The sequence below is a fragment of the Arachis stenosperma genome, chromosome 6, assembly GCF_014773155.1.
Source record: "Arachis stenosperma cultivar V10309 chromosome 6, arast.V10309.gnm1.PFL2, whole genome shotgun sequence".
NCBI lineage: Eukaryota > Viridiplantae > Streptophyta > Magnoliopsida > Fabales > Fabaceae > Arachis > Arachis stenosperma.
In genome coordinates, this window is record NC_080382.1 from 124,133,205 (window position 1) to 124,205,293 (window position 72,089).

The 72,089-nt window shown below is 42.9% G+C and overlaps 1 protein-coding gene across 1 annotated transcript; it reads right to left on the reverse strand.

Moving 5' to 3' along the window:
• Positions 1-10,594: 10,594 nt before the first annotated feature.
• LOC130934537 (uncharacterized) lies at positions 10,595-58,475 on the reverse strand. Its single transcript, XM_057864098.1, has 2 exons — positions 57,762-58,475; positions 10,595-10,801 (listed from the first exon to the last, which is right to left on the reverse strand). The coding sequence occupies exons 1-2, from the start codon at positions 58,473-58,475 to the stop codon at positions 10,595-10,597; spliced, it is 921 nt and encodes a 306-aa protein (XP_057720081.1).
• Between the last annotated feature and the right edge of the window lie 13,614 nt (positions 58,476-72,089).

A 72,089-nucleotide genomic window follows, 5' to 3' on the forward strand; every position in this document is an offset into this window, starting at 1 on the left:
GATGCGGCCATTTGTTATGGCGTTGACTTAACTGGTTCCTGGGGTGATCAGTCCCGGGGTATCGTGTTGTTGCCTCGTTTAGCATATAAGAAATTTGTTGCCGTGGGATGTCTAAACGGGTAAAAATAAATTTGAATAGGAGAAAAATTTGAACAAGAAAATATTAATTGGCAGTTAGGAAAATCTATGGCAATGATAAGTATTTAACACGTAAATTGTCTAATGATGAAGTGAAACTCGAGTCTTACTAAGCTTGCCAGGTCGCCTGCTCGGCATGTTTGGACTAGGAGTAAAACCTTCTCAGGTTACCCGTATTCCATGTTCTTGGGACTTCCTTACCATCGAGCCTTTCAAACTTGTAGGCACCCTTACCAATCGCCTCTTTGACCATGTAGGGGCCCTCCCAGTGCATGTTGGATCCTGTAACTTTGAACTGCTTTAGTAGCCGCCTGGTCGGCTTATGGTTACTATTTTTCCCCGCTAACTTGGTAGTCCATTTTGGTTATATTTTATTACCGTTTTGTTGGTAATTTGGTGAAGCCAAGTCTTGGCTTCATTGTCGCTATAGCCGTTTGTTATGGTGTTGACTTAACTGGTTCCCAGGGTGATCAGTCCCGAGGTACCGTGCTGTTGCCTTGTTTAGCATATAAGAAATTTGTTGCCATGGGATGTATAAACGGGTAAAAATAAATTTGAACAGGAGAAAATTTTGAACAAGAGAATATTAATCGGCAGTTGGGAAAATCTATGGCAATGATAAGTATTTAACACGTAAATTGTCTAATGATGAAGTGAAACTCGAGTCTTACTAAGCTTGCCAGGTCGCCTGCTCGGCATGTTTGGACTAGGAGTAAAACCTTCTCAGGTTACCCGCATTCCATGTTCTTGGGACTTCCTTGCCATCAAGCCTTTCCAACTTGTAGGCACCCTTACCAATCGCCTCTTTGACCCTGTAGAGGCCTTCCCAGTTAGCCGCCAGCTTACTGAAGAGAGAACTTTTTCATGGTCTAGAATTCAAAGTAAATTCCCGTTGCAAGTATAGCTTCTAAACCAACAAGAGTCCTTTCTTACAAACATTTTGGTTGTCACAAGTAACAAATCCAATAAAATTTATAAACCGAAGTATTTAAACCTCGGGTCGTCTTCTCAAGGAATTGCAGGGAGGTATGTTCTTATTATTGATTATGAGTCTTGTAAATTGGGGGTCTTGAAAGTAAGGAACAAGTATGTTAAATGATAAGAAAAATAAAATAGTAATAATAAGATAAACTCTTGGCAAGGTATTAGAATTGGAATTCCTATCCTAATTACCCTTATCAGGTGTGATGAGAATTGGGTTTTAATCCCACTTAGTTATCCTTTATTAAACAAAGAAAGGTCAAGTGGACTAATTAGCTTGATCCTCAAGTCCTAGTCAATCCCTGGGGGAGGACTAGCTTTAGAGCGATCTAGATCAATTAGAATCTGCCCATTTCAATCACTGCTGAGTTTGACAACTCAAGTGTTACCAATTACCTAACCAAAGCCAATAGGGGGAAAATCTAAATTATTTATATAAATAAAAGAAAACAATCATGAGTTTGAAATACCTCAATTTATATCAAATAAAGAAAATCATAACATGAATGGTCATTAAACAAATAAAAGAGAAAAAAAATAAATAAGAACATTGAACCTGAGATGAAGAAGATAAAAATATTCCTAAGTTCTAAAAATCCTAATCCTAAATCCTAAGAGAGAGGAGAGAGCCTCTCTCTTTAAAAACTACATCTAAAATTATGAAAAGTGAATTCTGATCTGATCTGAAGTGATGTCCTGAGTCTCTGCATGTTCCCTGACTTTAATATGTGTTTCTGGGCCAAAAACTGGGTTGAAATGCGGCCCAGAATCTCTGCTAGCGACTTTTATAATTCTGCAGATCGCGCAAGTCATGCAGTCGCGTCGTCCACGCGATCGCGTCACTCAGTGTTTTTCATACCACGCGTGCGCGTCGTCCACGCATTTGCGTCGTTCGTGCAGCTTTCAATCCGCGCGGTCGCGTCAGGCACGCGAACGCGTCACCCTGATTTCTTCCATTTCGTGCGGTCGCGTGAGCCATGCGACCGCGTGACTTCTCGCTGGTCATTTCCTCAATTCCTTGTGTTCCTTCCATTTTTGAACGCTTCCTCTTCATTCCTTTTGCCATTCCTGCCCTATGAAGCCTGAAACACTTAACACACAGATCAAGGCATCGAACGGTAATAAGAGAGGATTAAGATTAGCTAAATTAAGACCAAAGAAGCATGTTTTCAATCATAGAACTAAACTAGGAAGGAATTGTAAAATCATGCAAATCATATGAATAAGTGGGTGAAAATCTTGATAAAATCACTCAATTAAATGTAACATAAACCATAAAATAGTGGTTTATCAACCTCCCCACACTTAATCATTAGCATGTCTTCATGCTAAGCTCAAGGAGACAAAATAAATGAGTAGGGAAAAGCAAGATTCATGTAATGCAACCTATGAATGTGAATGCAACTATATGCTAAAATGATTCTACCTACTTGGTTAAAAATAAATAAGTTCTCCAAGACAAACATAAACCAAATTCCACTAATTCAAATCGTACAATAAAAAGCAAGTAAACTTGTAAGAAGATATCTCATGAAAGCAGGGGACATAGAATCAAGCTTTGAACCCTCACTGGTAGTGTATGTGCACTCTAATATCTCTAGTGTATAGGGTAATTCACTCTACTCTCCTCTAATCATGCTTTCTAAACTTTGTTCTTCATCTAACCAATCAACAAATATTTAATGTACCAATGCAAACATCATAAGGTCTTTTCAAGGTTGTAATGGGGCCAAGGCAAAGGTGAGGATATATGTATGGTTAAGTGAACTATAAATTGAATCTTTGAGTAACCTGAGCTATCACCTAACATACATACATTCTATATAACTTCTAAAATCATGCCTAGCTACCCATAATTTCCACTTTTGTATCATATACTCATGTATCAAATTTTCTTTTAATTGTGTCACATATGCATTGATCTTTTATTAACTTAACATTGGGGTAATTTTGTCCCCTTATATATATATATATATATATATATATATATATATATATATATATATATATATATATATATATATAGACATAAAAACTAAAATAACATATCAATGCATATGGAATTTTTAATTTTCTGTTTTACATGAGTAGATACCCAAATTTTCTAATATTCAAAATTAGAAATATGATACATTCCTTTATTAACCCATGTTCCTACAGTTTTCCCACACTTAGTAGATGCACAACCTCTATCTTAAGCTAACCAAAGATTCAATTAGGATATTTAATTTGTTTTTCTGCTTAAGGCTAGTGATGTGGTTATAGAACAGAAGAGGATTAAAAAGCTCAAAGTGGCTAGCAAGGGTGACATAAAAGGGTAGGCTTATTTGGGATAAGTGAGCTAACAGTCAAATATGGCCTCAATCATATGCAAGCATGTAAATGCACTAAATAATGGACATATAGACTGAAACAAAGTAAAGATTACAATCATAGAGAAGAAAACACACAAGAAAAAAATAGTTATGGTTAAATAATGTAACCATGCAATTAAGCTCAAAATTTCACGGGTTGTGTGTTCTTTAGCTCAAAAACCATGTTCCAATTTACAATCTTCAAACAAATTTAACATATAGAAAATTTTATTTTATTTTTTTAATTTAAATTAGTGAAAATTTTCAAAAATAGGATCTTAAAAAGAAACTTATTATTTTTCAACCAAGTAGTACTTAAATGCAAACAATCAACTACACATGCAATCTATTATGCAATGCAACAATGAACAAACAAAGAAAATAGAATATTGGTGTTGAGAAGAGAATAACTAATCCGTGGAGATCGATATCGACCTCTCCACACTTAAAGATCGCACCGTCCTCGGTGCATGCTAAGATGTACAGGTGGATGGGTGGCTCCAACTGATGCCTTTCTCTATAGATTGTGCAGATTGACTTGCTTGCCTCCCCAGTTAGAAGCTTTTCCTTTCCCTTCTCGGTGGCCATCCTGAAAGAAGAGAAAAAGAAGGAAAGTAACTCAGAAATAAAGTTAAGAACATAAAGAAAATATGGGTGTTAATGCCAAATAATAAAGGTCTCAATTACATAGTAGCTACAACATGCAAATGAGAAAACAGTGAAAGCAAATAGCATATCAATAGTGCAAAAAGCGCAACAATAGGGGAGAGAGTTAGTAAATAATGAAACACAATATAAATTCATGTCAATGCAAAAGGAATGCAGGGATCATAAAAGATTGACATTGACAGAAAAAATAATATCACCCAACATTGTAAAACAAGTCACTAAGCACCAAAATAATACTAGAAAAGATACAACAATTGAAAAAGAAAATTTAACACCAATAAAAATATGCATGAATGCAATGAATGAAAGTATACAAATAAATTAAGAAAAATAGAATGAGAGTGAATAAGGATGAGAAGTTAAAGAGATAAAGAAAAAGAAATGAAGGAAGAAGGAAGAAAGAATTAATAAGGGGAAAGAAAAGATTGAGATTTGGGAAAGAAAAGATAAGATATTTGGCTAATCTGGATAAACTGTACGGCGCAGGCGACGCGAACGCGTGAGTGACGCGCTCACATGGTGTGCGGTAAGTTCAGGTGACGCGGACGCGTGGGTCACGCGATCGCATGACCTGATATGTGCTATTGGCGCGAGTGCAGCCTCGCGCCCGCACAACTCTCTGTTTTACTTGCATATTGCCAAAATTTAGGGTGACGCGATCGCGTGGATGGCCTTGTTTAAAGAACGACGCGGATGCGTAGGGCACGCGTTCGCGTGGTAGGGCTTGTGCTGCTAGCATGAGTCCAGCCCAATTCCAGCTCAACATTCGGCCATACACCCTTATACGTCGATTTACAGGGCACGCGTTTGTGTAGGTGACGCGGATGCGTGGGAGGCATTTTTCCCAGATGACGCGGACGCGTTAGCGACATGGTCGCGTGGGTCAAATTGTGCCAAAGGCACGCCTCCAGCCACACTTTTGTGTGACTCTCTGTTCCTTTCTTCTCGTTTCTAAGGCACCTACGACGCGGACGCGTCATTGACGCTGTCGCGTCGCGTGCTCTTTTTTTTTTTTTTATAATAATGCAGTATGCAGAATGCAATGCTAACATGAATGTTATGCAAAATTCCAGGTTCAATCAAAACTCAAAAACAAACAAAATAGACTAGAATTAAAATTGAAGAGGGACGATCATACCATGGTGGGTTGTCTCCCACCTAGCACTTTTAGTTAAAGTCCTTAAGTTGGACATTTGAGGAGCTTCCTGTTATGGTGGCTTGTGCTTGTATTCATCCAAAAACCTCCACCAGTGTTTGGAATTCCAACAGCCTCCGGGGTCCCAAACAAGGCATGTAAATCCCTTGAGCAGTTTTAAACAGGTTCTCAGGCTTCCGGGGTGTTGAATGTCAGAGCAGATTCTAGGATCCCAAGCCTTGCTTTTGCACCCGTCTTCTTGTTGAGCAATATTGTTCCATCCGGGTAGCAAGCAATCTGAATTCTCACTAAAGCGGCCAAACAACATCCTAGACCCATTCAGTTGAGCTCTACACCAACCTTTGCGTTTAAACTTAAAGCTTCCAACCATAATGAACCTTGCAGGACAATGCTTACCACTGACCATCTTCCTCTTACTCTTAATACCACAAAGAGCTCTAAGTTGACCATCCGTCTCCAGTAGCCCATATTCAAGTGGAATTAGAAAGCTAAGGAATATGAATTTTACCCACTTGAATGTTGTGAAGGATGATGGCAACTTAGGGGGAGGGGTTTCTAATGAACTTGCAAGCTCCACTCCTTTGTGTTCTTCTTTGATAACTACCATCTCTTTGCAATCTTCTTCCATATCAACCTCTTTCTCTTGGTAGATTTCTTCCAATTCAATCTCTTCTTCATTGTTCACCAAGGGCATGGGAGGTTGTGCTTCTTCTTCTTTCTTCCCCATGTCAAGTCCAATGGGAGAGGATTCAAATGTAGATAAAAATTCATTAATGATTGAATCCATCTCTTGATCATCCCCTTTAAAGTCTTCAACCATGATATGCTTTGGAGGTTGTATACCCTCCTCAACATCAATTGCAAACGTCTTAGAAGGAGGCTCTATGACTTGAGTTTCCCATGGAGGTTCTACATCTCCTAAGTCTTCAACCACTTCTTCCTCTTCAATGGCAGGCGTAGCTTTTTCCAATTGTTCCAATACCAAATTGTGCTGCTCATTGTCCACCGGAGTGTCTAACTTCTCCTTCCTACCACGTTCTTCAGTAGATTCTCTACAGGAAGCCATGGGGGTTCCTTGAATGTCCGAACGTCGGGAAGGTAATTAATTTATCGCTTGATCCAGTTGGCGAAGGGTTGCATGAAATTTGTCCATTGTTTCCGTGAGACGATCCTTTGATTCTTGTTGTGCTCGGCTATCATAAGTAGAATCATAGTGCTCTTGGATTGATGGATATGGAGATGGTGTATATTGAGGTGGTGGTTCTTGGGAGTAATTGGGGTGGAATTGGGGTGGTTCTATATATGGTTCATACGGTGCATAGGGTGGTTGGTATGGTAAATTTGGGTTGGGGTCATATGGAGGTGAATGGCAGAAAGGGACTTGTGAGTATGGTGGTCCAAAATCATGTTGAGGAGGGGGTTCATAGGCATATGGTGGTCGTTGTTGATAATCAAAAGAGTGCTCACCATAGCCAGCCTTGATATGCATCATAGAATGGTTGTTGATAGTCCATTGGAGGTGGTTGTTGCCATGAGGGTTGATAAAATCCTTGTGGCTCTTCCCATCTTTGATTGTTCCAACCATGGTGCATATTGTCATTATAATCTCCTCTTCCTGCAACATAATTATAACCAGACTCATAGCCAAAGGGGTGAGAGTTCATAGTAGTGAGAGAAAATAAAAACAAAAATTAAAAAAAAAAGAAAATATTTCTAAAAAGATATGATTTTTGAAAAAAAAGATAAGATAAGATTTTGAAAAAGATATGATTTTTTTGAAAAAAAAGATTTGAATTTTGAAAAATAAGATAAGATAAGATAAAATTTTAAAATCTGAAATTTTTTTTTGAAAAATATTTACAATAACCAATAACAAGGCACACGTTTGCAATTCCCCGGCAACGGCGCCATTTTGAAGAGAGAACTTTTGCGTGGTCTAGAATTCAAAATAAATTCCCGTTGCAAGTATAGCTTCTAAACCAACAAGAGTCCTTTCTTACAAACGTTTTGGTTGTCACAAGTAACAAACCCAATAAAATTTATAAACCGAAGTATTTAAACCTCAGGTTGTCTTCTCAAGGAATTGCAGGGAGGTATGTTCTTATTATTGGTTATGAGTCTTGTAAATTGGGGGTCTTGAAAGTAAGGAACAAGTATGTTAAATGATAAGAAAAATAAAATAGTAATAATAAGATAAACTTTTGGCAAGGTATTAGAATTGGAATTCCTATCCTAATTACCCTTCTCAGGTGCGATGAAAATTGGGTTTTAATCCCACTTAGTTATCCTTTATTAAACAAAGGAAGGTCAAGTGGACTAATTAGCTTGATCCTCAAGTCCTAGTCAATCCCTGTGGGAGGACTAGCTTTAGAGCGATCTAGATCAATTAGAATCTGCCCATTTCAATCACTGCTGAGTTTGACAACTCAAGTGTTACCAATTACCTAACCAAAGCCAAGAGGGGAAAAATCTAAATTATTTATATAAATAAAAGAAAACAATCATGAGTCTGAAATACCTCAATTTATATCAAATAAAGAAAATCATAACATGAATGGTCATTAAACAAATAAAAGAGAAAATAAATAAATAAGAACATTGAACCTGAGATGAAGAAGATAAAAATATTCCTAAGTTCTAAAAATCATAATCCTAAATCCTAAGAGAGAGGAGAGGGCTTCTCTCTCTAAAAACTACATCTAAAATTATAAAAAGTGAATTCTGATCTGATCTGTAGTGATGTCCTGAGTCTCTGCATGTTCCCTGACTTTAATCTGTGTTTCTGGGCCAAAAACTGGGTTGAAATGCGGCCCAGAATCTTTGCCAGCGACTTTTATAATTCTGCAGATCGCGCACGTCACGCGGTCGCGTCGTCTATGCGATCACGTCACTCAGCATTTTTCGTACCACCCGTGCACGTCGTCCACGCATTCGCGTCATTCGTGCAGCTTCCAATCCGCGCGGTCGCATTAGGCACGCGAACGCGTCAGCCTGATTTCTTCCATTTCGCGCGGTTGCGTGAGTCATCCGACCGCGTGACTTCTCGCTGGTCTTTTCCTCAATTCCTTGTGTTCTTTCCATTTTTGCACGCTTCCTCTTTATTCCTTACGCCATTCCTGCCCTATGAAGCCTGAAACACTTAACACACAGATCAAGGCATTGAACGGTAATAAGAGAGGATTAAGATTAGCTAAATTAAGACCAAAGAAGCATGTTTTCAATCATAGAACTAAACTAGGAAGGAATTGTAAAATCATGCAAATCATATGAATGAGTGGGTGAAAAGCTTGATAAAACCACTCAATTAAATACAATATAAACCATAAAATAGTGGTTTATCACTTACCTTTCCCATGAGTTGGCATCCCGATGTCGTTGCGTCGCAAGACCAGGTCATTTTGTTTTAATTCTCTTCTGAGCACTTTGGCGTTCTAGCGCAGGACCATTCTTTACTTCAGTGCTGCTTCTGACAATTGGGCCATTTATCTAGCCTCGTCTACCAGGTCTTTCTCTACAGCTTCCTCTACTCCACCCAGAAGCAATCGTGGACTCGGCTTGCCGACTTCCACAGGTATCATAGCATCCACCCCATATGTCAGACAGAATGGGGTTTCCCTTGTGGACGATTGCACGGTTGTGCGGTAGGACCAGAGGACGGAGGCGAGTTCGTCAGCCCATGCTCCATTTTTCTTATCAAGCCACTTTTTAAGGCCTAGCAAGATGACCTTATTCGCGGCCTCGACTTGGCCATTCGTTTGGGGGTGTTCCACAGATGAGAATTTTTGCTTTATACCCAAACCAGCAAGGAACTCTACGAATTTTTTATCAGTGAACTGCGTCCCATTATCAGAGATGACGACCTCAGGGATGCCGAATCGAGTTATCACTTGTTTTCACATGAACTTTCGACAGTTGGATGAGGATATGCTGGCCAGTGGCTCGGCCTCTATCCACTTGGTATAGTAGTCGACGGCAACTATGAGGTATTTGACCTGCCCTGGACCTACCGGGAAGGGTCCAAGGAGGTCGACTCCCCAATGCGAGAAGGGTCGGGAAGACGTCAATATACTGAGCTCGGTTGCCGGGGCCTTGTGGAAATTGGCGTTCTCCTGGCACTTGATGCATTTCCTTATGAATTCTTGGGAGTCTCTCATCATCGAAGACCAGTAATAACCAGCTCTAATGAGCTTTTTTGCTACGACTTTGCCCCCGATGTGGTGACCGCAGCACCCCTCATGGACCTCTCTGAGCACATAATCCGTTTGGTCGGGGTGTAGGCATTTCAGCAAGTATTGGCTAAGTCCCTTTTTAAACAACTGACCTTGTATGATCGCATACTTGGCCGCCTCCCTTCTCAACGCTCTGGCCGTCTTCTCATTGTCAGGGAGTTTGCCGCTTTCCAAGAAGTCGGTAATCGGGTCCATCCAGAGGGATCTATTTTTGTCAGGTGGAGGGTGACTGCTGGTTCTTTTATCATACCTTGAATGAGAGACTGGTTGCCGGCTCCTGGTTTTGTGCTTGCTAGCTTGGATAGGAGGTCCGCCCGTGTGTTCCTTTCCCTCGGAACGTGCTGGATCGTGACCTCCTCGAATTGTTTGCTCAACTCTTTGACCTTCTCTAGGTACTTCTGTAATAGTGAGTCTCTGGCTTGGTAGCTCCCATTTACTTGAGAGGTAACGACCTGCCAATCACTGCACACTTCCAGCCTCGTGGCTCCAACTTCCCTAGCTAGGATTAAGCCGCCCAAGAGGGCCTCGTATTCCGCTTGGTTGTTTGACACCGGGAACTCAAACTTGATTGATTGTTCATATACGACCCCGGCGGGGCTTTCCAGGATGATCCCGGCACCTCCAGACATTTGGTTGGAGGCCCCGTCTACGTGGAGCCTCCACCGTATGCTCGTTTCCTCGGTCGGGTCTCCCGTTACCTCTACCAAGAAGTCGGCCATTGCCTGTGCGTTAATCGCATGCCTGGGCTCATACCTCAAGTCATACTGGGATAGCTCGATAGCCCAAGTCATCATTCTTCCCGCTAAGTCGGGTTTCTGGAGTACCTGGTAGATTCCTTGGTCTGTTCTCACGACCACTTGATGACCTTGGAAGTATTGTCATAATCTGCGGGAAGAGGTTAGGAGTGCCAGTACCAACTTCTCCAGTTTGCTGTATCTCAGTTTGGCTCCTTGGAGTGCTTTGCTCACAAAGTAGATTGGTTGTTGGGTCTTCCCTTCCTCTCGCACCAAAACCGCGGCCATCGTTTCATCTGTTATGGCCAAGTACAGGTATATTGGTTCTCCGACCTAAGGCTTCCCGAGAACTGGTGGTGCTGCAAGAATCTCTTTGAAATGCTTGAACGCTTCTTCACATGCCGGGGTCCACTCGAATGCTATCCCCTTCCTCATCAAGTTGAAAAATGGCAGTGCTTTCGCAGCCAACGCACCGAGGAAATGGGACAGTGCGGTGAGCCTTCCTGACAACCTCTGAACATCCTTAATGTAGCCTGGGCTCTTTGGTGCACAAAATTGCAATCACACTTTTGCAATCCCACACAACTAACCAGCAAGTGCACTGGGTCGTCCAAGTAATACCTTACGTGAGTAAGGGTCGATCCCACGGAGATTGTCGGCTTGAAGCAAGCTATGGTTATCTTGTAACTCTTAGTCAGGATATCAAAAATTATCAGGATTGATTGTGAAAAGCAAAAGAACATGAAATAAGTACTTGTTTTGCAGTAATGGAGAATATGTTGAGGTTTTGGAGATGCTCTGTCTTCTGAACTTCTACTTTCCTACTGTCTTCTTCTTCAAGCACGCAAGGCTCCTTCCATGGCAAGCTGTATGTAGGGTTTCACCGTTGTCAATGGCTACCTCCCATCCTCTCAGTGAAAATGTTCAACGCGCTCTGTCACAGCACGGCTATTCATCTGTCGGTTCTCAATCGGGTTGGAATAGAATCCAGTGATTCTTTTGCGTCTGTCACTAACGCCCAGCCTTCAGGAGTTTGAAGCTCGTCACAGTCATTCAATCATTGAATCCTACTCAGAATACCACAGACAAGGTTTAGACCTTCCGGATTCTCTTGAATGCCGCCATCAATTCTAGTTTATACCACGAAGATTCCGGTTAAGGGATCCAAGAGATATCTACTCAATCTAAGGTAGAACGGAGGTGGTTGTCAGGCATACGTTCATAGTTGAGAATGATGATGAGTGTCACGGATCATCACATTCATCAGGTTTAAGAACAAGTAATATCTTAGAACGGAAGCAAGCATGATTGAATGAAAAACAGTAGTAATTGCATTAATCCATCAAGACACAGCAGAGCTCCTCACCCCCAACCATGGGGTTTAGAGACTCATGCTGTAGAAGATACAATGAGAAACGTGTAAAGTGTCATGAGGTACAGATACAATGTCAAAAGATCCTATTAATAGTGAACTAGTGATCTAGGGTTTACAGAAATGAGTAAATGACAGAAAAATCCACTTCCGGGCCCACTTGGTGTGTGCTTGGGCTGAGCATTGAAGCATTTTCGTGTAGAGACTCTTCCTGGAGTTAAACGCCAGCTTTTATGCCAGTTTGGGCGTTTAACTCCAATTTTTATGCCAGTTCCAGCGTTAAACGATGGGAATTCTGAAGCTGATTTGCAACGCCGGTTTGGGCCATCAAATCTCAGGCAAAGTATGGACTATTATACATTGCTGGAAAGCCCAGGATGTCTACTTTCCAACGCCGTTGAGAGCACGCCAATTGGGCTTCTGTAGCTCCAGAAAATCCACTTCGAGTGCAGGGAGGTCAGAATCCAATAGCATCTGCAATCCTTTTCAGTCTCTGAATCAGATTTTTGCTCAGGTCCCTCAATTTCAGCCAGAAAATACCTGAAATCACAGAAAAATACACAAACTCATAGTAAAGTCCAGAGAATTGAATTTTAACTAAAAACTAATAAAAATGTAATAAAAACTAACTAAAATATTCTAAAAACATACTGAAAACAATGCCAAAAAGCGTATAAATTATCCGCTCATCACAACACCAAATTTAAATTGTTGCTTGTCCCCAAGCAACTGAAAATCAAAATAGAATAAAAAGAAAAGAATATACTATAGACTCCAAAATATCAAAGAAAGTTAGCTCCAATTAGATGAGCGGGACTAGTAGCTTTTTGCTTCCGAACAGTTTTGGCATCTCGCTTTATCCTTTGAAGTTCAGAATGATTGGCATCCATAGGAACTCAGAACTCAGATAGTGTTATTGATTCTCCTAGTTAAGTATGATGATTCTTGAACATAGCTATTTTATGAGTCTTGGCTGTGGCCCAAAGCACTCTGTCTTCCAGTATTACCACCGGATACACACATGCCACAGACACATACTTGGGTGAACCTTTTCAGATTGTGACTCAGCTTTGCTAGAGTCCCCAATTAGAGGTGTCCAGGGTTCTTAAGCACATTCTTTTTGCCTTGGATCACAACTTTATTTCTTTTTTTTTTCTTTTTCTTTCTTCTCTTTTTTTCGTTTTTTTTGGAATCACTGCTTTTTCTTGCTTCAAGAATCAATTTGATGATTTTTCAGATCCTCAATAACAGTTCTCCTTTTCCATCATTCTTTCAAGAGCCAACAATTTTAACATTCTTAAAACAACAAATTCAAAAGACATATGCACTGTTCAAGCATTCATTCAGAAAACAAAAAGTATTGTCACCACATCAAACTAATTCAACTAGTTTCAGAGATGAATTCGAAATCCTGTACTTCTTGTTCTTTTGTGATTAAAGCATTTTTCATTTAAGAGAGGTGATGGATTCATAGGACATTCATAGCTTTAAGACATGAACTTTAAATTTTATTAATCATGAATTAAGAACAAGACTCAAAAATAGATATAAGATAAGACTAATAGTAATAAAAAACGAAAAATTTAAATAGGCTCCTAATGATAGAGGTTATCACAGAGTTAGGACTCAACAACCTTGATTTTGAGAAGTGGATGCTCCCTCCACTTGAGGGGAGAGCTTTTGGCGTTTCATCTCTTGAAGTTCACGCCCCTGCTTCTCTTGTTCCTTCAGCAATTTGCAGAGCATGCAGTTCTGATTCTGCTGTTCTTCCTTAAGTTGCTCCATAGTTTCTTGCAACTTGGTGATAGATGCTTCTAGGCTGGCCCAGTAGTCAATTTCAGGAAATTCAGGGAGGAACTCTTGCGCCCTCTTTTTGATAGAGTTGTCTTGCATTTGTCCTTCCATTGACTTCTTGGTGATTGGATGTTCAATGGGTATGAATTCATCTACTCCCATCATCACCCCAGCCTCTTTACAGAGCAAGGAGATCAAGCTTGGGTAAGCCAGTTTGGCTTCAGTGAAATTCTTATTTGCAATTGTGTAGATCTCACAAGCAATCAGATGATGAACCTCCACTTCTTTTCCAAGCATAATGCAATGAATCATCACTGCTTTCTTGATAGTGACCTCAGAACGGTTGCTAGTGGGCAATATGGAACGCCCAATAAAGTCTAGCCAGCCTCTTGCAATTGGTTTGAGGTCTCCCCTCTTGAGTTGGTTTGGGACACCTTTTGAATTGGTTATCCACTTAGTTCCAGGGAGGCATATTGATGAGCGGATAATTTGTATACTTTTTGGCATTGTTTTTAGTATGTTTTTGGTATGATCTAGTTAGTTTTTAGTATATTTTTATTAGTTTTTAGTTAAAATTCACTTTTCTGGACTTTACTATGAGTTTGTGTGTTTTTCTGTGATTTCAGGTATTTTCTGGCTGAAATTGAGGGACCTGAGCAAAAATCTGATTCAGAGACCAAAAAGGACTGCAGATGCTGTTGGATTCTGACCTCCCTGCACTCGAAGTGGATTTTCTGGAGCTACAGAAGCCCAATTGGCGCGCTCTCAACGGCGTTGGAAAGTAGACATCCTGGGCTTTCCAGCAATATATAATAGTCCATACTTTGCCCAAGATTTGATGGCCCAAACCGGCGCTCAAAGTCACCTACAGAAATTCCAGCGTTAAACGCCGGAACTGGCATAAAATTTGGAGTTAAACGCCCAAACTGGCATGAGAGCTGGCGTTTAACTCCAGAAAAGGTCTCTACACGAAAAATGCTTCATTGCTCAGCCCAAGCACACACCAAGTGGGCCCGGAAGTGGATTTTTATGTCATTTACTCATTTCTGTACACCTTAGGCTACTAGTTTTCTATAAGTAGGACCTTTTACTATTGTATGAGGATCTTCGGATCTTTGGAACCTTTTTCTTTAGATCTTTTGATCACTTTGGGAGGCTGGCCATTCGGCCATGCCTAGACCTTGTTCTTATGTATTTTCAACGGTGGAGTTTCTACACACCATAGATTAAGGTGTGGAGCTCTGCTGTACCTCGAGTATTAATGCAATTACTATTGTTCTTCTATTCAATTCCGCTTGTTCTTTGTCCAAGATATCACTTGTTCTTCAACTTGATGAAGGTGATGATTGACGCCCATCACCATTCTCACCCATGAACAAAGTGACTGACAACCACTCTTGTTCTACAAGCATCTGAGGCTTAGTGAATATCTCTTGGATTCTTTAATCGGAATCTTCGTGGTATAGGCAGGACCTGATGGCGGCATTCAAGAGAATCCGGAAGGTCTAAACCTTGTCTGTGGTATTCTGAGTAGGATTCAATGACTGAATGACTGTGACGTGCTTCAAACCCTGAGGGCGGGGCGTTAGTGACAGACGCAAAAGAATCACTGGATTCTATTCCGGCCTGATTGAGAACCGACAGATGAATTCCGCTATGCTGTGACAGAGCATATGCAATCACTTTCACTGAGAGGATGGGAGGTAGCCATTGACAACGGTGAAACCCTACACGAGCTTGCCATGGAAAGGAGTAAGAAGGATTGGATGAAGGCAGTAGGAAAGCAGAGAGACGGAAGGGAAGGCATCTTCATGCGCTTATCTGAAGTTCCTACCAATGAGTTACATAAGTATCACTATCTTTATCTTTTATGTTATTTTCGTTCATCACCATATATATTTGAGTTTGCCTGACTAAGATTTACAAGATGACCATAGCTTGCTTCAATAGCAACAATCTCCGTGGGATCGACCCTTACTCACGTAAGGTATTACTTGGACGACCCAGTGCACTTGCTGGTTAGTTGTGCGAAGTTGTGTAATGCCATGGTATTGAGCTACCACGTTTTTGGAGCCATTACCGGGGATTATGAGAGTTGTGAAAAAGTATTGTTCACAATTTCGCGCACCAAGTTTTTGGCGCCGTTGCCGGGGATTGTTCAAGTTTTGAGCAAGCTTTTGGTAACAATGCCTGGGATTGTTCAGTTTGGACAACTGACGGTTCATCTTGTTGCTTAGATTAGGTATTTTTTTTTTCCGAAATTCTTGAAGATGAATTCTAGAGTTTCATGATGATTTGTTGAAATCTGGCTGGCTGAGAAGCCATGTCTAATTTCATTGGACCGAGGTTTCAACTTATCATCACAAGAGCTTGATGATTTTTATCAATCTTGCTTTTGGAGCAGTGATCTGCTAAGGCTTGGCTGGCCTTTGGCCATGTCTAGTGTTTTGGACCGAAGCTTTCTTTGAAAGCTTGGCTGGCTGTGAAGCCATGTCTAATTCCTGGACCGGAGTCTTAGACTAGCATTGCACTGATTCCTGGGATTCTCATTAAGAATTTTGATACCTTTTTCCACTTAATTTTCGAAAAACACAAAAAAATCAAAAAAATCATAAAAACAAAAAATATTTGATGTTTCTTGCTTAAGTCTAGTGTCTCATCTTAAGTTTGGTGTCAATAGCATGCATTCATTCATGTGTCTTAAGGGTCTTCAAGTAATTCTTGATGATTTCTTACTCTGATCTTTGAATTCTTTTGGCTTGAGTGTTTATGTGTCTCATATAGTGTTAGTAGTGTACAAACTGCTAAGTTTGGTGTCTTGCATGCATTGTTATTTGATTCTTGTTGCATTTTGATTATTAAAAAACCCAAAAATATTTTTTATTTGTGTCTTTTCAAGTCAATGATACAAAGAATTGAAGATTCAGAACATACTGCAGAGGAATTATACAGAAAAAGCTGAGCATTCAAAAATGCCCAGTGAAGAAGACAGACTGGCGTTTAAACGCCAGCCAGGGCACCTGGTTGGGCGTTTAACGCCCAAAGAGGTAGCATTTTGGGCGTTAAACGCCAGAATGTATACCATTCTGGGCGTTTAACGCCAGGATGGTGCTAGGGGGAAGATTTTGTTTTCAAAATCAATTTTTTTTCAAGTTTTCAAAGCTTTTCAAAATCAAATCTTTTTCAAATCATATCTTTTCAATCAAATGTTTTCAAAATCAATTTCTTTCCTTTTTCAAAAGATACTTACTAACAATTAATGATTTGATTAAACATTTTTTGCCTTTTCTGTTAAGGAAGGTTTTATGTTTGAATCATATCTTTTCTTGTTAGGCAAGTCACTAATTTTCAAATCAAATCTTTTAAAATTGTTTTCAAAACATATCTTTTAAAATTGTTTTCAAATCATATCTTCTCAATCACATTTTTTTAAAACCAATCAAATCTTTTTAACCTCATCTTTTTCAAAATAGTTTTCAATCAAATCTTTTTGATTTCTAATTTCAAAATCTTTTTCAAAAATCACTTGATTTCTTTTCCACTTTCAATTTTCGAAAATTATCAATCAATTTTGAAAATGTTTTTAACATCTTTCTAATTAATTTTCGAAAATCCTCTTCCCTCTTTCCCACATCCTTCTATTTATGGAGTACTACTCCTCCTTAATGCATAATTCGAACCCTATCTAATCAAGTTCGAATTCTTCTACCTTATCTTCTTCTATTTTTCTTTTCCTCTGACACTTCAAGGAATCTCTATACTGTGACATAGAGGATTCCACATTTCTTTTCTCTTCTCTTTCATATGAGCAGGAGCAGAGACAAAGGCATTCTTGTTGAAGCTGACCCTGAACCTGAGAGAACCTTGAAGCGAAAGCTAAGAGAAGCCAAGGCACAACTCTCTTTAGAGGACCTGACCGAATTCTTCAAAGGAGAAGAACACATGGCAGCCGAAAACAACAACAATGCCAACAATGCAAGGAAGGTGCTTGGTGACTTCACTGCACCTACTCCTGATTTCTATGGGAGAAGCATCTCTATCCCTGCCATTGGAGCAAACAACTTTGAGCTTAAGCCTCAATTAGTTTCTCTAATGCAACAGAATTGCAAGTTCCATGGACTTCCAATGGAAGATCCTCATCAGTTCTTAGCTGAATTCTTGCAAATCTGTGGCACAGTCAAGACTAATGGGGTTGACCCTGAGGTCTATAGACTGATGCTATTCCCTTTTGCTGTAAGAGACAGAGCTAGAATATGGTTGGATTCTCAACCTAAAGAAAGCCTGAACTCTTGGGAAAAGCTAGTCAATGCCTTCTTGGCAAAATTCTTTCCACCACAAAGATGGAGTAAGCTTAGAGTGGAAGTCCAAACCTTCAGACAGAAGGATGGAGAATCCCTCTATGAAGCTTGAGAAAGATACAAACAATTAATCAGAAGATGTCCCTCAGACATGCTCTCTGAATGGAGCATCATAGGTATTTTCTATGATGGTCTCTCTGAACTATCCAAGATGTCTTTGGATAGCTCTGCTGGAGGATCTCTTCATCTGAAGAAGACGCCTACAGAGGCTCAGGAACTAATTGAAATGGTTGCAAATAACCAATTCATGTACACTTCTGAAAGGAATCCTGTGAACAATGGGACTAGTCAGAAGAAAGGAGTTCTTGAGATTGACACTCTGAATGCCATACTGGCTCAGAATAAGATATTGACTCAACAAGTCAATTTGATTTCTCAAAGTCTGTTTGGAATGCAAAATGCACCTGGCAGTACTAAGGAAGCTTCATCTGAGGAAGAAGCTTATGATCCTGAGAACCCTTCAATGGAAGAGGTGAATTACCTAGGAGAACCCTATGGAAACACCTATAATTCTTCATGGAGGAATTACCCAAATTTCTCATGGAAGAATCAAGAGAGACCTCAACAAGGTTTCAATAACAATAATGGTGGAAGAAACAGGCTTGGCAATAACAAGCCTTTTCCATCATCTTCTCAGCATCAGACAGAGAGTTCTAAGCAGAATACCTCTGACTTAGCAACAATGGTCTCTGATCTAATCAAAACCACTCAAAGTTTCATGAATGAAACAAGGTCCTCCATTAGGAATTTGGAAGGACAAGTGGGTCAGCTGAGTAAGAAAGTTACTGAACTCCCTCCTGGTACTCTCCCAAGTAATACAGAAGAAAATCCAAAAGGGGAGTGCAAAGCCATAAACATGGCCGAATATGGAGAGGAAAGAGAGGAGGTGGACGCCACTGAGGAAGACCTCAATGGGCGTGCACCAATCTCCTCTGAGTTCCCCAATGAGGAACCATGGGAATCTGAGGCTCAAAATGAGACCATAGAGATTCCATTAGACTTACTTCTGCCTTTCATGAGCTCTGATGAGTATTCTTCCTCTGAAGAGGATGAGTATGTCACTGAAGAGCAAGTTGCTAAATATCTTGGAGCAATCATGAAGCTAAATGACAAGTTATTTGGAAATGAGACTTGGAAGATGAACCTCCCTTGCTCACCAAAGAACTGGATGACTTGTCTAGGCAGAAACTGCCTCAAAAGAGGCAGGATCCTGGGAAGTTTTCTATACCTTGCACCATAGGCACCATGACCTTCAAGAAGGCCTTGTGTGACTTAGGGTCAAGTGTAAACCTCATGCCCCTCTCTGTAATAGAGAAATTAGGAAGCTGCAAGAATCTCATTGGAGATGGCAGACAACTCAAGAAAACAAGCTCATGGACTTGTAGAGAATGTTTTGGTGAAGATTGAAGACCATTATATCCCTACTGATTTCATAGTCCTAGAGACTGGGAAGTGCATGGATGAATCCATCATCCTTGGCAGACCCTTCCTAGCTACAGCAAAGGCTGTGATTGATGTTGATAGAGGAGAGTTGATCATTCAAGTGAATGAAGAATCCTTGGTGTTTAAGGCCCAAGGACATCCCTCTATCATCATGGAGAGGAAGCATGAAGAGCTTCTCTCAAAACAGAGCCAAGCAGAGCCCCCACAGTCAAACTCTAAGTTTGGTGTTGGGAGGCCACAACCAAACTCTAAGTTTGGTGTTGAACCCCCACATTCAAACTCTAAGTTTGGTGTTGGGAGGTTCCAACACGGTAGGTTCTGAGTATTTCTGAGGCTCCATGGGAGTCCTCTGTCAAGCTAATGACATTAAAGAAGCGCTTGTTGGGAGGCAACCCAATGTTTTATAGTTAACTATTTTCTTTTGTTATTTTATCTTTTTTGTAGGTTGATGATCATAAGAAGTCATAAAAACAATGAAAAAAGCAAAAACAGAATGAAAAACAGGAAGAAAAATAGCACACCCTGGAGGAAGATGCTGCTGGCGTTTAAACGCCAGTAAGCCTAGCAGTTGGGCGTTTAACGCCCAGTCTGGCACCATTCTGGGCGTTTAACGCCAGAAAGGGGCACCAGACATGCGTTAAACGCCAGAAAAGGGCTAGAACCTGGCGTTAAACGCCAGGAATGGGCACCAGCCCGGCGTTTAATGCCAGAAATGCCTCAAAACGTGATTTTGAGTGCCAATTGGTGCAGGGATGACTTTTCCTTGACACCACAGGATCTGTGGACCCCACAGGACCCCACCACCATTCTCTCTCTTCTTCCCCCATTCACCAATCACCTCAACACCTCTTCCCCAAATACCCTTCACCTATCAAATCCCATCTTTCTCTTCACCACTCACATCCATCCTTCATAAAACCCCACCAACCTCACCCTTCAAATTCAAACCACTTTCCCTCCCAAACCCACCCATACATGGCCGAACCATTACCCCCTCTCTCTCCTATATATACCCTTCTTCAACCCTTCATTTTCACACAACCTAAACACCACTTCTCCCCCTCTTTGGCCGAATACACCACCATCTCCCTCTTCTTCATTTCTTCTTCTTCTACTCTCTTCTTTCTTCTGTTGCTCGAGGACGAGCAAACATTTTAAGTTTGGTGTGGTAAAAGCGTTGCTTTTTCATAACCATTATGGCATCCAAGGCCGGAGAAACCTCTAGAAAGAGGAAAGGGAAGGCAAAAGCTTCCACCTCCGAGTCATGGGAGATGGATAGATTCCTCTCAAGGGTGCATCAAGTCCACTTCTATGAAGTTGTGGCCTTGAAGAAGGTGATCCCCGAGGTCCCCTTTTCACTCAAAAAGGGTGAATATCCGGAGATCCGACATGAGATCCGAAGAAGAGGTTGGGAAGTTCTTACCAACCCCATTCAACAAGTCGGAATCTTGATGGTTCAAGAGTTCTATGCCAATGCATGGATCACCAAGAACCATGACCAAAGTGTGAACCCGAATCCAAAGAATTATCTCACTATGGTTCGGGGGAAATACTTGGATTTTAGTCCTGAGGGTGGCGTTCAACTTGCCTATGATGCAAGGAGATGAGCATCCTTATACAAGAAGGGTCAACTTTGATCAAAGGTTGGACCAAGTCCTCACAATCATGTGAAGAGGGCGCACAATGGAAGCAAGATTCAAGAGGAAAGCCGTTCAATTGAGAAGGCATGACCTCAAGCCCGTGGCTAGAGGATGGTTAGAGTCATACAACTCAATCATTCCCACTAGCAACCGGTCCGAAGTTACCATAGACCGGCTATCATGATCCATAGCATCATGATTGGAGAAGAAGTGGAAGTTCATGAGGTTATAGCCCAAGAACTCTACAAGGTGGCGGATAAGTCCTCTACCTTAGCAAGGTTAGCCTTTCCTCACCTCATTTGTCACCTCTGTTATTCAGTTGGAGTTGACATAGAGGGAGACATCACCATTGATGAGGATAAGCCCATTACCAGAAAAGGATGGAGCACAAGAGACCCCTCTCATCATGAGATCCCTGAGATTCCTCAAGGGATGCACTTTCCTCCACAAAACTATTGGGAGCAACTAAACACCTCCCTAGGAGAATTGAGTTCCAACATGACAACTAAGGGTGGAGCATCAAGAACACTCCATCATCCTTCATGAAATTAGAGAAGACCAAAGAATCATGAGGGAGGAGCAACAAGACAAGGAAGAGACATTGAGGAGCTCAAGCACTCCATAGGACTTTCAAGAGGAAGGAAGAGCCGCCATCACTAAGTGGACCCGTTCCTTGATTTCCTTGTTCTTTATTCTTCTGTTTTTCGAATTTTAGTGCTTATGTTTGTCCATGTTTGTGTCTTATGATCATTAGTGTCTTAGTGTCTATGCCTTAAAGTTATGAATGTCCTATGAATCCATCACCTTCTTGAATAAAACGTGCTTAATTGAAAAGGAAAGAATTGCATGAATTCTGAATTTTATAATAGTTTAATTATTTTGATGTGGTGGCATTACTTTTGTTCTCTGAATGTATGCTTGAACAGTGCATATGTCTTTTGAATTTGTGGTTCATGAATGTTGGGTCTTGAAAGAATGATGAAAAAGGAGACATGTTACTGAGGATCTGAAAATCATAAAATGATTCTTGAAGCAAGAAAAAGCAGTGAATACAAAAAAAAAAGAGAAAGAAGCAAACGAAAAAAAAAAGAGAAAAGAAGAAAGAAAAAAAAAAGAAAGAATAAAGTTGTGATCCAAGGCAATAAGAGTGTGCTTAGAACCCTGGACACCTCTAATTGGGACTTTAGCAAGCTGAGTCACAATCTGAAAAGGTTCACCCAATTATGTGTCTGTGGCATGTATGTATCCGGTGGTAATACTGGAAGACAGAGTGCTTTGGGCCACGGCCAAGACTCAATAAGTAGCTGTGTTCAAGAATCATCATACTTAACTAGGAGAATCTTAACACTATCTGGATTCTAAGTTCCTAAAGAAGCCAATCATTCTGAATTTCAAAGGATAGAGTGAGATGCCAAAACTATTCAGAGGCAAAAAGTAAAAGCCCCGCTCATCTAATTAATACTGATCTTCATAGATGTTTTTGGAGTTCATTGCATATTCTCTTCTTTTTATATTTATTGATCTTCAGTTGCTTGGGGACAAGCAACAATTTAAGTTTGGTGTTGTGATGAGCGGATAATTTGTATACTTTTTGGCATTGTTTTTAGTATGTTTTGGTATGATCTAGTTAGTTTTAGTATATTTTATTAGTTATTAGTTAAAATTCACTTTTCTGGACTTTACTATGAGTTTGTGTGTTTTTCTGTGATTTCAGGTATTTCTGGCTGAAATTGAGGGACCTGAGCAAAATCTGATTCAGAGACCAAAAAGGACTGCAGATGCTGTTGGATTCTGACCTCCCTGCACTCGAAGTGAATTTCTGGAGCTACAGAAGCCCATTGGCGCGCTCTCAACGGCGTTTGGAAAGTAGACATCCTGGTCTTTCCAGCAATATATAATAGTCCATACTTTGCCCAAGATTGATGGCCCAAACCGGCGCTCAAAGTCACCTACAGAAATTCCAGCGTTAAACGCCGGAACTGGCATAAATTTGGAGTTAAACGCCCAAACTGGCATGAGAGCTGGCGTTTAACTCTAGAAAAGGTCTCTACACGAAAAATGCTTCATTGCTCAGCCCAAGCACACACCAAGTGGGCCCGGAAGTGGATTTTTATGTCATTTACTCATTTCTGTACACCTTAGGCTACTAGTTTTCTATAAGTAGGACCTTTTACTATTGTATGAGGATCTTCGGATCTTTGGAACCTTTTTCTTTAGATCTTTTGATCACTTTGGGAGGCTGGCCATTCGGCCATGCCTAGACCTTGTTCTTATGTATTTTCAACGTGGAGTTTCTACACACCATAGATTAAGGGTGGAGCTCTGCTGTACCTCGAGTATTAATGCAATTACTATTGTTCTTCTATTCAATTCCGCTTGTTCTTTGTCCAAGATATCACTTGTTCTTCAACTTGATGAAGGTGATGATTGACGCCCATCACCATTCTCACCCATGAACAAAGTGACTGACAACCACTCTTGTTCTACAAGCATCTGAGGCTTAGTGAATATCTCTTGGATTCTTTAATCGGAATCTTCGTGGTATAGGCAGGACCTGATGGCGGCAATTCAAGAGAATCCGGAAGGTCTAAACCTTGTCTGGTATTCTGAGTAGGATTCAATGACTGAATGACTGTGACGTGCTTCAAACCCTGAGGGCGGGGCGTTAGTGACAGACGCAAAAGAATCACTGGATTCTATTCCGGCCTGATTGAGAACCGACGATGAATTCCGCTATGCTGTGACAGAGCATATGCAATCGCTTTCACTGAGAAATGGAGGTAGCCATTGACAACGGTGAAACCCTACACGAGCTTGCCATGAAAGGAGTAAGAAGGATTGGATGAAGGCAGTAGGAAAGCAGAGACGGAAGGGAAGCACTTCATGCGCTTATCTGAAGTTCCTACCAATGAGTTACATAAGTATCACTATCTTTATCTTTTATGTTATTTTCGTTCATCACCATATATTTGAGTTTGCCTGACTAAGATTTACAAGATGACCATAGCTTGCTTCAATAGCAACAATCTCCGTGGGATCGACCCTTACTCACGTAAGGTATTACTTGGACGACCCAGTGCACTTGCTGGTTAGTGTGCGAAGTTGTGTAATGCCATGGTATTGAGCTACCACGTTTTTGGAGCCATTACCGGGATTATGAGAGTTGTGAAAAAGTATTGTTCACAATTTCGCGCACCAAGTTTTTGGCGCCGTTGCCGGGGATTGTTCAAGTTTTGAGCAAGCTTTTGGTAACAATGCCTGGGATTGTTCAGTTTGGACAACTGACGGTTCATCTTGTTGCTTAGATTAGGTATTTTTTTTTTCCGAAATTCTTGAAGATGAATTCTAGAGTTTCATGATGATTTGTTGAAATCTGGCTGGCTGAGAAGCCATGTCTAATTTCATTGGACCGAGGTTTCAACTTATCATCACAAGAGCTTGATGATTTTTATCAATCTTGCTTTTGGAGCAGTGATCTGCTAAGGCTTGGCTGGCCTTTGGCCATGTCTAGTGTTTTGGACCGAAGCTTTCTTTGAAAGCTTGGCTGGCTGTGAAGCCATGTCTAATTCCTGGACCGGAGTCTTAGACTAGCATTGCACTGATTCCTGGGATTCTCATTAAGAATTTTGATACCTTTTTCCACTTAATTTTCGAAAAACACAAAAAAATCAAAAAAAATCATAAAAACAAAAATATTTGATGTTTCTTGCTTAAGTCTAGTGTCTCATCTTAAGTTTGGTGTCAATAGCATGCATCATTCATGTGTCTTAAGGGTCTTCAAGTAATTCTTGATGATTTCTTACTCGATCTTTGAATTCTTTTGGCTTGAGTGTTTATGTGTCTCATATAGTGTTAGTAGTGTACAAAACTGCTAAGTTTGGTGTCTTGCATGCATTGTTATTTGATTCTTGTTGCATTTTGTTATTAAAAAACCCAAAAATATTTTTATTTGTGTCTTTTCAAGTCAATGATACAAAGAATTGAAGATTCAGAACATACTGCAGAGGAATTATACAGAAAAAGCTGCATTCAAAATGCCCAGTGAAGAAGACAGACTGGCGTTTAAAACGCCAGCCAGGCACCTGTTGGGCGTTTAACGCCCAAAGAGGTAGCATTTTGGGCGTTAAACGCCAGAATGTATACCATTCTGGGCGTTTAACGCCAGGATGGTGCTAGGGGGAAGATTTTGTTTTCAAAATCAATTTTTTTTTCAAGTTTTCAAAGCTTTTCAAAATCAAATCTTTTTCAATCATATCTTTTCAATCAATGTTTCAAAATCAATTTCTTTCCTTTTTCAAAAGATACTTACTAACAATTAATGATTTGATTAAACATTTTTTGCCTTTTCTGTTAAGGAAGGTTTATGTTTGAATCATATCTTTCTTAGGCAAGTCACTAATTTTCAAATCAAATCTTTAAAATTGTTTTCAAAAAATATCTTTTAAAATTGTTTTCAAATCATATCTTCTCAATCACATTTTTTTAAAACCAATCAAATTTTTAACCTCATCTTTTTCAAAATAGTTTTCAATCAAATCTTTTGATTTCTAATTTCAAAATCTTTTTCAAAAATCACTTGATTTCTTTTCCCTTTCAATTTTCGAAATTATCAATCATTTTGAAAATGTTTTAACATCTTTCTAATTAATTTTCGAAAATCCTCTTCCCTCTTTCCCACATCCTTCTATTTATGGAGTACTACTCCTCCTTAATGCATAATTCGAACCCTATCTAATCAAGTTCGAATTCTTCTACCTTTCTTCTATTTTTCTTTTCCTCTGACACTTCAAGGAATCTCTATACTGTGACATAGAGGATTCCACATTTCTTTTCTCTTCTCTTTCATATGAGCGGAGCAGAGACAAAGGCATTCTTGTTGAAGCTGACCCTGAACCTGAGAGAACCTTGAAGCGAAAGTAAGAGAAGCCAAGGCACAACTCTCTTTAGAGGACCTGACCGAATTCTTCAAGGAAAGAACACATGGCGGAAAACAACATGCCAACAATGCAAGGAAGGTGCTTGGTGACTTCACTGCACCTACTCCTGATTTCTATGGGAGAAGCATCTCTATCCCTGCCATTGGAGCAAACAACTTTGAGCTTAGCCTCATTAGTTTCTCTAATGCAACAGAATTGCAAGTTCCATGGACTTCCAATGGAAGATCCTCATCAGTTCTTAGCTGAATTCTTGCAAATCTGTGGCACAGTCAAGACTAATGGGGTTGACCCTGAGGTCTATAGACTGATGCTATTCCCTTTTGCTGTAAGAGACAGAGCTAGAATATGGTTGGATTCTCAACCTAAAGAAAGCCTGAACTCTTGGGAAAAGCTAGTCATGCCTTCTTGGCAAATTCTTTCCACCACAAAGATGGAGTAAGCTTAGAGTGGAAGTCCAAACCTTCAACAGAAGGATGGAGAATCCCTCTATGAAGCTTGAGAAAGATACAAACAATTAATCAGAAGATGTCCCTCAGACATGCTCTCTGAATGGAGCATCATAGTATTTTCTATGATGGTCTCTCTGACTATCCAAGATGTCTTTGGATAGCTCTGCTGGAGGATCTCTTCATCTGAAGAAGACGCCTACAGAGGCTCAGGAACTAATTGAAATGGTTGCAAATAACCAATTCATGTACACTTCTGAAAGGAATCCTGTGAACAATGGGACTAGTCAGAAGAAAGGAGTTCTTGAGATTGACACTCTGAATGCCATACGGCTCAGAATAAGATATTGACCACAAGTCAATTTGATTTCTCAAAGTCTGTTTGGAATGCAAAATGCACCTGGCAGTACTAAGGAAGCTTCATCTGAGGAAGAAGCTTATGATCCTGAGAACCCTTCAATGGAAGAGGTGAATTACCTAGGAGAACCCTATGGAAACACCTATAATTCTTCATGGAGGAATTACCCAAATTTCTCATGAAGAATCAGAGAGACCTCAACAAGGTTCAATAACAATAATGGTGGAAGAAACAGGCTTGGCAATAACAAGCCTTTTCCATCATCTTCTCAGCATCAACAGAGAGTTCTAAGCAGAATACCTCTGACTTAGCAACAATGGTCTGATCTAATCAAAACCACTCAAGTTTCATGAATGAAACAAGGTCCTCCATTAGGAATTTGGAAGGACAGTGGGTCAGCTGAGTAAGAAAGTTACTGAACTCCCTCCTGGTACTCTCCCAAGTAATACAGAAGAAAATCCAAAAGGGGAGTGCAAAGCCATAAACATGGCCGAATATGGAGAAAGAGAGGAGGACGCCACTGAGGAAGACCTCAATGGGCGTGCACCAATCTCCTCTGAGTTCCCCAATGAGAACCATGGGAATCTGAGGCTCAAATGAGACCATAGAGATTCCATTGTGACTTACTTCTGCCTTTCATGAGCTCTGATGAGTATTCTTCCTCTGAAGAGGATGAGTATGTCACTGAAGAGCAAGTTGCTAAATATCTTGGAGCAATCATGAAGCTAAATGACAAGTTATTTGGAAATGAGACTTGGAGATGAACCTCCCTTGCTCACCAAAGAACTGGATGACTTGTCTAGGCAGAAACTGCCTCAAAGAGGCAGATCCTGGGAAGTTTTCTATACCTTGCACCATAGGCACCATGACCTTCAAGAAGGCTTGTGTGACTTAGGGTCAAGTGTAAATCTCATGCCCCTCTCTGTAATAGAGAAATTAGGAAGCTGCAAGAATCTCATTGGAGATGGCAGACACTCAGAAAACAAGCTCATGGACTTGTAAGAATGTTTTGGTGAAGATTGAAGACCATTATATCCCTACTGATTTCATAGTCCTAGAGACTGGGAAGTGCATGGATGATCCATCATCCTTGGCAGACCCTTCCTAGCTACAGCAAAGGCTGTGATTGATGTTGATAGAGGAGATTGTCATTCAAGTGAATAAGAATCCTTGGTGTTTAAGGCCCAAGGACATCCCTCTATCATCATGGAGAGGAAGCATGAAGAGCTTCTCTCAAAACAGAGCCAAGCAGAGCCCCCACAGTCAAACTCTAAGTTTGTGTTGGGAGGCCACAACCAACTCTAAGTTGGTGTTGAACCCCCACATTCAAACTCTAAGTTTGGTGTTGGGAGGTTCCAACACGGTTCTGAGTATTTCTGAGGCTCCATGGGAGTCCTCTGTCAAGCTAATGACATTAAAGAAGCGCTTGTTGGGAGCAACCCAATGTTTTATAGTTAACTATTTTCTTTGTTATTTTATCTTTTTTGTAGGTTGATGATCATAAGAAGTCATAAAAACAATGAAAAAGCAAAACAGAATGAAAAACAGGAAGAAAAACAGCACACCCTGGAGGAAGATGCTGCTGGCGTTTAAACGCCAGTAAGCCTAGCAGTTGGGCGTTTAACGCCCAGTCTGGCACCATTCTGGGCGTTTAACGCCAGAAAAGGGCACCAGACTGGCGTTAAACACCAGAAAAGGGCTAGAACCTGGCGTTAAACGCCAGGAATGGGCACCAGCCCGGCGTTTAATGCCAGAAATGCCTCAAAACGTGATTTTGAGTGCCAATTGGTGCAGGGATGACTTTTCCTTGACACCACAGGATCTGTGGACCCCACAGGACCCCACCACCATTCTCTCTCTTCTTCCCCTATTCACCAATCACCTCAACACCTCTTCCCCAAATACCCTTCACCTATCAAATCCCATCTTTCTCTTCACCACTCACATCCATCCTTCATAAAACCCCACCAACCTCACCCTTCAAATTCAAACCACTTTCCCTCCCAAACCCACCCATACATGGCCGACCATTACCCCTCTCTCTCCTATATATACCCTTCTTCAACCCTTCATTTTCACACAACCTAAACACCACTTCTCCCCCTCTTTGGCCGAATACACCACCATCTCCCTCTTCTTCATTTCTTCTTCTTCTACTCTCTTCTTTCTTCTTTTGCTCGAGGACGAGCAAACATTTTAAGTTTGGTGTGGTAAAAACGTTGCTTTTTCATAACCATTATGGCATCCAAGGTCGGAGAAACCTCTAGAAAGAGGAAAGGGAAGGCAAAAGCTTCCACCTCCGAGTCATGGGAGATGGATAGATTCCTCTCAAGGGTGCATCAAGTCCACTTCTATGAAGTTGTGGCCTTGAAGAAGGTGATCCCCGAGGTCCCCTTTTCACTCAAAAAGGGTGAATATCCGGAGATCCGACATGAGATCCGAAGAAGAGGTTGGGAAGTTCTTACCAACCCCATTCAACAAGTCGGAATCTTGATGGTTCAAGAGTTCTATGCCAATACATGGATCACCAAGAACCATGACCAAAGTGTGAACCCGAATCCAAAGAATTATCTCACTATGGTTCGGGGGAAATACTTGGATTTTAGTCCGGAGAGTGTGAGGGTGGCGTTCAACTTGCCTATGATGCAAGGAGATGAGCATCCTTATACAAGAAGGGTCAACTTTGATCAAAGGTTGGACCAAGTCCTCACAATCATATGTGAAGGGCGCACAATGGAAGCAAGATTCAAGAGGAAAGCCGTTCAATTGAGAAGGCATGACCTCAAGCCCGTGGCTAGAGGATGGTTAGAGTTCATACAACGCTCAATCATTCCCACTAGCAACCGGTCCGAAGTTACCATAGACCGGCTATCATGATCCATAGCATCATGATTGGAAGAAGTGGAAGTTCATGAGGTTATAGCCCAGAACTCTACAAGGTGGCGGATAAGTCCTCTACCTTAGCAAGGTTAGCCTTTCCTCACCTCATTGTCACCTCTGTTATTCAGTTGGAGTTGACATAGAGGGAGACATCACCATTGATGATAAGCCCATTACAAGAAAAGGATGGAGCACACAAGAGACCCCTCTCATCATGAGATCCCTGAGATTCCTCAAGGGATGCACTTTCCTCCACAAAACTATTGGGAGCAACTAAACACCTCCCTAAGAGAATTGAGTTCCAACATGGGACAACTAAGGGTGGAGCATCAAGAACACTCCATCATCCTTCATGAAATTAGAGAAGACCAAAGAATCATGAGGGAGGAGCAACAAAGACAAGGAAGAGACATTGAGGAGCTCAAGCACTCCATAGGACTTTCAAGAGGAAGGAAGAGCCGCCATCACTAAGGTGGACCCGTTCCTTGATTTCCTTGTTCTTTATTCTTCTGTTTTTCGAATTTTAGTGCTTATGTTTGTCCATGTTTGTGTCTTATGATCATTAGTGTCTTAGTGTCTATGCCTTAAAGTTATGAATGTCCTATGAATCCATCACCTTTCTTGAATAAAAACGTGCTTAATTGAAAAGGAAAGAATTGCATGAATTCTGAATTTTATAATAGTTTAATTATTTTGATGTGGTGGCATTACTTTTGTTCTCTGAATGTATGCTTGAACAGTGCATATGTCTTTTGAATTTGTGGTTCATGAATGTTGGGTCTTGAAAGAATGATGAAAAAGGAGACATGTTACTGAGGATCTGAAAAATCATAAAAATGATTCTTGAAGCAAGAAAAAGCAGTGAATACAAAAAAAAAAGAGAAAGAAGCAAACGAAAAAAAAAAGAGAAAAGAAGAAAGAAAAAAAAAAGAAAGAAATAAAGTTGTGATCCAAGGCAATAAGAGTGTGCTTAAGAACCCTGGACACCTCTAATTGGGGACTTTAGCAAAGCTGAGTCACAATCTGAAAAGGTTCACCCAATTATGTGTCTGTGGCATGTATGTATCCGGTGGTAATACTGGAAGACAGAGTGCTTTGGGCCACGGCCAAGACTCAATAAGTAGCTGTGTTCAAGAATCATCATACTTAACTAGGAGAATCATTAACACTATCTGGATTCTAAGTTCCTAAAGAAGCCAATCATTCTGAATTTCAAAGGATAGAGTGAGATGCCAAAACTATTCAGAGGCAAAAAGTAAAAGCCCCGCTCATCTAATTAATACTGATCTTCATAGATGTTTTTGGAGTTCATTGCATATTCTCTTCTTTTTATCTTATTTGATCTTCAGTTGCTTGGGGACAAGCAACAATTTAAGTTTGGTGTTGTGATGAGCGGATAATTTGTATACTTTTTGGCATTGTTTTTAGTATGTTTTTGGTATGATCTAGTTAGTTTTTAGTATATTTTTATTAGTTATTAGTTAAAATTCACTTTTCTGGACTTTACTATGAGTTTGTGTGTTTTTCTGTGATTTCAGGTATTTTCTGGCTGAAAATTGAGGGACCTGAGCAAAAATCTGATTCAGAGACCAAAAAGGACTGCAGATGCTGTTGGATTCTGACCTCCCTGCACTCGAAGTGAATTTTCTGGAGCTACAGAAGCCCAATTGGCGCGCTCTCAACGGCGTTGGAAAGTAGACATCCTGGTCTTTCCAGCAATATATAATAGTCCATACTTTGCCCAAGATTTGATGGCCCAAACCGGCGCTCAAAGTCACCTACAGAAATTCCAGCGTTAAACGCCGGAACTGGCATAAAATTTGGAGTTAAACGCCCAAACTGGCATGAGAGCTGGCGTTTAACTCTAGAAAAGGTCTCTACACGAAAAATGCTTCATTGCTCAGCCCAAGCACACACCAAGTGGGCCCGGAAGTGGATTTTTATGTCATTTACTCATTTCTGTACACCTTAGGCTACTAGTTTTCTATAAGTAGGACCTTTTACTATTGTATGAGGATCTTCGGATCTTTGGAACCTTTTTCTTTAGATCTTTTGATCACTTTGGGAGGCTGGCCATTCGGCCATGCCTAGACCTTGTTCTTATGTATTTTCAACGGTGGAGTTTCTACACACCATAGATTAAGGTGTGGAGCTCTGCTGTACCTCGAGTATTAATGCAATTACTATTGTTCTTCTATTCAATTCCGCTTGTTCTTTGTCCAAGATATCACTTGTTCTTCAACTTGATGAAGGTGATGATTGACGCCCATCACCATTCTCACCCATGAACAAAGTGACTGACAACCACTCTTGTTCTACAAGCATCTGAGGCTTAGTGAATATCTCTTGGATTCTTTAATCGGAATCTTCGTGGTATAGGCAGGACCTGATGGCGGCATTCAAGAGAATCCGGAAGGTCTAAACCTTGTCTGTGGTATTCTGAGTAGGATTCAATGACTGAATGACTGTGACGTGATTCAAACCCTGAGGGCGGGGCGTTAGTGACAGACGCAAAAGAATCACTGGATTCTATTCCGGCCTGATTGAGAACCGACAGATGAATTCCGCTATGCTGTGACAGAGCATATGCAATCGCTTTCACTGAGAGGATGGGAGGTAGCCATTGACAACGGTGAAACCCTACACGAGCTTGCCATGGAAAGGAGTAAGAAGGATTGGATGAAGGCAGTAGGAAAGCAGAGAGACGGAAGGGAAGGCATCTTCATGCGCTTATCTGAAGTTCCTACCAATGAGTTACATAAGTATCACTATCTTTATCTTTTATGTTATTTTCGTTCATCACCATATATATTTGAGTTTGCCTGACTAAGATTTACAAGATGACCATAGCTTGCTTCAATAGCAACAATCTCCGTGGGATCGACCCTTACTCACGTAAGGTATTACTTGGACGACCCAGTGCACTTGCTGGTTAGTTGTGCGAAGTTGTGTAATGCCATGGTATTGAGCTACCACGTTTTTGGAGCCATTACCGGGGATTATGAGAGTTGTGAAAAAGTATTGTTCACAATTTTGCGCACCACATATGTCCTCTAGAACTTGATCCAACCCTTTATCTGCTCTCACCATCCTCCTATTAAAGGATTCAGGATCATCTTGCAGTTGAGGCAATTTGAAGACCTCTCTTATTTTGTCCAGATGGAAGTAAATAATTCTCCCTCTGACCATGGTTCTGTAGGTATGAAAAGCAGTTCCAGTCATTCTCTGCTTATCTGTCAGCCACAGATTTGAGTAGAATTCCTGAACCATGTTCCTTCCAACCTTTGTCTCAGGGTTGGTTAGAACTTCCCATCCTCTGTTTCGAATTTGCTCTTGGATCTCCAGATATTCATCTTCTTTCAGATTGAATTTGACTTCCGGGATCACTGACCTCAGACCCATTATTTTGTGGTAATGGTCTGCATGTTCTTTGGTTAAGAACTTCTCTTGACTCCAGACATCCTTTGGATTATTCTCTTTCTTGCCTCTTGAATTGGTTTGTTTTCCTCTAGGAGCCATGATCTTGGTAAATCTTGGCCTAGTGATCACGGAAAGCACACCAAACTTAGAGGTTTGCTTGTCCTCAAGCAAAAGAATGCAAAGAGGGGAGAGAGAAGGAGAGCAAATTCGAATGGTGTGGGGAAGGAGGGTGGCCGAACGTGTTTAAATAGGAGAGGAGGAGAAATTTTCGAAAATTGGAAGGAGATTTGAGAAGATATGAAAAAAAATTTGAGGAGATAATTGAGTTTTTGAAAGAGTCTAGGAAAGGATTTGAAATAGATTTGAAGAAGATTCTAATTTTTGAAATTGGAAGGTGAATGATGAAAGTTTGTAATGTGTTTATGTAAAAAATATGGATTAAAACAAGAAAGTTTGAAAAAAAATTTGAAGTGGGAACAAAATCTCCTCCCCCTGCCTTTCTGGCGTTAAACGCCCAGAATGGTATCCATTCTGGCGTTTAACGCCCATTTTTTGGCCACTTTGGGCGTTTAACGCCCAGCCAGGTACCCTGGCTGGCGTTAAACGCTAGAAATCCCTTTATCACTGGGCGTTTTGCTAAACGCCCAGGATGCTGCACACCTGGCGTTAAACGCCCAGAATGGTGCCCATTCTGGCGTTTAACGCCCAAAATGGCACCTTTACTGGCGTTAAACTCCCAGAATGGTGCCCATTCTGGCGTTTAACGCCCAAAGTACCCCTTACTGGCGTTTTTTTCGCCAGCAAGCTCTTTTTCTCTGCTTTTTGCACTGAATCCTTTTGTAACTCTGTGAATTCCTTCAATTTTGATAATTGCCCTTTAAGAATATGTATCAAACCTTGATTAAACAGAACAGATACCCTGCTAATCACTGGGTTGCCTCCCAGCAAGCGCTTCTTTATTGTCTTTAGCTGGACCTTCACTGAGAATCACTCAAGTCTCAGTTTTGAGCATTCTTGCTCAAAATTGCTTTCAAGATAATGCTTGATCCTCTGTCCATTAACAATGAACTTCTTGTCAGAATCAGTATCCTGAAGCTCAACATATCCATATGGTGATACTCCTGTAATCACATACGGACCCCTCCAACGGGATTTAAGTTTTCCTGGGAACAATCTGAGCCTAGAGTTGAAGAGCAGGACTTTTTGTCCTGGCTCAAAGACTCTGGATGACAACTTCTTGTCATGCCACTTCTTTGCCTTTTCCTTATAAATTTTTGCATTTTCAAAGGCATTGAGTCTGAACTCCTCTAGCTCATTTAGCTGGAGTAATCTTTTTTCACCAGCTAACTTAGCATCCATGTTTAAGAATCTGGTTGCCCAGTAGGCTTTGTGTTCCAGTTCCACGGGCAGATGACAGGCCTTCCCATACACCATTTGGTATGGAGAGGTTCCTATAGGAGTCTTGAATGCTGTTCTGTATGCCCACAGAGCATCATCCAAGCTCTTTGCCCAATCCTTTCTACGGGCAATAACAGTCCGTTCCAGGATTCTTTTGAGCTCTCTGTTAGAGACCTCAGCTTGCCCATTTGTCTGTGGGTGATACGGAGTTGTTACTTTGTGGCTAATTCCATATTTAACCATAGCAGAGTACAGTTGTTTATTGCAGAAATGAGTGCCCCATCACTGATAAGTACTCTGGGAACACCAAACCTGCTGAAGATGTGTTTCTGGAGGAATTTCAGCACGGTCTTGGTATCATTATTGGGTGTGGCAATTGCTTCCACCCATTTAGATACATAGTCTACTGCCACTAGAATATAAGTGTTTGAGTGTGATGGTGGGAAGGGACCCATGAAGTCAATTCCCCATACATCAAACAATTCAATCTCTAAGATCCCTTGCTGAGGCATGGCGTAACCATGAGGCAAGTTACCAGCTCTTTGGCAACTGTCACAGTTACGCACAAACTCTCGGGCATCTCTATAGAGAGTAGGCCAGTAGAATCCGCATTGGAGGACCTTGGTTGCTGTTCGCTCACCTCCAAGGTGTCCTCCATATTGTGATCCATGGCAATGCCACAGGATTCTTTGTGCTTCCTCTCTGGGTACACATCTGCGGATTATCCCATCTGCACATCTCTTAAAGAGGTATGGCTCATCCCACAGGTAGTACTTGGCATCTGAAATCAATTTCTTTCTTTGCACCCTGCTGTACTCCTGGGGTATGAACCTCACAGCTTTGTAATTTGCAATATCTGCAAACCATGGAGCTTCCTGAATGGCGAAAAGTTGCTCATCTGGAAAGGTCTCAGAGATCTCATAGGAGGAGGGACGCCCCAACTACTGGTTCTATTCGGGACAGATGATCAGCTACTTGATTCTCTGTCCCTTTTCTGTCTCTTATTTCTATATCAAACTCTTGCAGAAGCAACACCCATCTTATGAGCCTGGGTTTTGAATCCTGCTTTGTGAGTAAGTACTTAAGAGCAGCATGGTCAGTGTACACAATCACCTTTGATCCTACCAGATAGGATCTAAACTTGTCAATGGCATAGACCACTGCAAGTAACTCTTTTTCTGTGGTTGTGTAATTCTTCTGTGCATCATTTAGAACATGGCTGGCATAATAAATGACATGCAGAAGCTTGTTATGCCTTTGTCCCAACACTGCACCAATGGCATGGTCACTGGCATCACACATTAGTTCGAATGGCAATGTCCAGTCTGGTGCAGAGATGACTGGTGCTGTGACCAGCTTAGCTTTCAGGGTCTCAAATGCCTGCAGACACTGTGTGTCAAATACAAATGGTGTGTCAGCAGCTAGCAGATTGCTCAGAGGTTTTACAATTTTTGAAAAATCCTTTATAAACCTTCTGTAGAATCCTGCATGCCCCAGAAAGCTTCTGATTGCCTTAACATTGGCAGGTGGTGGCAATTTTTCAATTACCTCTACCTTTGCTTTATCTACCTCTATTCCGTTGCTTGAAATTTTGTCAATTCCTTCAGTCACCATAAAGTGACATTTCTCCCAGTTTAAAACCAGGTTAGTCTCTTGGCACCTTTTCAGGACAAGTGCTAGGTGATTAAGACAGGAGCTGAATGAGTCTCCATATACTAAGAAGTCATCCATGAAGACTTCCAGGAATTTCTCCACCATATCAGAGAAGATGGATAGCATGCTTCTCTGAAAGGTTGCAGGAGCATTACACAGACCAAAAGGCATCCTCCTGTAGGCAAACACGCCAGAAGGGCAAGTAAATGCTGTTTTCTCTTGGTCTTGAGGATCTACTGCAATTTGGTTGTAACCTGAATAGCCATCCAAAAGCAGTAATAATCATGACCAGCTAGTCTTTCTAGCATTTGGTCTATGAATGGTAAAGGAAAATGATCCTTTCTGGTGGCTGTATTGAGCCTTCTGTAGTCAATACACATACGCCACCCTGTGACTGTTCTTGTAGGAACCAGTTCATTTTTTTCATTATGAACTACTGTCATGCCTCCCTTCTTGGGGACAACTTGGACAGGGCTCACCCAGGGGCTATCAGAAATAGGATAAATAATCCCAGCCTCTAGTAATTTAGTGACTTCTTTCTGCACCACCTCCTTCATGGCTGGATTTAGTCGCCTTTGTGGTTGGACCACTGGTTTGGCATTATCCTCCAATAGGATCTTGTGCATGCATCTTGCTGGGCTAATGCCCTTAAGATCACTTATGGACCACCCAAGAGCTGTCTTGTGTGTCCTTAGCACTTGAATCAGTGCTTCCTCTTCCTGTGGATTTAAAGCAGAGCTTATGATCACTGGAAAAGTGTCACCCTTTCCCAGAAATGCATACTTCAGGGATGGTGGTAGTGGTTTGAGTTCAGGTTTGGGAGGCTTATCCTCCTCCTGAGGAATTTTCAAAAATTCTTTTGTTTTCTCTGGTTCTTTCTGATCAGGCTGAACATCCTTGAAGATGTCCTCTAGCTCTGATTCTAGACTTTCAGTCATATTGATCTCTTCCACCAAAGAGTCAATAATGTCAGTGCCCATGCAGTTATTTGGTGTGTCTGGATGCTGCATAGCTTTTACAGCATTCAACTTGAACTCATCCTCATTGACTCTCAGGGTTACTTCCCCTTTTTGTACATCAATGAGAGTTCGTCCAGTTGCTAGGAAAGGTCTTCCTAGAATGAGAGTTGCACTCTTGTGCTCCTCCATTTCCAGCACTACAAAGTCAGTTGGAAAGGCAAATGGCCCAACCTTGACAATCATGTCCTCAATTATGCCTGATGGATATTTAATGGAGCCATCAGCAAGTTGGAGGCATATCTGGGTTGGTTTGACTTCCTCAGTCAACCCAAGCTTTCTGATAGTGGATGCAGGTATTAGATTGATGCTTGCTCCAAGGTCACACAGGGCTGTCTTGGTGCAAGCACCTTCTAATGTGCATGGTATCATAAAGCTTCCTGGATCTTGAAGCTTTTCTGGTAAGCTTTTCAGAATGACTGCACTGCATTCTTCAGTGAGAAATACCTTTTTAGTTTCTCTCCAATCCTTCTTATGACATAAGATCTCTTTCATGAACTTAGCATAAGAGGGTATTTGCTCAAGTGCCTCTGCAAATGGAATCTTTATTTCAAGAGTCCTTGGATAGTCTGCAAAGCGGGCAAATTGCTTATCCTGTTCCGCTTGGCGGAGTTTCTGAGGATAAGGCATCTTGGCTTTATATTCTTCAACCTTGGTTGCTGCAGGTTTATTCCTTACAGAAGTGGTTGGAGAAGCCTTTTTAGAGGGGTTACTATCAGCACTCTCAGGTGTCTGGTTCCCCTTTGGCGTTTGAACGCCAGGATTGGGTGGAAAATGGGCGTTTAACGCCAACTTTTCCCTCTTTTCTGGCGTTTAAACGCCAGAACTGGGCAGAGAATGGGCGTTTAACGCCAGCTTCCCCCCCTTTTCTGGCGTTTGAATGCCAATAGTATTCCTCTCTGGGCTCTTACTGTCCTCAGAGGGATTTTGGATAGTGGTTTGGTTATCCTCTGTCAATTGTTCCTTTATTGACTTTTTGCTACTTTGAGCAGTGTTATTCAATGTCTTCCCACTCCTCAGTTGAACTGCTTGGCATTCTTCTGTTATCTGTTTAGATAGCTGCTGTTTTGCCTGATACAACTGTGATTCTATGTTCTTGTTAACAATTTTAGTCTCTTGGAGCATCTCTTTAAATTCTGCTAACTGTTTTGTCACCAGGTGTAATTGTTGAGTAAGCTCAACCATCTGTTCTTGAGGATTAGGATCAGTGGCTAATGCCATAACTTCTTCTTTTGTGGAGGTCTCATTGCTAGAGTACAAATGTTGATTTCTAGCAACAGTATCTATAAGCTCTTGAGCCTCCTCAATCGTCTTCCTCATATGTATAGATCCACCAGCTGAGTAGTCTAGAGACATCTGAGCTTTTTCTGTAAGCCCATAGTAAAAGACATGCTGGTAAAGACACAAGAGGACAAAAACTTACTGACCGACCTCACCAGCGTCTTCGGCACCCTCAGAAAACACAACATGAGACTTAACCCGACGAAGTGCACCTTCGCCGCAGAAGCCGGAAAGTTCTTAGGCTTCATGCTGACTCAAAGGGGCATCGAAGCGAACCCGGACAAATGCCAAGCGATACTCAATATGAAGAGCCCGACGTGTGTCAAGGAAGTGCAACAACTGAATGGAAGGCTAGCCGCACTATCAAGATTCTTGGCAGGATCAGCAATAAAGTCACTGCCTCTCTACTCACTCCTAAAGAAAGGGAAACCCTTCTCATGGACCCCAGAATGCGAAAAGGCCTTCCAAGAATTCAAGGAATTCCTCGGGCAGCCACCAATCCTAACCCGACCTCTAAAGGGAGAAGAACTCGTACTATACCTCTCGGTTGGACATCGAGCAGTCGCTTCAACATTAATACGAGAAAATGACCAAGGACAACACCCCATATACTTTGTAAGCAAGGCACTACAAGGGGCCGAATTAAACTATCAGAAGATAGAAAAGTTCGCCTACGCCCTAGTCTTCACAGCTCGGAGGCTTCGTCCCTACTTTCAAGCCCACACCATCAAAGTCCGGACAAACCAACCCATGAGACACATCCTCCAAAAAACAGACCTGGCAGGACGAATACTGCAATGGGCGGTGGAACTGTCCGAGTTCGACCTCCACTATGAAACCCGACTGCCATAAAGTCTCAGTATCTAGCCGACTTCATCGCAGAATACACTGAGACCCCTGGAACCCCACTCTCATGGAACCTATATGTCGACGGGTCCTCAAACAAAACTGGAAGTGGAGGGGTTATACTCGAAAGCGACCAAGGAACGCGGATAGAACTATCCCTAAAATTCGAGTTCCAAGCTTCAAACAACCAAGCCGAATACGAAGCCCTACTAGCAGGTCTAAAGCTAGCCGAAGAGGTCGGAGCCCGGAAAATCACAATCTTCAGCGACTCCCAGGTCGTCACATCACAAGTAAATGGAAGCTACCAGGCCAAAGACCCAACTATGAAAAAATACCTGACCAAACACAGGCACAATTACGCCACTTTCCAGAGATACAGATCCAACACATACCTCGGAACAAACCCCGGGCAGACGCCCTCTCAAAACTTGCCAGCACCAAACCAGGAGGCAACAACAGAAGTCTCCTCCAGGAAACCTTACAATCTCCCTCCGTGCTAAGAGAGGAAGAAACGCTAAATATATCAGACCAGCAGCAAGGATGGATGACCCCCATACTCAGCTACCTGAAGTCGGGAACTCTCCCCGCCGAAAGAAAGGAAGCCAAAGACTCACGAAAGACGCCCAGAATTACACACTAATTCACGACGTATTATACAGAAGAGATTCGCAAGCCCCCTCCTTAGGTGCGTCCCGACCTCAGAAACAAAGAGCGTCCTCGAAGAAGTCCACGGAGGCATGTGTGGGAACCACCTCGGAGCTCGGGCATTATCCAAGAAAGTAGTCCGAGCCGGGTTCTACTGGCCAACTTTGCAAAGAGACGCAACGGAGTTTGTGAAAATATGCCCCCCTGCCAAAAACACGCCAATTTTCACAAAGCACCACCCGAAGACCTTATCAGCATCACTGCACCATGGCCCTTCGCAAAATGGGGACTCGACCTACTCGGCCCATTCCCCCAAGGACCGGGGCAAGTCAAGTACCTCATAGTAGGGGTCGACTATTTCACGAAGTGGATCGAAGCTGAACCTTTAGCCACCATTACGGCTCAGAAAAGCCGGAAATTCCTATACAAAACATTGTCACAAGGTTCGGAGTCCCCTACTCCATTACCACAGACAATGGAACACAGTTCACGGACACAAGTTTTCAGAACTTGGTGGCCGAACTAAAAATCAAACAGCAATTCACCTCAGTCGAGCACCCACAAGCCACGGACAAGCAGAGGCCGCAAATAAAGTCATCTTGGCCGGGTTAAAACGAAGACTCCAAGAGGCCAAAGGGGCATGGGCCGAGGAGCTCCCCCAGGTATTATGGGCATATCGGACAACTCCACACTCTACAACGGGAGAATCGCCATTTCGACTAGCCTATGGGATGGAGGCAATGATTCCTATCGAAATAGATGAAGGGTCACCAAGAGTCATCTTCTACAACGAAGAAGGTAACCCGCAGGCACAAAAGGAAGAACTCGACCTCCTACCCGAGGTCCGAGAAAGAGCCCGAATCCGAGAAGAAGCCTTAAAACGGCGAACGGCCCTCAGATACAATCAGAAAGTAATAAAACGAAGCTTCTCCACTCACGACCTAATTCTAATCCGAAATGACATCGGAACACAAAAGTCGGGAGAAGGAAAGCTAGCCGCAAATTGGAAAGGACCCTACAAAGTAACTGAAGTCTTAGGAACAGGCTATTACAAGATATCCGACCTAGAAGGCAATGAGCTGCCCAGGGCCTGGCACGCCTGTAATCTAAAACGGTACTACAGCTAGAAAAATCTGACCCGAGGTGTACTCTTTTTCCCTACAGGGGTTTTTTAATGAGACACCCGGTCAGATAAGGCACCCGACCTAGTCAAGGGTAAACACTTTGTAAATATTCTTTCTTTCTTAATACTAATCAATTTTTCTATTTTCTTTTGTTCCTTCTCGTGATAAAACAAATCCTGAAAAAGTACCCCGTCAAGGCGCATTAATTTATGCTCGACAAAACGCAAAAATCATTTGCCAAGAGACCACACAAGGTCGGCAAAGATAAAGCGACGAGGTTCAAATTAATGTGAGAAGTTATAAAAGTAACTCTGAAAAAGGCTCAAAAAGCCAATAAAAGAGATTACAAAAATAACTTAAAAGGCCGACCAAAGACAAAGGTCGGACCAACAAAGGGTGTACTCGACCGCGCCACCCGAGGTCCGATAAAAAGCTCGGACCCGAGAAGGAAGCCTAAAAACGGCGAAAACAAAGATTTCGAAACGCCTACTAAAAGTTGCTATACAAAAACAACTAAAAAAGTACGAGCGAAAAACGAAATCAAGCGCTAGCTAAAGGTTGTTATCCAAAAACAACTAAAAAGCATAAAAGCGGAACAAAAAGTCAAACGGCGAAGACAAAGATTTCGAAAACGCTTACTAAAAAGTTGCTATACAAAAACAACTAAAAAAGTACGAGCGAAAAAACGAAATCAAACGCTAGCTAAAAAGTTGTTATCCAAAAACAACTAAAAAGCATAAAAGCGGAACAAACAAGTCAAAACGCGAACAAAAAACACCGCATAATAAGCTAAAAAAGTTACTACAAGTAGCTAAAAGCAAAAAAGGTGTCCAAAGCATCCACAGAAATCATCCAAAAAACAAAAGAGCCCACAGGCCGGGCAAAAACCCAACAGATAAAGGGATTACAGAGGATTAAGATCCTTCCCGGTCGCCGCATCAACAGAAGGCTGCGAAAGAAACATAGAAATCGGGACAGCATCGACAGCACCATCATCCCGGTTCAAAACCTCCGCACCAGACCCATCCCCGACCAAAGGTGAAGTCGGGTTCGCAACCGGAACCTCGGGACGGACACCGGAACCTTGGGGTCGGACACCGGAACCTCATCCTCGTTGGGAGCAGGAACAATCTCTCCCTCCACAACAACGTTATCCATACTAAATAAGCTCATATCCAGGTCAGGAGCAAGAACCCGGACCTGAGCCTTCAAATTTTCATACATAGCATCCATACCCTTCGCCACATGCCCTTCTAGCTCGTAAAAGTCATTCTGAGCAGATTGCAACTTCTCCTTCGTCTCCACAAGCTCGGCAAGTGCCCGAGTATAATTTTCCTTCGCTGCCTTCGCCATCCCCTCAGATGCATTCGCTGCCGCCACAGCCGCGGTAGCCTTAGCTTTCTCCTTCTCTAAAGATGCTTCCAACTCAGCAATCCTAGCAGCCTTCAGCTCACTAATCTTCTCGAGCTCGGACTGAGCCTTCTCAAGTCGGGAACTGGTCGCGCCAAGGGAGATTTCTTGAACTCTCGGGCAATAGCAGCATGAAGACTAGCCATCCGAACACAACTCCGCGCCATATACTGAAAATGGTGCTCCATAGACACATCATCAGTAGAAATAAAGGTCTGAGGGAGAATATGCTGTTCAATCCAACCAAGAGCATCGAAATCCTTGTCATTAAAACCCGCAGGCTCTTGAGAGGTCTTCTGCTTCTTGGGAGGAGGACCCGAGAACGGGGGAGGAGAAGAGGTAGCAGGCCCGGAGGTCGGAGGATCTTGAGTTATAGCTCGGAACTGGGGAGTCGGAATAGTCTTCGACCGAGTCTGAACACCCGCAGTAGACTTCTCCGGAGAAGATCGAGCAGAAGCCCCCCCAGCTTCAATATTCCGAGCGGCCACAGACTTCTTCGTCCGACGAAGATACTTCATGGAATCCGCCTGAGAAGACATCTCTGCAGAAATAAAAGAAAAGGAGTTACCACAACAGAAATTCCACCAAAACAAACAAGGCCAAATACTAAGAAAAAGATGAATCTCGAAAGAGGTCGGGAACTACCTAACTCGGAACGGAGAAGGCTTGGATCTCCCAACATTTCTTCGTATCCAAGTGAGGTGCCCGACCCCATAAACTGCTCACCACACCCACAAAAGCCTGCTCAACCTCATCTAGACTCTCAAAGGTATATTTAACAGACACTACATTCTCCTGCCAACAAGAGGAAAAGAAGGCTCCCCACTCTCATCTAGAAAGAAAGGTCGGACGTCTCCAGTAGCCCGGACCTTGAAGTAAAAGTTCTTGAAATCATGAAAAGACTCATCATAAGGGTACAAAACTTCCTTCCCTGGTTAGCCCTAAAAGAAACCCAAGATACCTTCCCTCCACCCGACCCCGGCTTCGTCAACACAAACAAATAGGAAAAAAGAGAAATAGAGGGAGGGACCCCCAAAAACTGACACAAAAGTTGAAACAACTTCAAAAACGCCCAAGAATTTGGATGGAGCTGCGTAGGGGCAAGGTTACAAGACCACAACACCTCGGACTCCAGGTCGGTAAAAGGAAGTCGGACACCCAGCTTAGAGAAAAAACAATCATAAGCATAAAAGAAGAGCTTCTCGGAACTCTCTAAAGGCGGAAAGCACACTCTCTCCTCGGAATCCGGGGCCACTAGTTCATAATCCCTCTCAGACTCTCTATTTTCACATATGCTACTGTGCCTACGGAACCTAGCTAAATATTCAGAATCTACCACAGAAGGGATTCTCAAAGGAAGAGGATCTACCCAACCAAGACCACTCGGAATCTTGGTCGACACCGCTTGAAGAACCTTTCGAGACATAAATTCCTACCTACAAAGAAGAATACAACAGAAAGCAAAAACCCATTCAGCAATACAAGAAAACAAAAACCCCGCGAAGAAAATGCAGCAACCCGGACCCGGAAAACACCAGAGAACAAAAAGAGCCCCCCCCATATACAAACAACAGCAATGGCGGCGCCTCTTTTTCGGGGCAACCCAGGCATAAAGAGACAAAACAAAGAGCCACACAAAGAACAGAAGCATATGATCACAAGAAAGTAAAAACATGGAAAACAAACCTGGAAAGTAGAAACGAAGGCGAGGAGCTCCGAGGCAAAAGAGAAACGAAGGCGGCAAGCTCCGGAAGCAAGAAGCACGAAACAACGGCGCAGAGGAAACCCCGGAAAAACGCACGGAAAGAATCAGGGAAGAAGAACAAAGAAAAAGAAGAAGCGGCGCTCGAAAAAGAGATGGCAAAAACTTAGAAAAACAAGAAAGGAACAGAATGAACGAAGAAAAAGGAAAGGGAGCGAATAAATAAAGCCTTCACGAAGGCCGGAACGAAAATCAAGGAAAAACGGTAAAAAAGCAATAAATGCAGAAACGGCCATTTTTTGAAAATTTGAAAAACTACTATGCCCGAGCTCGACCTCCCAAAAAGGACGAACTCAGGCAGGGGCACTGTTCATACCCTGACCGGGCTCCCCCAACTCGGTAAATCCATGAAAGGTCCGACCTCGTCCTAAGGCCCACGCCTAAAGGTCGGACCTCGGACATTAAAGGCAAGGAAGGCCCATCAGAAGGAGCGCAGCCCAAAACCTAAAGGCCGAAAAGGCCTAAGGAAGGCGGTTCCACAAAGATAGGGATAAAACTCCCGAAAGATAAGATAAGATAAGAATATCTTATCCAGGGAAGATCACAGCCAACTACTATAAATACACTGGAACACCCAGGTATGAGATTCATTCCATATTCTACACATATCTGCTTGGACCCATGCTAACTTAAGCATCGGAGTGTCATTGCAGGTACAACCACCAACCGCTCGGCACATCAAGCTCGGGTCCCAGAACCCTCACCTCGGGCCTCTCCAAGACGGCCGAGCTACACGTTTCAGGTAACCCTCGGAACATTGGCGCCGTTGCCGGGGAACCTGGAAGTCATCCCTCTATCATGGCGGACGACCCTCACAACAATGATCGCGCTGCATCTGAACTAGAGGAAGAAATTGACACCGGAGAACGACCGGACAGCCCTCTATCACCACGCACTCCAGGAGGAAACAAACAGAATCGCCCAAAGACATCACTCCCAAACAAAGATCCACCGAATCCCGAAAGAGGGAAGAGCTCGGAAATCCTGGAAACAGTCCGGGAACAACAACACCGGCTGAAACAACTTGAAGAGGACATAAAGAAGCAGAAAGAAACTGAACAAGATCTGAGAAGGGAGACTCGAAAGCGCAGAGAATTAGAGGAAAAACTGCGGAAAATAGAGGCCAATCTGAAAGACCGGACAGAACGCGGCACCACCCCCGAAGGCAACCATGATCCCTTCACGCAAGAGATCATGAAGGAGAAGGTACCGCGAAACTTCAAACCACCCGACATGGATCTCTACGACGGCACCACCGATCCAAGCCACCACCTCAGCAACTTCAGGAGCAGAATGTACCTAGTCGACGCCTCCGACGCAATTCGGTGCAAAGCCTTCCCCACCACTCTCACCAAGTCGGCCATGAAGTGGTTCGACAACCTGCCACCAAGATCAATCACCAGCTTCGAAGACCTAACCAAAAAATTCCTAACAAGGTTCTCTATTCAAAAGGACAAGGCAAAACATGCCCCCAGTCTACTCGGGATCAAACAGGGTAACCAAGAAACTCTCCGAGAATACATGGAGCGATTCAACAAAGCCTGCCTGGACATACAACACTTGCCCACTGAAGCAGCCATCATGGGACTAGCAAACGGTCTAAAAGAGGGACCGTTTAGCCAATCCCTATCCAAACGATACCCGACCTCCTTATACGAGGTGCAGGAGCGGGCAGAAAAATATATCAATATGGAGGAAACCTCCCAGCTAAGAGACTCTTCTAGGAAGGAAGCAACCTACCCACTCCGAGATCGAGATCGGGAACAGAAAAAGAAAGAAGAATCCAACTCGGACAAGCCCCGGAAGTACCACAACTACACCCCCCTCCGAGTCTTCCTGGTAGATGTCTATAGAGAAGTATGCCACACCGAAAAGATCCCACCGCCCCGACCGCTAAAACACAAGAGAGCGGGAAGAGATCGGTCCGAATACTGTGAATATCACAAACTCTACGGACATTCTACTAACGACTGCTACGACCTAAAAAATGTCATAGAAAAGCTGGCCAGAGAAGGAAAACTCGACAAATACATAGCAGAGAAAGGAGAAGAAACCAGGAAGAGAAGGCGGGGAGATAACGAAGGTCGGGCCGAACAAAACCCACGAACTCCTGATAGACACGTTCACATGATAAATGGAGGTTTTGCAGGCGGAGGAACATCCAGATCCTCGCGAAAAAGACACCTCAAGGAAGTCTATCATGTCCGAGAAGACAGTCCCCTGCCCGAGTTACCTACTATCTCATTTACCCGAGAAGATGCTCAAGGGATAATTCCCGGGCACGACGATCCGATGGTAGTCACCATTATCCTAGCAAACGCCAACTTACATCGAACCCTGATTGACCAGGGAAGCTCAGCAGATATCCTGTTCAAATCGGCATTCGACAAGCTCGGACTTGAAGAAAAAGAACTAAAGGCCTATCCTACCGACCTATTTGGGCTAGGGGATACCCCGATCCATCCCTTAGGATACATCTCGCTACACACTACCTTTGGAAAAGGCGAACAATCTAAAACATTAAGCATCGACTACATTATAGTCGACGTCACTTCGGCATACAATGCCCTCATTGGGCGACCAACCCTAAACAGACTAGGGGCTATAGTCTCGACCCCACACCTCTGTATGAAGTTCCCTACCGCAAAAGGAATCGCTACTCTAAAAGGCGACCAAAAACTAGCGCGGCGATGCTATAACGAAAGCCTGAGCCTGAAAGGGAAAGAGGTCAACACGATAGAACTCGGACGAGTTCAGTCCCGAGAAGATCTTCGACCACAACCAGAGGGAGAAACCGAACAAGTCCAGATTGGGAACACACCTGAAAAAATCACAAACATAGGGGCGAACCTCAAAACGGGCCTAAAAAAGGAACTCATAAACCTCTTAAAGGAAAACTCCGACCTCTTCGCCTGGAAAGCCTCCGACATGCCAGGAATAAATCCCGACCTGGTGTGCCATAAGCTATCAGTTTACCCGGGATCCCGACCTGTCCAACAAAGACGTCGGAAGCTCGGACCCGAGCGTATGCAAGCAATAGGAGAACAAGTACAAGCACTACTAGATGCATGATTCATTAGGGAAGTAAAATACCCCCTATGGCTTGCAAACGTGGTCCTGGTAAAAAAGTCCAACGGAAAATGGAGGATGTGCGTCGATTACACAGATCTCAACAAAGCCTGCCCCAAAGACCCATATCCACTACCAAACATCGACGCTTTAGTAGACGCAGCCTCAGGCTACAGATATCTCTCCTTCATGGATGCATACTCGGGATACAATCAAATCCCGATGTACGAACCCGACCAAGAAAAGACCTCGTTCATAGCCCCAAGGGCAAACTACTGCTACGTAGTAATGCCCTTCGGGCTGAAGAACGCAGGGGCAACCTACCAGAGGCTAATGAACAAAGTGTTCTCAGAGCACATCGGACTACAGCTAGAGGTGTACGTCGACGACATGCTGGTAAAGACACAAGAGGACAAAAACTTACTGACCGACCTCACCAGCGTCTTCGGCACCCTCAGAAAACACAACATGAGACTTAACCCGACGAAGTGCACCTTCGCCGCAGAAGCCGGAAAGTTCTTAGGCTTCATGCTGACTCAAAGGGGCATCGAAGCGAACCCGGACAAATGCCAAGCGATACTCAATATGAAGAGCCCGACGTGTGTCAAGGAAGTGCAACAACTGAATGGAAGGCTAGCCGCACTATCAAGATTCTTGGCAGGATCAGCAATAAAGTCACTGCCTCTCTACTCACTCCTAAAGAAAGGGAAACCCTTCTCATGGACCCCAGAATGCGAAAAGGCCTTCCAAGAATTCAAGGAATTCCTCGGGCAGCCACCAATCCTAACCCGACCTCTAAAGGGAGAAGAACTCGTACTATACCTCTCGGTTGGACATCGAGCAGTCGCTTCAGCATTAATACGAGAAAATGACCAAGGACAACACCCCATATACTTTGTAAGCAAGGCACTACAAGGGGCCGAATTAAACTATCAGAAGATAGAAAAGTTCGCCTACGCCCTAGTCTTCACAGCTCGGAGGCTCCGTCCCTACTTTCAAGCCCACACCATCAAAGTCCGGACAAACCAACCCATGAGACACATCCTCCAAAAAACAGACCTGGCAGGACGAATACTGCAATGGGCGGTGGAACTGTCCGAGTTCGACCTCCACTATGAAACCCGGACTGCCATAAAGTCTCAGTATCTAGCCGACTTCATCGCAGAATACACTGAGACCCCTGGAACCCCACTCTCATGGAACCTATATGTCGACGGGTCCTCAAACAAAACTGGAAGTGGAGCCGGGGTTATACTCGAAAGCGACCAAGGAACGCGGATAGAACTATCCCTAAAATTCGAGTTCCAAGCTTCAAACAACCAAGCCGAATACGAAGCCCTACTAGCAGGTCTAAAGCTAGCCGAAGAGGTCGGAGCCCGGAAAATCACAATCTTCAGCGACTCCCAGGTCGTCACATCACAAGTAAATAGAAGCTACCAGGCCAAAGACCCAACTATGAAAAAATACCTGGACCAAACACAGGCACAATTACGCCACTTTCCAGAGATACAGATCCAACACATACCTCGGGAACAAAACGCCCGGGCAGACGCCCTCTCAAAACTTGCCAGCACCAAACCAGGAGGCAACAACAGAAGTCTCCTCCAGGAAACCTTACAATCTCCCTCCGTGCTAGGAGAGGAAGAAACGCTAAATATATCAGACCAGCAGCAAGGATGGATGACCCCCATACTCAGCTACCTGAAGTCGGGAACTCTCCCCGCCGAAAGAAAGGAAGCCAAAAGACTCACGAAAGACGCCCAGAATTACACACTAATTCACGACGTATTATACAGAAGAGGATTCGCAAGCCCCCTCCTTAGGTGCGTCCCGACCTCAGAAACAAAGAGCGTCCTCGAAGAAGTCCACGGAGGCATGTGTGGAAACCACCTCGGAGCTCGGGCATTATCCAAGAAAGTAGTCCGAGCCGGGTTCTACTGGCCAACTTTGCAAAGAGACGCAACGGAGTTTGTGAAAATATGCCCCCTGCCAAAAACACGCCAATTTTCACAAAGCACCACCCGAAGACCTTATCAGCATCACTGCACCATGGCCCTTCGCAAAATGGGGACTCGACCTACTCGGCCCATTCCCCCAAGGACCGGGGCAAGTCAAGTACCTCATAGTAGGGGTCGACTATTTCACGAAGTGGATCGAAGCTGAACCTTTAGCCACCATTACGGCTCAGAAAAGCCGGAAATTCCTATACAAAAACATTGTCACAAGGTTCGGAGTCCCCTACTCCATTACCACAGACAATGGAACACAGTTCACGGACACAAGTTTTCAGAACTTGGTGGCCGAACTAAAAATCAAACAGCAATTCACCTCAGTCGAGCACCCACAAGCCAACGGACAAGCAGAGGCCGCAAATAAAGTCATCTTGGCCGGGTTAAAACGAAGACTCCAAGAGGCCAAAGGGGCATGGGCCGAGGAGCTCCCCCAGGTATTATGGGCATATCGGACAACTCCACACTCTACAACGGGAGAATCGCCATTTCGACTAGCCTATGGGATGGAGGCAATGATTCCTATCGAAATAGATGAAGGGTCACCAAGAGTCATCTTCTACAACGAAGAAGGTAACCCGCAGGCACAAAAGGAAGAACTCGACCTCCTACCCGAGGTCCGAGAAAGAGCCCGAATCCGAGAAGAAGCCTTAAAACGGCGAACGGCCCTCAGATACAATCAGAAAGTAATAAAACGAAGCTTCTCCACTCACGACCTAATTCTAATCCGAAATGACATCGAAACACAAAAGTCGGGAGAAGGAAAGCTAGCCGCAAATTGGAAAGGACCCTACAAAGTAACTGAAGTCTTAGGAACAGGCTATTACAAGATATCCGACCTAGAAGGCAATGAGCTGCCCAGGGCCTGGCACGCCTGTAATCTAAAACGGTACTACAGCTAGAAAAATCTGACCCGAGGTGTACTCTTTTTCCCTACAGGGGTTTTTTAATGAGACACCCGGTCAGATAAGGCACCCGACCTAGTCAAGGGTAAACACTTTGTAAATATTCTTTCTTTCTTAATACTAATCAAATTTTTCTATTTTCTTTTGTTCCTTCTCGTGATAAAACAAATCCTGAAAAAGTACCCCGTCAAGGCGCATTAATTTATGCTCGACAAAACGCAAAAAATCATTTGCCAAGAGACCACACAAGGTCGGCAAAGATAAAGCGACGAGGTTCAAATTAATGTGAGAAGTTATAAAAGTAACTCTGAAAAAGGCTCAAAAAAGCCAAATAAAAAGAGATTACAAAAATAACTTAAAAGGCCGACCAAAGACAAAGGTCGGACCAACAAAGGGTGTACTCGACCGCGCCACCCGAGGTCCGATAAAAAGCTCGGACCCGAGAAGGAAGCCTAAAAACGGCGAAAACAAAGATTTCGAAAACGCCTACTAAAAAGTTGCTATACAAAAACAACTAAAAAAGTACGAGCGAAAAAACGAAATCAAGCGCTAGCTAAAAGGTTGTTATCCAAAAACAACTAAAAAGCATAAAAGCGGAACAAAAAAGTCAAAACGGCGAAGACAAAGATTTCGAAAACGCTTACTAAAAAGTTGCTATACAAAAACAACTAAAAAAGTACGAGCGAAAAAACGAAATCAAATGCTAGCTAAAAAGTTGTTATCCAAAAACAACTAAAAAGCATAAAAGCGGAACAAACAAGTCAAAACGCGAACAAAAAACACCGCATAATAAGCTAAAAAAGTTACTACAAGTAGCTAAAAGCAAAAAAGGTGTCCAAAGCATCCACAGAAATCATCCAAAAAACAAAAGAGCCCACAGGCCGGGCAAAAACCCAACAGATAAAGGGATTACAGAGGATTAAGATCCTTCCCGGTCGCCGCATCAACAGAAGGCTGCGAAAGAAACATAGAAATCGGGACAGCATCGACAGCACCATCATCCCGGTTCAAAACCTCCGCACCAGACCCATCCCCGACCAAAGGTGAAGTCGGGTTCGCAACCGGAACCTCGGGGACGGACACCGGAACCTTGGGGTCGGACACCGGAACCTCATCCTCGTTGGGAGCAGGAACAATCTCTCCCTCCACAACAACGTTATCCATACTAAATAAGCTCATATCCAGGTCAGGAGCAAGAACCCGGACCTGAGCCTTCAAATTTTCATACATAGCATCCATACCCTTCGCCACATGCCCTTCTAGCTCGTAAAAGTCATTCTGAGCAGATTGCAACTTCTCCTTCGTCTCCACAAGCTCGGCAAGTGCCCGAGTATAATTTTCCTTTGCTGCCTTCGCCATCCCCTCAGATGCATTCGCTGCCGCCACAGCCGCGGTAGCCTTAGCTTTCTCCTTCTCTAAAGATGCTTCCAACTCAGCAATCCTAGCAGCCTTCAGCTCACTAATCTTCTCGAGCTCGGACTGAGCCTTCTCAAGTCGGGAACTGGTCGCGCCAAGGGGAGATTTCTTGAACTCTCGGGCAATAGCAGCATGAAGACTAGCCATCCGAACACAACTCCGCGCCATATACTGAAAATGGTGCTCCATAGACACATCATCAGTAGAAATAAAGGTCTGAGGGAGAATATGCTGTTCAATCCAACCAAGAGCATCGAAATCCTTGTCATTAAAACCCGCAGGCTCTTGAGAGGTCTTCTGCTTCTTGGGAGGAGGACCCGAGAACGGGGGAGGAGAAGAGGTAGCAGGCCCGGAGGTCGGAGGATCTTGAGTTATAGCTCGGAACTGGGGAGTCGGAATAGTCTTCGACCGAGTCTGAACACCCGCAGTAGACTTCTCCGGAGAAGATCGAGCAGAAGCCCCCCCAGCTTCAATATTCCGAGCGGCCACAGACTTCTTCGTCCGACGAAGATACTTCATGGAATCCGCCTGAGAAGACATCTCTGCAGAAATAAAAGAAAAGGAGTTACCACAACAGAAATTCCACCAAAACAAACAAGGCCAAAATACTAAGAAAAAGATGAATCTCGAAAGAGGTCGGGAACTACCTAACTCGGAACGGAGAAGGCTTGGATCTCCCAACATTTTCTTCGTATCCAAGTGAGGTGCCCGACCCCATAAACTGCTCACCACACCCACAAAAGCCTGCTCAACCTCATCTAGACTCTCAAAGGTATATTTAACAGACACTACATTCTCCTGCCAACAAAGAGGAAAAGAAGGCTCCCCACTCTCATCTAGAAAGAAAGGTCGGACGTCTCCAGTAGCCCGGACCTTGAAGTAAAAGTTCTTGAAATCATGAAAGACTCATCATAAAGGGTACAAAACTTCCTTCCCTGGTTAGCCCTAAAAGAAACCCAAGATACCTTCCCTCCACCCGACCCCGGCTTCGTCAACACAAACAAATAGGAAAAAAGAGAAATAGAGGGAGGGACCCCCAAAAACTGACACAAAAGTTGAAACAACTTCAAAAACGCCCAAGAATTTGGATGGAGCTGCGTAGGGGCAAGGTTACAAGACCACAACACCTCGGACTCCAGGTCGGTAAAAGGAAGTCGGACACCCAGCTTAGAGAAAAAACAATCATAAGCATAAAAGAAGAGCTTCTCGGAACTCTCTAAAGGCGGAAAGCACACTCTCTCCTCGGAATCCGGGGCCACTAGTTCATAATCCCTCTCAGACTCTCTATTTTCACATATGCTACTGTGCCTACGGAACCTAGCTAAATATTCAGAATCTACCACAGAAGGGATTCTCAAAGGAAGAGGATCTACCCAACCAAGACCACTCGGAATCTTGGTCGACACCGCTTGAAGAACCTTTCGAGACATAAATTCCTACCTACAAAGAAGAATACAACAGAAAGCAAAAACCCATTCAGCAATACAAGAAAACAAAAACCCCGCGAAGAAAATGCAGCAACCCGGACCCGGAAAACACCAGAGAACAAAAAGAGCCCCCCCATATACAAACAACAGCAATGGCGGCGCCTCTTTTTCGAGGCAACCCAGGCATAAAGAGACAAAACAAAGAGCCACACAAAGAACAGAAGCATATGATCACAAGAAAGTAAAAACATGGAAAACAAACCTGGAAAGTAGAAACGAAGGCGAGGAGCTCCGAGGCAAAAGAGAAACGAAGGCGGCAAGCTCCGGAAGCAAGAAGCACGAAACAACGGCGCAGAGGAAACCCCGGAAAAACGCACGGAAAGAATCAGGGAAGAAGAACAAAGAAAAAGAAGAAGCGGCGCTCGAAAAAGAGATGGCGAAAACTTAGAAAAACAAGAAAGGAACAGAATGAACGAAAAAAGGAAAGGGAGCGAATAAATAAAGCCTTCACGAAGGCCGGAACGAAAATCAAGGAAAAACGGTAAAAAAGCAATAAATGCAGAAACGGCCATTTTTTGAAAATTTGAAAAACTACTATGCCCGAGCTCGACCTCCCAAAAAGGACGAACTCAGGCAGGGGCACTGTTCATACCCTGACCGGGCTCCCCCAACTCGGTAAATCCATGAAAGGTCCGACCTCGTCCTAAGGCCCACGCCTAAAGGTCGGACCTCGGACATTAAAGGCAAGGAAGGCCCATCAGAAGGAGCGCAGCCCAAAACCTAAAGGCCGAAAAGGCCTAAGGAAGGCGGTTCCACAAAGATAGGGATAAAACTCCCGAAAGATAAGATAAGATAAGAATATCTTATCCAGGGAAGATCACAGCCAACTACTATAAATACACTGGAACACCCAGGTATGAGATTCATTCCATATTCTACACATATCTGCTTGGACCCATGCTAACTTAAGCATCGGAGTGTCATTGCAGGTACAACCACCAACCGCTCGGCACATCAAGCTCGGGTCCCAGAACCCTCACCTCGGGCCTCTCCAAGACGGCCGAGCTACACGTTTCAGGTAACCCTCGGAACAGGAGGTATACAGATGCTACTCCCATATGCAGCTGTAATGGGGTTAGCATATGACCCCAGAGTCCTTTTGGACTGTTCATTCCCATTTATGTCCATGATGGAGAAAAGGGAATTGATGTGAATAGTAAGCAAGATATATATGTATATATATTTTTTTGAAAAGAGGAAAGATAAAAACAACAAAGAGACACCAAACTTAAAATTTTTCAGAAAATCAAACATGAATTTTCGAAAACCTAAAGAAAAACACAAAGAAGACACCAAACTTAGAATTTTTAAAAGATAAAAAAGGACTAAGAACAAGTAATTTCGAAAAATTAAAAGAAAAACAAAAGCATGCGATTGACACCAAACTTAAAATATGAAATTATACTCAAATAAAAGACTTTAAACTAATAAAATAAAACAGTCCTAATCTAAGTAACAAAATAAACCGTTAGTTGTCCAAACTCGAACAATCCCCGGCAACGGCACCAAAAACTTGGTGCACGAAATTGCAATCACACTTTTGCAATCCCGCACAACTAACCAGCAAGTGCATTGGGTCGTCCAAGTAATACCTTACGTGAGTAAGGGTCGATCCCACGGAGATTGTCGGCTTGAAGCAAGCTATGGTTATTTTGTAACTCTTAGTCAGGATATCAAAAATTATCAGGATTGATTGTGAAAAGCAAAAGAACATGAAATAAGTACTTGTTTTGCAGTAATGGAGAATAGGTTGAGGTTTTGGAGATGCTCTGTCTTCTGAACTTCTGCTTTCCTACTGTCTTCTTCTTCAAGCACGCAAGGCTCCTTCCATGGCAAGCTGTATGTAGGGTTTCACCGTTGTCAATGGCTACCTCCCATCCTCTCAGTGAAAATGTTCAACGCGCTCTGTCACAGCACGGCTATTCATCTATCGGTTCTCAATCGGGTTGGAATAGAATCCAGTGATTCTTTTGCGTCTGTCACTAACGCCCAGCCTTCAGGAGTTTGAAGCTCATCACAGTCATTCAATCATTGAATCCTACTCAGAATACCACAGACAAGGTTTAGACCTTCCGGATTCTCTTGAATGCCGCCATCAATTCTAGCTTATACCACGAAGATTCCAGTTAAGGGATCCAAGAGATATCTACTCAATCTAAGGTAGAACGGAGGTGGTTGTCAGGCACACGTTCATAGTTGAGAATGATGATGAGTGTCACGGATAATCACATTCATCAGGTTTAAGAACAAGTAATATCTTAGAACGGAAGCAAGCATGATTGAATGAAAAACAGTAGTAATTGCATTAATCCATCAAGACACAGCAGAGCTCCTCACCCCCAACCATGGGGTTTAGAAACTCATACTGTAGAAGATACAATGAGAAACGTGTAAAGTGTCATGAAGTACAGATACAATGTCAAAAGATCCTATTAATAGTGAACTAGTGATCTAGGGTTTACAGAAATGAGTAAATGACAGAAAAATCCACTTCCGGGCCCACTTGGTGTGTGCTTGGGCTGAGCATTTAAGCATTTTCGTGTAGAGACTCTTCCTGGAGTTAAACGCAAGCTTTTATGCCAGTTTGGGCGTTTAACTCCAATTTTTATGCCAGTTCCAGCGTTAAACGCTGGGAATTCTGAAGCTGATTTGCAACGCCGGTTTGGGCCATCAAATCTCGGGCAAAGTATGGACTATTATACATTGCTGGAAAGCCCAGGATGTCTACTTTCCAATGCCATTAAGAGCGCGCCAATTGGGTTTTTGTAGCTCCAGAAAATCCACTTAGAATGCAGGAAGGTCAGAATCCAACAGCATCTGCAGTCCTTTTCAGTCTCTGAATCAGATTTTTGCTCAGGTCCCTCAATTTCAGCCAGAAAATACCTGAAATCACAGAAAAATACACAAACTCATAGTAAAGTCCAGAAAAGTGAATTTTAACTAAAAACTAATAAAAATGTAATAAAAACTAACTAAAATATACTAAAAACATACTGAAAACAATGCCAAAATGTGTATAAATTATCCGCTCATCACTCTTCATTTGGAGTATCGCTTGACACTTTTTGGGGTTGGCCTCCACCCCTCTCAAGGTTATCATAAACCCCAGAAACTTCCCGGCTTCCATGGCAAAGGCACACTTAAGCGGGTTAAGCCTCATGCCGTGTTGACGGAGGGAAGCAATCCTGCGTCTTATGTCCATAGCCCTTATGATAATCACAATAGAGGCTCTTGTTCACCTTGGTTCGGTTCTCTAGAGGTCGGGGCTTCGACAAGATTCCCTTCTCGGCTATTGATGAGCGGATAATTTATACGCTTTTTGGCATTGTTTTTAGTATGTTTTTAGTATGATTTAGTTAGTTTTTAGTATATTTTTATTAGTTTTTAGTTAAAATTCACTTTTTTGGACTTTACTATGAGTTTGTGTGTTTTTTTGTGATTTCAGGTATTTTCTGGCTGAAATTGAGGGATCTGAGCAAAAATCTGATTTAGAGGCTGAAAAGGACTGCAGATGCTGTTGGATTCTGACCTCCCTGCACTCGAAGTGGATTTTCTGGAGCTACAGAAGCCCAATTGGCGCGCTCTTAATGGCATTGGAAAGTAGACATCCTGGGCTTTCCAGCAATGTATAATAGTCCATACTTTGCCCGAGATTTGATGGCCCAAACCGGCGTTGCAAATCAGCCTCAGAATTTCCAGCGTTTAACGCTGGAACTGGCATAAAACTTGGAGTTAAACGCCCAAACTGGCATGAAAGCTGGCGTTTAACTCCAGAAAAGGTCTCTACACATAAAAGCTTCAATGCTCAGCCCAAGCACACACTAAGTGGACCCAGAAGTGGATTTTTACGTCATTTACTCATTTCTGTATACCCTAGGTTACTAGTTCACTATTAATAGGATCTTTTGACATTGTATCTGTACCTCATGACACTTTACACGTTTCTTTGTGTACCTTCCACGGCATGAGTCTCTAAACCCCATGGTTGGGGGTGAGGAGCTCTGCTGTGTCTTGATGGATTAATGCAATTACTACTATTTCTTATTCAATCATGCTTGCTTCCGTTCTAAGATATCACTTGTTCTTAACCCGGATGAATGTGATGATCCGTGACACTCATCATATTCTCAACTATGAACGCGTGCCTGATAACCACCTCCGTTTTACCTTAGATTGAGTAGATGTCTCTTGGATTCCTTAATCAGAATCTTCGTGGTATAAGCTAGAACTGATGGCGGCATTCAAGAGAATCCGGAAGGTCTAAACCTTGTCTGTGGTATTCTGAGTAGGATTCAATGATTGAATGACTGTGACGAGCTTCAAACTCCTGAAGGCGGGGCGTTAGTGACAGACGCAAAAGAATCACTGGATTCTATTCCGGCCTGATTGAGAACCGACAGATGGATAGCCGTGCCGTGACAGGGTGCGTTGAACATTTCCACTGAGAGGATGGGAGGTAGCCACTGACAACGGTGAAACCCTTGCATACAGCTTGCCATGGAAGGAGCCTTGCGTGTTTGAAGAAGAAGACAGTAGGAAAGCAGAGATTCAGAAGACAGAGCATCTCCAAAGCCTCAACCTATTCTCCATCACTGCAAAACAAGTACTTATTTCATGTTCTTTTGCTTTTCACAATCAATCCTGATAATTTCTGATATCCTGACTAAGATTTACAAGATAACCATAGCTTGCTTCAAGCCGACAATCTCCGTGGGATCGACCCTTACTCACGTAAGGTATTACTTGGACGACCCAGTGCACTTGCTGGTTAGTTGTGCGGGGTTGCAAAAGTGTGATTGCAATTTCGTGCACTAGCTATCTGCTGATAAACTTCTATGATGGGGACGGTGAGAGGGGTGTAATTGGTGAACTTTTTGACTCGAGTAAACGGCCTGGATGTCTTGCTCGGACCGTCGTCTCTGGCATGCTCCTTCTGTCTTTCTCTGCCACGGTGATGCCAAGGTTGATTGTAGGAGGGTTGCCACTTGTTGGCAGCCACGACTTGACTGACTTCTTCATCGTTGATATATTCCCTGGCTACGCTTTGGATCTCCTGCATCATCCACACCGGCTTCAAGGTGAGATGCTTCCTGAAATCCTCATTCGGGAGTCTGTTCATCAAACACAAACTAGCCATCGAGTCGGTTAGGCCGTCAATCTCCAAACACTCATCGTTGAAACGGTCCAAATATTTTCTAGTCGGCTTGCCGGGCCTTTGTGTCACCCCGAGTAAGTTGATCGGGTGTTTCGCCTTCGCAATTTGGGTATTAAATTGGGCTAAGAAAGCACAGCTAATGTCCAAAAACCTGGCGATAGAACCTTGCGGGAGGCTATTAAACCACAGTATTGCAGGTCCCGCCAAGGTGACTGGGAAAGCGCGACACCTGACTTCCTCGCCTACCCCCTCCAAATTCATTCTGGCCTCGAAGGCCGTTAGATGCTCCTGTGGGTCATGCGTTCCATCGTACCTCATATCCGTCGGCTTATCAAAGTGCTTTGGTAGCAGGACCTCGAGGATGGAATGGTGGAAGGGGGTTGCTCCCATGATCACGAGTCGTCGTGTTCTCCTCGTTCTTTCTCCGTCGTCTTCCCGATCTCACCCAGCGGCGCGAGTCCCTCTAGATCGGGTGTAGATCAAAGTGTCGTGCCATCTTTTGGGGCGTTCCCGGTCTTCCCGGCTACTTTCAGATTCAGATCTCGGGTTGGGTATGCGCTGGGAGAAACTTCTGTGAGAAGTTCTTCCCCGGCTATTGGGAGACGGGGAATAGCTGGGATCGGAAGTTTGTTGACGGTGCTCCTGATCTGCTAGCTGGCACTCTAGGTTCTGCACCCTATGGCGCAGTTCCTGCATTATCCTGGTGTTATCACTGCCAGTTCCCCAGAAGGGGCGTCTCTCTTGGGATCGTAAAGATGGCTCGGGTCGTCGAGGAGGGGACCTCGTGCGTCCCCGAGAGGAAGCCACGGAGGCTGCCCCCCTCAGATTGGCCTTGCCGCCCGGGTCCGCAGCACCTGGTACAACGTTCATTTAGGCGGTCCCCACAGATGGTGCCAATGTTCGGTTGGTCGGGTACCGGACGGTTCGGAGGGATTCTCGGGTTGATAAGGTGGGGTCCGGCTTGGTTCCGGGTTGCGGGGCTGAATATGGAGTAGCCGACGTCTCGAGTTCTTCACGTGGAGGGGGTGTCACCTGCAAAGACACTCTGACGCTCTAGTCAGTCGTGGCGCATGCGAGAGATAGAGGTAAAGTGATATGTGTGACACATACCTTGGGGGAGGGGTAGGACCCTCCCTTTATATACCGTGTTAGAAGTGGGTCCCACAAGGGCAGACCCACCTTCCTCGAAGCTTCCCCATACAGCTGGAGTAGGGAGCTGTCAAGGACGCGTGTCCGGGTCGGTGGTTGAGCGCCTCGCACCCAACCGTTTGGGTCGGGTGGCCTATGGGTCGGGTCGGCCCATGTGATGTTTGGGTCAGTAGTGCGGTATTTTATAATCCACAAACTAACCGGTAAGTGCACCGGGTCGTACCAAGTAATACCTTACGTGAGTAAGGGTCGATCCCATGAGGATTGATGGATTAAGCAACAGTTATTGAGTGATAAGCTTAGTTAGGCAAGCAGAAAAGGGTTTTGAGATATTCAAAAGGTTTAAATTCAAACTCAGAATATAAAAAAGATAGACAAATAAATAAGTTGGGAATAAAATATGGAGAAAATTGTTAAGGTTTCAGAGTTATCTATTTTTCCGGATTAACTTTTCTTACTAACTATTTTAATCATGTAGGATTTAATTTGTGGCAAACTATATGTGGCTAGACCCTAATTCCTTAGACCTTTCTAACCTCCTCTAAAATTCATTAACTGCCAATTTCTCGGTCAATTAATTCCAATTTGAAGGTAAAGTTCAAATTCCAGTTTATATGCCACAAAAATTCTAATTATCCAAAAATAAGAGGATTATATGTCACGTATCCTGTTAAATCTAAATAATTAAAATTTAGGAGAAATTATTTTCAAGCTATTGTTCAAGTAAAGAACTTTTCCAAGTTTTATAAGAACTCAAATAGAAAGAGGGTCATACTTCCGTTCCACCCAAATTCATAAGATAAAGAGCGAAAACACTTCTTAAATTATAAATCCACACATGAATTAAAATAGAAAAAGCAATAAAATCAATCCATACAAATAGACAGAGCTCCTAACCTTAACAATGGAGGATTAGTTGCTCATGGAATACGGAATGTAAATTTGTATAGAATTCCCTAATGGAATCCCCCTTATGGAATCTCCTAATGGAAGAGAAGTCTCTCCTTTTTATAACTAATCCTAATTAATTTAAAATCTAATATCTAAAATTAAGATAATATCTTTTCCTATTTTCAAATTCAAATTTGAATTTAAATCAAAATTAATTATAACAATGAGCAAGTCTTCAATTGATGGATGGGGACCACTTGATTCCTTGACTCTGTAGCCTCTGATCTGTACTTTCTGGGCTGGAAACTAGGTTAAAACAGCCCAGAAATCGCCCCCAGTATTTTCTTGCATTTTCTGCACGTGGCACATGACGCGTACGCGTTGATGGTCTTTTTCCCGAGTCACGCGGACGCGTCGATCACGCGCACGCGTCGCTGTGCAAATCTTCAAATCACGCGTACGCGTCAGTCACGCGCATGCATCGCCATGGAAAGCTCCAAATCACGCATACGCGTCAGTCACGTGTACGCATCGCTCCTCGCTGCCATCTCTTTTGATTTTTGTGCTGCAGAAACTCCATCAAATTCCGCCGAATGCTATCTAAAATAAACAAAATTGCAAAAGGCTCAAAGTAGCATCCATATTGGCTAAAAGATAATTAATTCTTTATTAAACTCAACAAATTAGATGCAAATTCACTAGGAAAAGATAGAAAAGATCAGTTAGGTCGTAACATTATATAAATATGAGCTTCCTAATACATCATTTGTTATTTTTTATTAATAATATTCGCTTATAGTAATTTTATTTCATATTATTTTATTAGCTACACAAATTTTTTAATATAGAATATTTTAATTAAATTTTTTTATTGACCAAATTAATTCATTTTTAATTTTTTTAATTATCAAATTAGTTCAATTTTTTTAGGAACAACAATATAAATAAAATTAAGTAATATTAAATTTTTTAATGAAATAAACCAAATCAATTTTTATTAAAAATTAAATTCATACGTCTTTAAACAAAGAGATTATGAATCTCTTGATTTGAATATAAATTATAAATCTCTTAATTCGGTGGATTTTTAAATATAAAAAATATATAAATAAATAAAATAAACAAATAAAAGTAATCTATGAATAAATAAAAATATAGATAACCTTTCTAAAAGTAAGTATGAAAGAACGTATAATAATGAAATAAAATTCATATATCTTTAAATGAAAAGACTGAAAATAAATAGTTTGTAATTAAAAAGAAAGAGAAAGAGTATTTTTATTGTACAGAGATAATCTAAAAAATTAACAATATGAATTGAGTAAAAAAAAATTTATAGATGTAACAAATAAAAAAGTTTAATTTAAAAATTAAAACTTTCAAGAAGTCTCTTAGTTAAGGATTCGTGGTAGAATTTTAAATTTTAAAATTTTAAATAGAATTCCTTAGTTACGAAATAGAAATTAGAATTAGAATTTGAACACTATAAAAAAAATGCTGAGTACCGTTAAATTTACTGTTAAAAAAACGAATATAATCCGACGGTAATTACCATCAGAAATTGCGACAGATTATTGACTTGAAAAACCACTTGATTAATCCGATGGTATTGTTGGCACCAAAAATATTGTTTTGCCCACTGTTACCGTTGGATTTTGCCAACGGTCTATCCGACTGTAATCTCAATTTTTTATTTTTTTAAATTTGAAATAAATGGCCAAATTTATAATTTTTTACACAATTAGTGGTTCATTCATAAATAATCAAAAATTGTTATTTAATTACAATAAATAATGCAATGTTCAAATGCGTTAGAAGTCAACTACATCAAATATGTACAATGAAACGGAAAATAAATAATTACAAATCTAGGTAGTCGTCGTCGTTGGCGACATAGAAGGCGGTGATGTCTGCCGCCCATCACCAGGACCACTGCCACCAGCAAGTAGGTTGATGCCAGCGGCGCGCATCTGGGCCTGGTACACCTCTATCTGAGCCTTCATACATTACCTGCAGCCTCAAACCCACGCCTTCCTCGGGCTCGACGGCTGGCAGAACCTGACGACGACCTCAATGTGGATGTGCGGAGGCTACTGGCAAAAAAACGACCTAGTCCCGTATACGTGGTGTTTGTACAGTGCTGAGACAACTGCATTGAGATCGACAGTTGCCGCTACAAATCCATTGGCAGCGTCTTCCCTAGGGTGTTCGCGGTGCGGTTTGGTTCGGTTTTTTAGAGAAAAGTCATCCGATCCAATCGTTTAAGTAAACTGCGGTTTGGTTTGGTTCATTTTTTTTCTCAAGACCATCCGAACCAAACCAAACCAATTAAAATCGGTTTGGTTTGGTTCGGTTTGTTCAGTTTTTTCAATCAACTCAAAGAAAAGCCTGCCATACCATTTCACAAAATTATAACATTAAAAGCATCTAACACAAATACGCAATAACTAACAAAAGTATTGATTCAATGAAATTCAACGACAAAAGAAATTAAAATAAATGAAACTCAGAATCACAATTTCACAAACATGTCAAGGAATTCCTAAATGTAGTAAAACAAATGAACTAACTTTATTAAATGATACAAAATAACACATCTAAAGGTATATTACAAACAATAAAATTCTTCCTTTTTATTTTTAATACCATTATATCAATCTATTTAGAATGTTGAAGACATCTTTCATAGTACAAAGAACTTCATAACTTGTTATTGAAATGCACTTTCTCACAAAAAAGGCAGGCAATACATAAATGCATTGTGCCCACCTAGTTCTCTTGAAACTAAAAGCCGCAACCGAGACATGTGTATAAAGACCAATTACCTTAGACAATTGCACCTTCTGTTTATCAATTATATTGATTCCAAGCTCTCTTCTTATATCTTGCCAAAGACCAATACCAAATAATGAATAACAAATACTAGGAATCAACAACAATGAACAATGAACAACAATGAACAAATAATTAAAAAATAGAAGCAGAAACACAACAAAATAAAAAATTACTAGCATTCAGCAACAATGAACAATGAACATCAATCAGCAACAATGAACAAATAATGAACAACAATGAACAACAATGAACAACAATCAGCAACAATGAACAAATAGATTGAATAGAAATTGAATACAAATAAGTTACAAAATCAACTCAAAACAAGCAAAAATAAATTAAACCCAGCAGCTCAGAATCACAGAATCATAATTATTAATAAATTAAATCATAAAATCAACTCAAAATAAACAACTCAAATTAACAAAATCATTAAACAAGCACAGTAATCATTAGTATTGTTCCGAGGGTTACCTGAAACGTGTAGCTCGGTCGTCTGGCAAGACCCGAGGTAGGGGTTCCGTGACCCGAGCTTGGTGTGCTGAGCGGCTGGGGGTTGTACCTGCAATGACACTCCGATGCTTAAGTTAGCATGGGTATTAAACAGGTTTTATGTAGAATCAGAGTATGAGTTATACCTGGGTGCTCCAGTGTATTTATAATGGTGAGATGTGGCCTCCTGTGGATAGGATAAGTTAGTTATCTTATCTTATCTTTAAGTGAGGTCATCTTATCTTCAAGGGAACCGCCTTTATCTTTCTGGGCTTTAGCCGCCTTTAGATTGGGCTATGTTCCTTCGTTTTGGGCCTGCTTTGGGCTCCTTTGGCGAGTTGGCCGAGCTCTTTGAGAAGAGGTCGGGCATTTGGCCGAGCTCTTTGAGAAGAGGTCGGGCATTTGGCCGAGCTCTTTGAGAAGAGGTCGGGCATTTGGCCGAGCTCTTTGAGAAGAGGTCGGGCATTTGGCCGAGCTCTTTGAGAAGAGGTCGGGCATTTGGCCGAGCTCTTTGAGAAGAGGTCGGGCATTTGGCCGAGCTCTTTGAGAAGAGGTCGGGCATTTGGCCGAGCTCTTTGAGAAGAGGTCGGGCATTTAGCCGAGCTCTAGAAGAGGTCGGATAGTCTGACCTGAAGAGCTCGGTCGGCTTGTCGCTAAACATCCCGGGTCGGACAGGTTGACCCAGGGTATGAACAGTGCCCCTGCTTGAGTTCGATCTTTCCATGAGATCATGCTTTTCAGAGCTTCGATCTCTTTGGAAGTCGTGCTCGAGCATCTGTCCGGCTTTGATTCTTCATTGCTTTGAAATCTTTTGCAGATTTTCTAGAGGTTTGGTACTTCACAGTCCGTCCTCTTTTGAGTAGTAGTGTGGGTTTTCTACCCTTGCCTTCTGGATCACGCCTTGCTTTTGTGTTGACAACCCTCTGCTTTGGTGAAGTTATCCTTGCGGCTTGATATCCGGACTCTTAGTGACTTGTCTGATGACTTTTTAGTGTTCTTTGTATAGAACCTTTTTAGTCTCGGATGACGTACGTAGCCCTGTTTGAGATTGTGCCTTCTTTGAGTGGAATTGTATCCCTTTTAGCTAAGCACTTTTGAGCCTTAAGGTTTTTTCTTAACCTTTTGGCTTGTTCTTTTTTGAGATTGTATTTGCGCCTCTTCTTAGCTGACGTCGACCTGTACGACTTTGCCCCTGCTTGAGTTCGATCTTTCCGTGAGATCGTGCTCTCATTGGGGGAAGTCGTACTCAAGCATCCTGACTTTGGTCGATCTTGAGTAGTTTTATCTTGTGCGAGTTTGGCATTTACCTTTTTTAGTTTGTTTGAGAGGTCTTTTCAGCCTTCTTCCGACTTTGTTTGTCTTCACTGTTCGGGCTTTTTAGTCATAATCCAACAACTTTTTTAGGTATAGTTCCTGATGGGAAACCTTTTATAGTCTGTTTGGATGAATTTTTAGCGCCGTTTTGATTTGTGCTTTTGCCTTTTAAGTAGTGTCTTTTTTCAAGACTTCGTACCTTTTAGCAAAGCATTCCTGGCATTCCTCTGGCCATTGCGAGATGTCTTTGTCCCCTTTGTGGATCTTTGTAGAGTGTCGGTATTTTGTTGTCCGACCTCTTTTGATCACTGCCGGTTTTGTCCACTTCCTGCTTGGTTGAGGTGGTCCTTGGGGCTAACTTGTCCGACGATTTTTTAGTGTTCTTTGGTAGAATCTTTTTAGTTGGTCTGAACAATTTTGATAGCCTTGTCACGGAGCCGTGGCTTTTTGGGCAAAGCTATGTCCCTTTTAGCGCACGCTTTTCGTTGGTCCAATTTCTCGTGTCGACGAGCTGTAGCTTTCGTTGGTCCGACTTCTTGTCGGTCCAAGCTGTGGTTTTCGTTGGTCTGACTTCTTCCTGTCGGTCCAAGCTGTAGCTTTTGTTTGGTCCGACTTTTTCTTGTTGTCGCTTCTAAGTTATTTCTAGTAATCCTCTTTATTGGACCTCTGTCAGGTCTCTTTCAGGGATTACTTTTTATAACTTTTTGTTTATGGGACGACTTCTTTACGTCAGTCCCTTCTCCAAGTTATTTTTGTAATCCTCTTTCTTGGACCTTTGTCAGATCTCTTTCAGGGATTACTTTTATAACTTGTCCGTTGTAGGAGACCGACTTCTTTATGTCGATCTCTTCTAAGTTATTTCGTAACCCTCTTTCTTGGACCTTTGCCAGGTCTCTTTCAGGGATTACTTTTTATAACTTTTTGTTTATGGGACGACTTCTTTACGTCAGTCCCTTCTCCAAGTTATTTTTGTAATCCTCTTTCTTGGACCTTTGTCAGATCTCTTTCAGGGATTACTTTTATAACTTGTCTGTTGTAGGAGACCGACTTCTTTATGTCGATCTCTTCTAAGTTATTTCGTAACCCTCTTTCTTGGACCTTTGCCAGGTCTCTTTCAGGGATTACTTTTTATAACTTTTTGTTTATGGGACGACTTCTTTACGTCAGTCCCTTCTCCAAGTTATTTTTGTAATCCTCTTTCTTGGACCTTTGTCAGATCTCTTTCAGGGATTACTTTTATAACTTGTCTGTTGTAGGAGACCGACTTCTTTATGTCGATCTCTTCTAAGTTATTTCGTAACCCTCTTTCTTGGACCTTTGCCAGGTCTCTTTCAGGGATTACTTTTTATAACTTTTTGTTTATGGGACGACTTCTTTACGTCAGTCCCTTCTCCAAGTTATTTTTGTAATCCTCTTTCTTGGACCTTTGTCAGATCTCTTTCAGGGATTACTTTTATAACTTGTCCGTTGTAGGAGACCGACTTCTTTATGTCGATCTCTTCTAAGTTATTTCGTAACCCTCTTTCTTGGACCTTTGCCAGGTCTCTTTCAGGGATTACTTTTTATAACTTTTTGTTTATGGGACGACTTCTTTACGTCAGTCCCTTCTCCAAGTTATTTTGTAATCCTCTTTCTTGGACCTTTGTCAGATCTCTTTCAGGGATTACTTTTATAACTTGTCTGTTGTAGGAGACCGACTTCTTTATGTCGATCTCTTCTAAGTTATTTCGTAACCCTCTTTCTTGGACCTTTGCCAGGTCTCTTTCAGGGATTACTTTTTATAACTTTTTGTTTATGGGACGACTTCTTTACATCAGTCCCTTCTCCAAGTTATTTTTGTAATCCTCTTTCTTGGACCTTTGTCAGATCTCTTTCAGGGATTACTTTTATAACTTGTCTGTTGTAGGAGACCGACTTCTTTATGTCGATCTCTTCTAAGTTATTTCGTAACCCTCTTTCTTGGACCTTTGCCAGGTCTCTTTCAGGGATTACTTTTTATAACTTTTTGTTTATGGGACGACTTCTTTACGTCAGTCCCTTCTCCAAGTTATTTTTGTAATCCTCTTTCTTGGACCTTTGTCAGATCTCTTTCTTGGGTCCGAGTTTACTCTCGGACATCGGGATCCTTGAGTACCCCTTTGGTCAGGTCCGACTTCGTTGTTTGGTCGGCCTTTTTTAAGTTATTTTTGTAACTTCTTTTCTATTTGGCTTTTTGAGCCATTTCAGAGTTACTTTTATAACTTCTCACATTAATTTGAACCTCGTCGCTTCATCTTTGCCGACCTCGTATGGCCTTTGGCAAATGATTTTTTGCGTTTTGCCGAGCATAAATTAATGCGCCTTGGTGGGGTACTTTTTAGGATATGCTTTATAACGAGAAAGAGAAAATAAAGAAATTTGATTAGTAAAAAAGAAGAATATGTACAAAGTGTTTACCCTTTTGACTAGGCCGGGTGTCCTACTTAACCGGGTGTCTCATTAAAAAACCCTCGTGGGGAAAAAGAGTACACCTCGGGTTAAGTTTTTCTAGCTGTAGTATCGTCTTAGGTTACAGGCGTGCCAGGTTCTGGGCAGCTCATTGCCTTCTAGGTCGGATATCTTGTAGTAGCCTGTCCCTAAAACTTCTGTTACTTTGTAGGGCCCCTTCCAATTTGCGGCTAGCTTTCCTTCTCCCGATTTTTGTGTTCCGATGTCGTTTCGGATTAAAATCAGGTCGTGAGTGGAGAAGCTTCGTTTTATCACCTTTCGGTTATATCTGAGGGCCGTTCGTCATTTTAAGACTTCTTCTCTGATTCGGGCTCTTTCTCGGACCTCGGGTAGGAGGTCGAGTTCTTCCCTTTGTGCCTGAGGGTTGCCTCCTTCGTTGTAGAAGATGGTTCTGGGTGATCCTTCGTCTATTTCGACGGGAATCATTGCCTCCATTCCGTAGGCTAGTCGGAATGGGGATTCTCCTGTTGTAGAGTGCGGGGTTGTCCGATATGCCCATAATACCTGGGGGAGTTCATCGGCCCATGCCCCTTTGGCCTCTTGGAGTCTTCGTTTTAACCCGGCCAAGATGACTTTATTTGCGGCCTCTGCTTGTCCATTGGCTTGCGGGTGTTCGACCGATGTGAACTGCTGTTTGATTTTTAGCTCGGCCACCAAGTTCTGAAAACTTGTGTCTGTGAACTGTGTTCCATTGTCTGTTGTGATGGAGTAGGGGACTCCGAACCTCGTGACAATGTTTTTGTATAGGAATTTACGGCTTTTCTGAGCCGTAATAGTGGCTAAGGGTTCAGCCTCGATCCACTTTGTGAAGTAGTCGACCCCTACTATGAGGTACTTGACTTGCCCCGGTCCTTGTGGGAATGGGCCGAGTAGGTCGAGTCCCCACTTTGCGAAGGGCCATGGTGCGGTGATGCTTATGAGGTCTTCGGGCGGTGCTTTGTGAAAATTGGCGTGTTTTTGGCAGGGGGGCATATTTTCACAAACTCTGCCGCATCTCTTTGCGAGGTCGGCCAGTAGAACCCGGCTCTGACTATTTTCTTGGACAGGGCCCGGGCTCCGAGATGGTTCCCACACATGCCTTTGTGGACTTCTTCGAGGACGCTCTTTGTTTCTGTGGTCGGGACGCACCTCAGGAGGGGGTTTGAGAATCCTCTTCTGTATAATACGTCGTGGATTAACGTGTAGTTCTGGGCGTCTTTTGTAAGCCTTTTAGCTTCTTTTCTTTCGGCGGGGAGAGTTCCCGATTTCAGATAGTTGAGTATGGGGGTTATCCATCCTTGTTGTTGCCCGGATATATTTAGTATTTCTTCCTCCCTTAACACGGAGGGGGATTGTAGAGTTTCTTGGAGGAGACTTCTGTTGTTCCCTCCGGGCTTGGTGCTAGCAAGTTTTGAGAGGGCGTCTGCCCGGGCATTTTGCTCCCGGGGTATGTGCTGGATTTGTATTTCCGGGAAGTGTCGTAATTGCGCCTGTGTTTGGTCTAGGTATTTTTTCATAGTAGGGTCTTTGGCCTGGTAGCTTCCATTTACTTGTGATGTGACGACCTGGGAGTCGCTGAAGATCGTGATCCTCTTTGCTCTGACCTCTTCGGCTAGTTTTAGTCCCGCTAGTAGGGCTTCGTATTCGGCTTGGTTATTTGAGGTCTGGAACTCGAATTTTAGGGATAGCTCAATCCGTGTTCCTTGATCGCTTTCGAGTATAACACCGGCCCCGCTTCCTGTTTTGTTTGAGGATCCGTCGACATACAGATTCCATGAGAGTGGGGTTCCCGGGGTCTCAGTGTATTCTGCGACGAAGTCGGCTAGGTATTGAGATTTTATGGCAGTCCGGGCTTCATAGTGGAGGTCGAACTCGGACAATTCCACCGCCCATTGTAGGATTTGTCCTGCCATGTCTGTCTTTTGTAGGATGTGTCTCATGGGTTGGTTTGTCCGGACTTTGATGGTGTGGGCTTGAAAGTAGGGGCGGAGTCTCCGAGCTGTGAACACTAGTGCATAGGCGAATTTCTCTATTTTCTGATAGTTTAATTCGGCCCCTTGTAGTGCTTTGCTTACGAAGTATATGGGGTGTTGCCCCTCCTCATTTTCTCGTATTAGTGCCGAGGCGACTGCCCGATGTCCGACCGACAGGTATAGTACGAGCTCTTCCCCTTTTAGAGGTCGGGTTAAGATTGGTGGCTGCCCGAGGAATTCCTTGAATTCTTGGAAGGCCTTTTCGCATTCCGGGGTCCAAGAGAAGGGTTTCCCTTTCTTTAGGAGTGAGTAGAGAGGGAGTGATCTTATCGCTGATCCTGCCAAGAATCTTGATAGGGCGGCTAGTCTCCCATTTAGTTGTTGTACTTCTTTGACACACGTCGGGCTTTTCATATTGAGTATTGCTTGGCATTTGTCCGGGTTTGCTTCGATGCCTCTCTGAGTCAGCATGAAGCCTAAGAACTTCCCGGCTTCTGCGGCGAAGGTGCACTTTGTCGGGTTAAGTCTCATGTTGTGTTTCCGGAGGGTGTCGAAGATACTGCTGAGGTCGGCGACCAAGTTTCTGTCTTCTTGTGTCTTTACTAGCATGTCGTCGACGTACACCTCTAGCTGTAGCCCGATGTGTTCTGAGAACATTTTGTTCATTAGCCTCTGGTAGGTTGCCCATGCGTTCTTCAGCCGAAGGGCATTACTACGTAGCAGTAGTTTGCCCTTGGGGTTATGAACGAGGTCTTTTCTTGGTCGGGTCCATACATCGGGATTTGATTGTATCCCGAGTATGCATCCATGAAGGAGAGGTATCTGTAGCCCGAAGCGGCATCGACTAAGGCGTCGATGTTCGGTAGTGGATATGGATCTTTGGGGCAGGCTTTGTTGAGATCCGTGTAGTCGACGCACATCCTCCATTTTCCATTGGGCTTCTTCACTAGGACCACGTTTGCGAGCCATAGGGGGTACTTTACTTCCCTAATGAACCCTGCATCTAGTAGTGCTTGCACTTGTTCTTCTATTGCTTGCATGCGTTCGGGCCCGAGCTTCCTGTGTCTTTGTTGGACAGGTCGGGATCCCGGGTATACTGATAGCTTATGGCACATCAGGTCGGGGCTTATGCCTGGTATATCGGAGGCTTTCCAGGCGAAGAGGTCGGAATTCTCCCTTAAGAGGGTTGTGAGTTCCTCCTTTAGGCCTGCTTCGAGGTTTGCCCCTATGTTTGTTACTTTCTCGGGTGTGTTCTCGATCTGGATCTTTTCGGTCTCTCCTTCTGGTTGTGGCCGAAGATCTTCTCGGGCTTGGACTCGCCCGAGTTCTATTGTGTTGACCTCTTTCCCTTTTAGGCTCAGGCTATCGTCGTGCTAGTTTTTGGTCGCCTTTTAGGGTAGCGATTCCCTTTGCGGTAGGGAACTTCATACAGAGGTGTGGGGTCGAGACTATAGCCGCTAGTCTGTTTAGGGTTGGTCGTCCGATGAGGGCATTGTATGCTGAAGTGACGTCGACTACAATGTAGTCGATGCTTAGTGTTTTGGTTTGCTCGCCTTTTCCAAAGGTAGTGTGTAATGAGATGTATCCCAAGGGGCGGATCGGGGTATCTCCTAGTCCAAACAGGTCAGTGGGATAGGCTTTTAGCTCTTTTTCTTCGAGTCCGAGCTTGTCGAAGGCTGCTTTGAACAGGATATCTGCTGAGCTTCCTTGGTCGATCAGGGTTCGATGTAAGTTGGCGTTGGCTAGGATGATGGTGATCACCATAGGGTCGTCGTGTCCGGATATTATTCCAAGAGCATCTTCTCGGGTAAATGAGATAGTAGGTAACTCGGGTAAGGGGCTGTCTTCTCGGACATGGTAGACTTCTTTGAGGTGTCTCTTCCGTGAGGATTTGGATGTCCCTCCCCCTGCGAAACCTCCGTTTATCATGTGTATGTGCCTTTCAGGAGTTCGCGGGGTTCGTGTTTGCTCGGCCCGATCTTCGTTATCTCCCGTCTTCTCTTTCTGGTTTCTTCTCCTTTCTCAGCTATGTATCTGTCGAGTTTTCCCTCTCTGGCTAGCTTTTCTATAACATTCTTTAAGTCGTGGCAGTCGTTAGTAGAGTGGCCGTAGAGTCTGTGATATTCGCAGTACTCGGACCGATCTCTTCCTGCTCTCTTGTGCTTCAGAGGTTTGGGTGGTGGGATCTTCTCGGTGTGGCATACTTCGCTGTAGACGTCTACCAGGGAGACTCGGAGGGGAGTGTAGCTGTGGTATTTTCGTGGCTTGTCCGAGTTGGATTCTTCTTTCTTTTTCTGTTCCCGATCTCGATCTCGGGGCGGGTAGGTTGACTCCTTCCTGGAAGAGTCTCTCAGCTGGGAGGTTTCTTCCATGTTGATATACTTTCCTGCCCGTTCTTGTACTTCGTATAAGGAGGTCGGGTATCTTTTGGATAGGGATTGGCTAAACGGTCCTTCTTTTAGGCCGTTTGCTAGTCCCATGATGGCTGCTTCCGTGGGCAAGTGTTGTATGTCCAGGCAGGCCTTGTTGAATCGCTCCATGTACTCTCTGAGAGTTTCTTGGTTGCCTTGTTTGATCCCGAGTAGGCTGGGGGCATGTTTTGCCTTGTCCTTTTGAATGGAGAACCTTGTTAAGAATTTTTTGGTCAGGTCTTCAAAGCTGGAGATTGATCCTGGTGGCAGGTTGTCGAACCACTTCATGGCTGACTTAGTGAGAGTGGTGGGGAAGGCTTTGCATCGAATCGCGTCGGAGGCGTCGACTAAGTACATTCTGCTTCTGAAATTGCTGAGGTGATGACTTGGATCGGTGGTGCCGTCGTAGAGGTCCATATCTGGTGGTTTGAAGTTTCGCGGTACCTTCTCTTTCATGATCTCTTGTGTGAAGG

Coding starts and splice junctions, on each gene's coding strand:
- LOC130934537 (XM_057864098.1), bottom strand. CDS start 58,475: ATGGGAGCAACCCCCTTCCACCATTCCATCCTCGAGGTCCTGCTACCA. Junction 10,802..57,761: donor TCACCGTCCCCATCATAGAA/GTTTATCAGCAG, acceptor TGTGCACCAAAG/AGCCCAGGCTACATTAAGGA.